This window comes from Rana temporaria, chromosome 2 (assembly GCF_905171775.1).
Source record: "Rana temporaria chromosome 2, aRanTem1.1, whole genome shotgun sequence".
Classification (NCBI taxonomy): domain Eukaryota; kingdom Metazoa; phylum Chordata; class Amphibia; order Anura; family Ranidae; genus Rana; species Rana temporaria.
In genome coordinates, this window is record NC_053490.1 from 315,504,936 (window position 1) to 315,577,024 (window position 72,089).

At 41.8% G+C, this 72,089-nt stretch overlaps 1 protein-coding gene across 2 annotated transcripts; it reads left to right on the forward strand.

The window, feature by feature from the left end:
• The first annotated feature begins 5,350 nt into the window (after positions 1-5,350).
• DENND2C (DENN domain containing 2C) lies at positions 5,351-56,819 on the forward strand. Of its 2 annotated transcripts, none has more exons than XM_040337439.1 (19): positions 5,351-5,582; positions 24,396-25,500; positions 28,853-29,001; positions 31,347-31,453; positions 32,556-32,723; positions 38,674-38,770; positions 39,089-39,133; positions 39,982-40,169; positions 41,023-41,132; positions 41,311-41,380; positions 44,069-44,146; positions 44,813-44,953; positions 46,956-47,104; positions 47,319-47,496; positions 49,029-49,070; positions 51,406-51,511; positions 52,751-52,987; positions 54,365-54,451; positions 56,101-56,819. In XM_040337439.1, exons 2-19 carry the CDS (start codon positions 24,671-24,673, stop codon positions 56,130-56,132), a joined length of 2,814 nt encoding a protein of 937 aa, XP_040193373.1. In that variant the 5' UTR covers positions 5,351-5,582; positions 24,396-24,670; the 3' UTR covers positions 56,133-56,819. The 2 variants fall into 2 exon arrangements, with proteins under 2 accessions (XP_040193373.1, XP_040193372.1); XM_040337438.1 differs by having other exon boundaries at positions 5,352-5,582; positions 52,748-52,987.
• Positions 56,820-72,089: the final 15,270 nt, after the last annotated feature.

The following is a 72,089-nucleotide window of genomic DNA, read 5'->3' on the forward strand; positions in this document are numbered from 1 at the left end:
AAATCGACTACAGCACAGGGGGCACAGCTGCAACACACTAACTTTTTTTGACTTACCCTCCATGCTGATCGTATCTATCTGCATGCACGCTGGGTCCACGTTCACTGCTGACCACACCCCCTTGCCGTGTCCTGGCCAATCACATTGCTGGCAGCAGCAGCCAGGGAAGGAAGAGGAGCAATGCGGCCGCGAGCACCTGCTGGGGATGGGGGATAGGGGGCTAGTCAGAAAGACGGCGCAGGCTCGCTCGGGCTTGCTGTGCCTGTATTATATGATAATACCTTTTTCCTCTTCGCTATAGAGAGCGGGGGGGGGGGGGGTTCAGTGAAAGTGATAGGAGGCAAGGGATTCTTTCTCCTTCTCTATAGCGGGCACAGGCTAGCGGCAGATATGGTGACAGACAGTTATATTTCATGTGCTGCTGTAGGGGGAGCGGGCCCTGCCCAGGCGGGCCTCTTAGAACGTTTGGGCCCCTTACATGAATGCTGCCTGTACCCCCCTGATGGCGGCCCTGGTATCACGTACCACTAATTTACTATCGGATATATCAGTCTGGATGTCACACCACTTCCTCAAACTCAATCTATCCAAAACCAAACTTATAATTCTTTCTCTCCATGTGCCCCTTTCCCTGATCTCTCTGTCAAAATCAATGACACAACTATAAACCCATCCCCGCATGCCAAGGTTCTAGGTGTAGTCCTGGACTCTGAACTCTCCTTTAAACCCACGTCCAATCACTGTCCAAATCTTGCCGCCTCAACCTCTGCAGCATCTCCAAAATACGCCCCTTTCTAACCAAAGACACAACAAAGCTCTTAATTCACTCCCTGGTCATCTCTCGCCTCGACTACTGCAACTCCCTTCTCACTTGATTACTTTAACATAGTATTTTGCCCCTTCAATCCATCATGAATGCTGCTGCCAGACTCATTCACCTTACCAATCGCTCTGTGTCTGGTACACCTCTCTGTCAATCTCCCCACTGGCTTTCACTCACCCAACTAATTAAATTCAAAATACTAACAACTACCTACAAAGCCATCCACAACTTAGCCCCCAGCTACATCACTAGCCTAGTCTCTAAATACCAACCTACTCGTTTTTTTGTTCCTCTCAAGACCTTCTGCTCTCTAGCTTCCTCGTCACCTCCTCCCATACTCGCCTCCAGGACTTTTCCAGAGCCTCTCCAATCCTATGGAGTGCCTTACCTCAATCTGTCTGATTATATCCTACTCCATTAACTTTTAGACATTCCCTGAAAACCCTTCTCTTCAGAGTAGCCTACCCTACCCACACCTAACAACTGTATTTTCATTTTCTCCATCAGCTCTTCCCCCGTAGTTATTACTTTTTGTTCCACTTCTAGATTGTAAGCTCTAACGAGCAGGACCCTCTGATCCCTCTGTATTGATTTGTATTGTAAATGTACTGTCTGCCCCCCATGTTGTAAAGCACTGCGCAAACTGTTAGCGCTATATAAATCCTGTATAATAACAATAATAATATACCATACCAAGCTTTGGAAATTACTAAAGTAGACACCGCTACTCCAGCTATCTCCACTTGCTTCTGGCTTCTGCGCTGAGCAGCCAGCCTGTTGCATTCTGAACACAGGTCAGTCACGAGGCACAGGCACCATGTAGCACTACCAAGTTACCACCTTGTCCAATCAGAGAACGCTTTGTGTTTATTCAGAATGCAGCAGGACAGCCGCACAGCGCGGGACCTGGGTACAAATAGAGATTACTGTAGGAGCAGTACCTACTTCAGTGATTTGTGGCTTCCAGGGGAATTGGCTAGGTATGGTAAACACCTAGTTACATTGGTCCAAGCTGGATAAAATATCCATACCTTAAATCAGGGGTGCCCAACCTTTTGAAGAGCGAGGGCCACTTAAGTGACTTGGTAACCGGCCGTGGGCCACAATGAGCGGAACGGGTGGATGGCAGCCCACTCTACTCTATAGAACCCACTCTACTCTTTTTTGCGGATCGGATTGGAGGTAGGCATTTGTAAACTGACACAAGTCCATTTACATCTGCCACTCCTTAGAGGTGAATGGAGGGTCCGATTGGGTCAGCTGCTTTCACTCTGATGCACTATTGTTTACCCACTCCATGAGTGCAGCACAGTTCACCTGTGGTTTTCTTGCAGGTTAGGTGCACTTTGCCATAGACTTCTATTAAATCCTGTAGGTGTGGTGCACTTTCAGAAAGCACACCAAAATCGCAGGTAATAGAAGTCTATGGTTCAGTGCAGGTAACCCGCAGGTGCACTGTTCTGCACCTGTGGATCGGTATAAAAGCAGCCCACTAACCACTGCAGAACAGATATGCCCATATATACACTGTGATTTTAGTAATAAACTTACCTTTAAAAATAGTATTCTATTCTATTCCATCCCAGAGCAGGAGGTCGCGGGCCACATCAGAGGGCTCTGCGGGCCACTGGTTGGTCACCCCTGCCTTAAATTCATCTTTAATTAAGGGAGTGCACTAGGTTAACATTATGCTTCTTGTAGAACCAGGACCAATTTAAAATTTATGACCCACCTCTAATTAAACCACATCATTCTCTGCCTAAAATGGCTTGCTGGAGGCACAGCAAAAATGTTGTCGCTGGAAAAAAATAATTGTTGCTAACCATGTACTTCCAGATTTGTGGGATGCTTGTGTCTCCTACTGTTTAATCTGAAAGAATGGTATCACTAGCACACCAAGATCTCCAAAATGGGTCCCAAACTTTAATCATCGATCACATCGTTACAGCAGATAGCATTGTTTCGGAGCCACGCAGGACCCCTTCATCAGGCATGTGATGATTACTGTGTAATCTGGTTCGACTCACCAGCTGCTACATCACTACAGCTCTGAATGGACACAGCGGTTTTGGAGGGCGAAGATCCTTTAGCTCGTAAAGCTCTTCAAGAGAGCGAGGATCAAAGTCACCAACATTGAGACCAGTAAGTATTATTCCTCGTCTTTTACCAGGTACCTTTTTTCCCCATCTTTTTTCATTTTTTTAAAAGCTTCTTGGTTACCTTATGTCCTTGACCACCCACAGAGGTCTATTCAGCTTTCTTTCTCTTGTGCAATATTGTGCATCAGGTGGGGGATTCCCTGTAAACAAAGCTTGAGTGCTGTGGATGTTGTAGCTCCTGATTAGGAATAAGCACAGTCCACGTGCAGAGCCCGCCAGGAAGTCTGCACGGCGCTGCGCTAATCACAGGCAGGGAGACATTTCCCGATGCTTGGCTGCCGAGATGGGGAAATATCTCCCTGCCTGTGGTTAGCGCCGTGCAGACTTCCTGGCGGGCGCTGCACGTGGACTGTGCGAACACGCCGGAGCTTATCCTTGCTCCTGATCTCAGGTCTGTATTTCTAATAAAGCTGGCTCGAATTTAGGCCGATTACTGCAAAATTGGCAAATTGGCAAATATTCAAGCATGGGTGGCCTTATTGGCACAACCCGGATTGACAAAAGTTGATTTTTCAATTGACTTTTGCTTAGGCCACATTCACACCTGAGCGTAGCGTTTTCGGTAGTTTTTTTGCATGTTTTGTCACGCGTATTCGCACGTTTGCATACAGACGACAGTCGTTTTTGAACTTTGTCGTTTTTTATTTTAGCCAATAGGAAATATGATCATCTCTCTCATCACTTGTTGCTATGTTTGTAGATTTTTTTTATCTTCTTCCTGGGTGAATGTTCTATTTCACAGAACAGATTAAAGCGACAAAACGCCCGTAGAAACGCTTGTTGTCGCGCTAGACGCTTGAATCGAGCGTTTCCATTAGTTTCTATGGGAATACAAACGTTCAAAAACACCCAAATCGGCCCGATTCGTGCGATTTTGAGCTTCAGGCGTTCGGCTTCAATCGTTTTGGACTGGAGATGTGAACCATCTCCATAGAGAATAATGCATTTTTTCCCCTGCAGCGTTTTGTGGCTTCAGGCTCAGGTGTGAATGCAGCCTTAAGGTGCGGGGGTGTAAAATAGTGGATCAAACAGTGGCTACATCCAATCACATTCAGGTATTCTGACACAGTTGCCAGCTGTCATAATACAATAGCCTCCAGAGAAGGTTCCTTAGGCTGGGTTCACACTATATGCGCATGCGGCTGAGGTCTGATTTCAGTCTGAATTTTCGCTGAATAAGGACCTGGAATGGACCAAAGGACGTACAGGGCTCCTGTGCAAATTCACACTGGAGCCGCAGCAGAGATATGTGAACCGTCTCCACAGAGAGCCGGTCAAAATCTCTTGCTATTGCAAATTGAATGTGGGGAATCCTGCTTAAAGCGGTAGTTCCCCCTCAAAAAAATTGTTACCCTTAGATTGATGCTCATTTTGTCTAGGGGAATCGGGTAGTTGTTTTAAAATCAAAGCTGTACTTACCGTTTTAGAGAGCGATCTTCTCCGCCGCTTCCGGGTATGGTCTTTGGGACTGGGCGTTCCTATTTTGATTGACAGTCTTCCGACAGGTTTCCGACGGTCGCATCCATCGCGTCACGAGTAGCCGAAAGAAGCCGAACGTCGGCGCGGCTCTATACGGCGCCTGCGCACCGACGTTCGGCTACTTTCGGAAAATCGTGACGCGATGGATGCGACCGTCGGAAGCCTGTCGGAAGACTGTCAATCAAAATAGGAACGCCCAGTCCCGCAGCCCATACCCGGAAGCGGCGGAGAAGATCGCTCTCTAAAACGGTAAGTACAGCTTCAACTAGCCGATTCCCCTAGACAAAATTAGCAGGAATCTAAGGTTAAAATTTTTTTATTTCCGGGTGAACCTCCACTTTAACATTAATGGGAGAATCCATTAGCTTTCTCTTAGCTCTGTCTATAACATTTCTCTTGGATTTCTCAACTTCATCCTGTGCCTCTATATGTGTATGGCTAGCTTTACAGTAAGCGTTGGAGAGGGTCTTTGCACACTTTTCATAGGTACGGTAAATTGACTTTCACTTGAATTGTATGCAATGATATTTAACATAACAGAGGCAAGACTGTTCACATGTAAACTCCAAAGACTAAAAAAGGCTTCACTCTGCAATTTAGCATAGTAATAGTCCTACCATGTCACCCAGTTCTCCATTGTGATGCACAGTCACTCACTTTAAGTGGAAAGTGCAATAAGCGTCTACTACACTTCGTAATCTAATATTAGAGGTCGGCATTGGGTCATCAGTTTATTCTAATCACACGTATCAAGGCTTTACAGCTTTTCACATGGAGGAGGAGTAGATGACAAACAGAAAGTCACACTTGAAGCCTTCCTCTCCCTTACAGCAGCCCCATGTACCATATGTCTCCACCCCACACATTTCACAACATGCCCCTGCACATCCACACTCCACTCCTGAATAATGAGCCAGCTAAAGGGATTGTTCTCACTGAGCTGTTTACACTGCTGTGAAACCATGTGTCATCACAGGACATTCCTCTCCTCTGCTGGAGCTCAATGAGCAATCATACTGGATCCAGCACAGGCTGAAGACTGCCAGAGGAGAGCAGCGTGGATTTACAGCCTTCACCAACCTGGATTGTCTTCCTGGGATACTACTGAAGCTATTTTTACAGTAAGTGCTCCGTTCTCTACTATTTGATGCCCTTGTGACCGCAATACAAATTTATAAGTATTTGTCATGAGAACATTAACCTCGCAGCAGAGAATTAGGAGTGTGCAACTGTGTGTGTTCCTAGTTCTCAGACCCCTTGTCAATCAGAAAAAAAAAATTGTTATCGCCAAGTTAACGGACGCAAAACAACGCTGATAAATTTGACGTTTAAGCTTAAAAAACTGGTCGCAAAAGGGTTAATATTCTCTTTGTTTATAGATAAAAGTAAAAAAAAAAAAGAAGAAAAGTTATATTCTCAGCAAGGGCTGACTGCATCAATGCAGATATTGAGAAAATGTTGTCACTTTGTCCCCTGCTGAGTGCACATGGGCGCTCTTAGGTTTTGTTAGCATAATGGTGGGGTTGTCGTTGTTGTTTTTCAATAGCCGATTGAAACACACAAACCAGAACTTTTCAAATGCAGAGCAGACGGATGGCACTTGTGATTGCATTGTTCCAGTGATTGCTATGTGGGGGCTCAGAGAGTTAAATTAAAGGACCACTATAGTAAAAAAATATTGGGGCAATTTAAAAAAGCATGTGTGGCACATTTCCAGTGGTGTGTATGTGGTCAGAAGCCTTGTGCCAAATTAATGAAAACCCTGTGACACTTTCATTGCTAGTAGCGAATCATAAAACTCAAGTAGTTCTTTGCAATACTTATACTGTATGGCACTAATATTGTGGCAAATTCATAAAGAAATACTGTCATATCGGTAATAACGAATGTGGGACTTCTTTTTTATGTTGGAGTAAATTTTGTTACAGCACTGTCAGACTTTTGATTTGAGTCATTTTCACCTTCACCTTGCCACACATGCTACAATCTGATTATCCTTTAGGTATCTTTTATTCTTAGTTAACCACTAAAACGAGCAGCGCTTTAGCGCTAACGCGGCCCCAGTGTGAAAGGGGTCGTAAAGTGGTTGTAAACCCATTACAACCACTTTTTGCTACAGGTAAGCTCATAATAAGGCTTACCTGTAGCTACCCTGGATATCTCCTAAGGGCTCTTTCACACGGAGCGGATCCGCTCCGTTAGCCCGTTTGGCTCAGCGGGGATTCCTCCGTAAATCCCCGCTGAGCTGTCGGCGGACAGGGCGGTCCCCGCACACTGCAGAGACCGCCCTGTCTCTCCTCCGCTCTCCCCTATGGGGAATCGGATGAATACGGACCATGTGTCCGTATTCATCCGATCCGTTCCACCGGACGGAAGAAAAATAGGGTTTTCTTCCGTCCGCAAAAGCGGATCTTTGCGGACACGGATGGTTGCGGACGTTAGCGGATGCATCATCCGCTAACGTCTGCAATCCCATAGGGATACATTACAAGTCCGTAAACGGACTTGTAATAAACGTACCGTTTTTCCATATATGTGAAAGGGCCCTTAGTCTGCACTGTTTAGGAGATATTCCCTGTATCTGCATGTGCCGATGTGATCGGCACTGAATCAATGGCACAAACGTGCTGTTGCCTCAGTGAGTGTGCCGTTACCGGTCGCTCCCGCACGCATGCGCAGGAGTGACGTCATCATGGCTCTGACCAATCACAGCGCCGAAGCCCGCGATACCCGGAAGTAACTCCGGGAGCAATGTCGCCTGACGGAGGGGGGGGGGTATGAGGACCGCTGCAGGGGCTTCGATGTAAGGTAAGTAATTTTTTTTTTCTAGGGTTTACAACCACTTTAAACTGAAGAGTGCAAAATCTTGTGCAGTTGTGCATGGTAGCCAATAGGGATGAGCTCTGGCGTGTTTGCACAATCTACGTGCAGAGCCCGCCAGGAAGTCTGCACGGCGTTGCGCTAATCACAAGCAGGGAGACATTTCCTAATCTCTGCAGCCGAGCATCGGGAATATGAAACTTCTATCTTCAGCTTGTTCAATTAAGCTTTGAACAAAAATATCTGAAAGCTGGTTTCTATACAGAGCTGCACCAGGTTTTGCACTCTCCAGTTTTAGTAAATCAACCCCATGGTCTGCTACCACTGTTTTGGTAAGTCTAAGGGCTCATTTACATTTGCTTTGGCTTCAACACACATTAAAGCGCCTACTGCTTCAACATGCTTTTATGATGTGTTTTTGATGCTTCGGTGGTGCTTCGATGAAGCTTTGGTGATGCTCTTTTGAAGCTTGACAGATGCCCTACGTGTGTGCTGATATCTGGTACCTGCAATTTCTCCAAAACAAAGCGAAGCTAAAGCTGAATTAAAGCCTCTCAAAAGCCACAGTTGCTTCAAGCAAGCTTTGTCATAGCGTTCTATGGAGGCTTTGAAGCACCACTAAAGCGACATGGGGTTTAATTTTTGAAGCAAAGCCCAAACAAAGCAAAACAAAGACAAAGTGTAAACAGGACTGTAAGCTAGCCATTTTATTTAGTGACATGAGCTTTAACAAAGCATGTCTGAAGCCATGTTTTGAAGCAAGTGTAAACTAACCCTAACTGTTGATACATCTGTGTTGCACTGCAAGTCCTGTATGCTACAGCTTTGGTACCATGGTCAGAAGGCTCAATACAAAGATTATTCAATTGTATAAATAACTATCTAGCCAAAATGTGAGAAAGTCAATATTTTTCTTCTTATGAGGGCTTGGGTAGGCCATACACGGTTCGACTCTGGGCCGCTTCCTGCTGAACTGGCCGAGATTCAAACTGTGTATGGGAAGGCTGAATGTAAAAAGTTGATTGATCAACTTGGATACAACAAGCATGCTGGGTTTTACATGCGATTATTGCTAGCGGCTGCTAATCACTGTCTGTGTTGATGGGGGAATTAAAAGCTTGCCTTACCTGTATGATCCATTCCATTCACCCTCGGTTAGGCTGGGCCTAGCACTAGTTTGTAAATCTAGATGAAATAATTGGCTTGGTACATCTTTGAAACCCATTTGTGTATTTGTTAAGCATACAATACAAGGTGTGAAAAGGATATTAGGCTTTATGAAGCATTTTCTTTTGAATCTAGGATTCATTTAAGAGTGTCCTGGATGAGTGAACCATTTTGTAAATTGGGCAGAGTAGGTGATCCTACACATCCTGATTGTGTTTAATATCTACATGCAGATTCACCATGTTCACAAAGGATTATCCTATTCCTGATTGCTTGTATTCGTAAATTTGTGACTGTCTTGTAATGGGGACAGCAAAATATCGGGGTGGTTTTTAATAAAGCATTTGTGGTACATTCAAATTGTGCAATAAAAGTATGATTGGATGTCACGGCATGGATCTTGCTGTGTGTGGATCGATTGTTTACCTTCATCACAGCCCTTCTGCTCTATTGTTTGAAATAGGCCTACTGGGGAACCTTTTTTTTTTTTTGCCTTTTCAGTCAACACATCCTTGTCTAAAGCAATGGCAATGGTCACTTCAGGTTAGATTTACTTCTTGGCTTCTCTACACATATCTTTTTTCCGTGCTTGCTATATGCCTCAGAGCACTGATTATTGCACTGTTATTTGAGAACTTTGAAACTGTTGCCTGTGGCCATGTAAATAACTTCTTATCTGTGAAAAGCCTTATAGCCGGGGCCTAGTCCTAATTGTTTGAGGACTATTGTCATGGTAGTGGGAACTGTTAATTGCTTTCTGTAAATGACTGAACATATATAAAACAAAAGGTAGATCCATTTGCTTACTGTTTCTATTTTCCCCAAATAATATCAGAAATGTAGGAGCCTTTCTGATTTTTCTTTTTCTTTGTTTGATGTTCTTCGTTTGACATAAATAAGTCTGTATGTTGTACCACTGGCTCCCACCAGCCCTCTAAAGGGGTTCTTAACGCATGAGGTGTTTCCTGGGCTTCCCATCCTACCGACTGCTAATTGTAAACAGGGAGCTATTGGTGACAGAGTGGTCACTGTGCAAAGGGGGTCAGGGCTGTCTTAATGAGAGGGCACACCTGGGCACTTCCCAGGGGCCCTAGCTGCAAGGGGGGCCCCTACACTTTCCCCAAAGCAGCTGGTCCCTGAACCCACGATGCCCCATGATGGCACTGAGAATGATAGATACACAGGGGAGGCAGGCTGCCTCCTACCTACTTGATGTCTGTTTACCTGCACTGTCATCATTATAGGGGCCCCAGAGCATTACTTTGCCCGAGGGCCCATGATGCTATTAAGATGGTCCTGCAGGGGGTGCCACGTGAAGCGCATTCCAAGCATAAACAAGAGACACCAGCGTTATGCATACTGTGTGTGTGGCAGCTCAGTGTTGAGAACCACCACCATGCTGCCACGCATATGCATACAACCAGCATTCTAGGGTTAACGTTTACAATATGTAAACTTTTTTTATTTTATTTGTGTCCCATTCAGGAAATTATACTTCCTGTCCTGTAGATACATAACCTGCAAAGCGCCTCTCCTGTCACTCCAATGTGAAAGCCAGAGTGCTTTCACACTGGAGCAGTGCGCTGGCAGGACATCAAAAAACGTCTTCCAAGCAGCTTCTTTGAGGCGCTTTAGGAGCGGTGTATACACCGCTCCTAAAGCGCCCCTGCCCATTGTAATCAATGGGCAACACTGGCAAAGTGCCGCTGCAGTGTCGCTTCGCAGGTGCTTTTAACCCTTTTTTGTCTGCTAACGGGGGTTAAATGCGCCCCACTAGTGGCCGAAAAGCGCGGCTAAAACTATGGTAAAAAGCGCCGCTAAAAAAAGCAGCGCTTTACCGCCAATGCCCGCCACCCCCCAGTGTGAAAGGGCTCTAATAGTGGGCATATTTCAGCGCCTGGAAGAAACGGCTACAGTGTACAGCCTCCCAATATATTGAATGGGTGTATGCAGGTAAACACACACATGGGCTTCAAACTTGCATAGAGTATTCCTGTGTACAACCAGCGTACAACCAATAATTACCGTGGATAGTTTTAGAAATACACCTGCAATGTATGTTGTACAGCCTCATGTGCCGTGTGCATGAGACCCATTTCTCTTCAAAGCGAGGGAAATCTTCTCTTGTCCGTAGAACAAGTGTCCCCAATTAAAAATGTTGGATTTTACCTCATTTTTAGTCCCAGTGACAGTGTCCCTTTAGACAAATAGAGCACATTACCCTAGCTAGGATACAGATGGCAAAAAAAAAAAACCTGACAAGGGATCTGACCTCTCGCCACCCTGTCGAAACAAATATATGACTTTGACTTTGAATAAACTGGGAAGATATGAATATATTTTTCTCATTTCCCTTGGATCTTAAGAAAAATGTATAGGCTACAACAGCTGATTGTACAAATGTTGTTTGCCTGGCTGCCATGCTGACCATCTTAATCCAACACTTTGAGTCGCTAACCAAATGATCAGCATGCTAACAAAACTAAACACAAATGAAGACTTGGGACATTTCTCTGACATTTCTAATCTGCATACTTGTTCCAGGTCAGTGAGCCAGGAAGCTTCAAAGCCAGAGGGCCAGCATAATAGCCAGGCACCTAGCTAAGTGGTCCACAAATGAATCCCCAGTTGACACTTCCACGTATTTGTTTATGTTCCAGGAATATTTTGCTGTGATCTTCTTTTGCTTTGCTTATGACATCATGGTGTAGCAAAAAAGAGCATTTACCCTTTTCTTTGTTGCTAGTCTGGGATTTGGGATCTGATCATTCAGATTAGAACAAACATCAAGACAATCCTTCCTTCTAACCTCCACTTATCTGTACATGGCTGATAGAGATGCTGGAATGTTTATTTGCTCTTTTTTATCAGCAAAGATGAACAGAAAATCAGATGACAAATTCAAACACATCTCATTGCTAGTTACTGTCTCCTGATATGATCATCTGCATGTCACGCTCTCAGTGGTTATTGTAGGATCCTATGTATCTAACCCACAACAGGTATGCACATAAGGAATTCAGCTTTTATTCTGAACTTGCTGGTCTTTCCGTGATCACTAACTGAGGGGTTAGAAAAGCGGCCAGGTAACTGGCATTTTCAGAATCATTTATAGGTCAACATTGGCCGTCCCCACCTTTCTCTCAAGAAAGGCGCTCTGACATGTACAAATAAAGTGTTGGTGGAGCTTCAGGCCACAGTATAAATGCCCCTTTAATTAAGAAAAAGAGGTAGCGCTTCAAGGACCCATGGGCTCTGATGGGTCCTTGACACAACATCAGTGTGTACAGTAAGGCCTCATGCACACAGGGCGCCAAAAATGCCACTTTTAAGGGCATATGACATTCATTTCACACAGGGCGCCAAAAATGCCACTTTTAAGGGAATATGACATTCATTTCTTCTGCCTCTAAATGCCCCTCCACGTTACATTATGTGTCAATGCACACATACTGTAGATGTTTACAAGCATTTTGAGGCAGAGAAAAAAATCACTTGTGCATTGAGTAGAGAAACATTTCAACAGAGAAAAATGCTGGGTTTGTTTAGTGCTTGAGCATTCATTAATTTTGCTCAATGAAAAATCGGAGGAGCCAGATGAGGACTCAGGCCCCGTACACACGTCCGAGGAACTCGGCGGGCAAAACTCATCGTTTTGCTCGTCGAGTTCTGTGTGAAGCCGCCGAGGATCTCGGCGAGCCAACTTTCCTCATTGAACAACGAGGAAATAGAGAACATGTTCTCTATTTGGCTCGACGAGGAACTCGTCGGCTTCCTCGGCCGAAAGTGTACACATGCCGGGTTTCTCGGCAGAATTCAGCTCCGACCGAGTTTCTGGCTGAATTCTGCCGAGAAACTCGGTCGTGTGTACGGGGCCTGAATGGGAAAAAAATCTATATTTGCTAACTTTTTACTCTAGTTGTTCTCAGTTTTATTACAATATATCCCCAAGTGTAGCACATATATATAAATAAAATGGTACCCTATCCAACTGACTTACTAGGCAAATGAAACGAGTGCGAGTCACAGTCTATATCATGTGGAGCAACGTTGAAGTTGTTGGCTGCAGCTCCATTTTATATTCATCTGCACAGAGCTCAGCCTTAACGAGTGGTCAGTGGTAGTTCTACTTGTCATATAGGTTAGCTCCTACCTTTGGGAATATTTTATATATAATGGTAGATGGTATCTGATTTCCTAACCAGACACAGGTTAGAAATTAGTTAAATTGAAAATGAAAAATGTATGTATTTGTGTGAATTAATTAGGTTTGTGAGGTAGCGCCCATGAGAAAATAGGATTGGCCAGGCTGTGTGACGTCCTTTTACTTTTTTTTTTCTGTTTACTTAAAAATGATGTGGTCATAGAAAACGGTACAACACCATGGCACGGAATGCTTATCGTCTAGCCATGCAGTGGCCTTAAAACAGTACAACACCATGACAAAGTGTCTTTATCACCTAGCCTAGCTATCCAGTGGAAGCCCCAAAATCATGAAACATGGCAAACCCAATACATTGTCTGCTTGAGGAGGATTAAGGGGGTGTTTATAAAACAAAACAATAAATAGCAGAATGAGTCGCGGAGTGAAGAAAGAGGGTACGTTGGGAAATTGAAAATGTTTAAGGAAAAAGGAGGGATAAGGGTCACCAGTGTGCTTTTACCATATTCTTGTTATTCTATCAGGTCATACGTAATACACTATTTGCATTGTAGTCCAAATATATTCCCTCTTCAGAGTACCATAATAACTGGGAATATTTATTTATTTTCTCTATGACTTTTTTCAGGGTGTATTTGTTTTTCTATTTCATGGGAAAGCTTCTGTGTAGATCTTCATTGTAGCAAATGGGAAAACTGGAGACGGCGATAACAGCTGATAACATACTGACTTCAAGTAACGTCTAAGCAACTACTACAGAGACCCACACAGATGGATTGCTATTGATCTGATCCTTGGATTGAATTTAATCTTTTTTTTTTTTTGTAATTCACAACGTGTACCCCATGGTGGGACCATACCTACATCGGTAGTGGTACATAGCAGGGAAGGGAACAGCGGGTGTTGGTTAGGCCTAATGCACAAGGGATGTATTAGGAGTTGTAACAGTGCAGCGCCCTGTCATGGTGTTAAAATGGTTTTAGGTCACAGGATGCTGTGGTAGATGGTCAGAAGGATCAAAGCACATGGCCTGAGCACCAGCGCTGCTAAAGAGAGCGGGGAGGATAAATCTTACGTTATTTTGTGTTGCTGGTGGAAACCCCAGCGCGGGGAAACTTTTTGTTCTGTTTTGATCTTTTCATTCTGTTTCATTAAAAGCATGCCAACAAGCCCAAAAACAGCATATCTGGCATGGACTGTACTTACTGGGGAGTGTTATTCTTGAGCTAAACAACCCCAAACATCTCAATGTAAAATTTGGGGATTCAGGCTTTTTTCTAGCTCAGTTGCTGTAGATAGCTGACCATAGACATGAATGCTGTATGTGACGTTATCCCACATAAAGCCTTCATATGTATTATTTCATCTAAACATGTATTGTGTGACTGTCTGTAATTTATGTAATATGCCTGTACTCTATATGTGGGTTTAAGAGAGTATATACGTGTTTCAAGTGTTTGGGTGGCTGTACACAGCACATGGGTCTTTCTGTTGCAAAAAGAAGCCTGCATTTTTCATTGTACGCTCCTGATGTGCCCATGCACATGAGGCCTTAAATTCTGATGGTAATAAGTTATTCAGTGTAATCGGTTGTAGTTCTAACACTATAAGATTTTTGATTAATTCTATTAAAACTATGCGTATAATGCAAAAGTGACTCTCTGTTCTTAAAGGCCTACTTGAGGGTCAAATTCAGCAGATGTGGGAGTATCTTGTGCACCCACGTTTTTATGGTGCACATGTTTGTTATCTTATCTTCTATTTTATACCCTGCGATACATTTGTAGCTTTTTTGTATCGGTACTATCATATTTTGAATTCAAAAAGACTTGAATGAACTAAGATTAAACACAAATACAGCAGATAGTCAATTTGGACATTTTCAATAACATTCCTACAGTCAGAGGTAGGCAATTTTTGGCCCTCTACAATCCATGTGAGGGATTGTATGACTCTAAAAGCCACGAGAATGACTGAAGTTTGCCTACCCCTGAATGTTTTAGCTTGTAGATCTTTTTATATCTGCTGCGTAGCACATACATATGGCATTGAAGTGTGAGGTTCGGAAGGGGGTATGTAGCCTTCTGTTTGGTGTAGTGCACAGCCATCAAAAATGCACCCAACTGTTCCGCCATTGCATCCTATAAAATGTAGCATCAGATCCTACTGCCATTAATCCGGGTTGCTGGATGGTGTTGGATTGCCCGCTAAGTTATTTGTAATCGCCTGTTTATTCAGAACATCTCATCTACTCTAGATGATCATCTTGATGCGTGAATTCTTCGTAAAACTTTAACTCCTAAATTGTTGGGCTAAAGTACATCTAAAGGCAAATTGTTTTTTTTTTCTTTAGTTTTGGTTAGAGTGAAGAGGAATTAGAACACCTGTCAGGCTCTTTATGCTGTCTCTCATTTTAGAGTAATTTCCTCTGACTTCCTGCTTTGGCTATGTGCTGGTGCAGTGTTTGCTAATTTTTGTAAAAAAATCGTTTAGTTTTTTGATGTGCTAGTGATTTGGAACCTGTTTTTGATACGTGCACTGGGGCGTTTTAGGAGAGTGCTGGCCCATAATTATGGGTGGATGCAAGTCATACCCTTCCCTTCCTATAGATCAACCAGCTTTGACAGACATTATTAAGACATTCTGTGAATCATTCATTAGGACAGTTCCATAGTTTCTTTAATTTTTTTTTTTATAATGGTTATTGCAAACCATAAATAGATCAATTTAATGTTTTCTTATCAAAGACTTTGGAAAGAATCATCAGCCATACAAGGCTCCAGATTTATCAAATTCTTGCTAAATCAACCAAAATTCAGCACCACCAGGCACAACAATAGTCATTCGACTTTAGTTTAAAGAGCCAAGTGAAAAATTGACAGCCAAACAGTGACTGCTAATTGCCCGTTCACACTACCACAAATTGGGATCCGACTTGTGTCGCCCCAAGTCGCGCGACATGAGAAATTACATGGAAGTGAATGAGAGCCGTCTTAATGCACACTACTGAAGTCGCTCTGACTTGAGAAAAAGTTCCTGTACTACTTAAAGTCGACTTTTACCCATTGATTTCAATGGAAGTCGCCTCCAAAGTCGGATCACTGTCTAAACTGAAGAAACTTTACAGAAAGAGAAAATAGTTTTCTCAGGCAAACCCCTCCCTCCCACAGAGCTGATTATTGTTTGATTGGCCACTGCCAAAGTCGCCTGTTCTGGAGGCAACTTGAAGTCGTGTTGCAAGTCGCTCCAAGTCGCGCTGAAGTCGTCTCGCAAAGTCGCGCTGGAAGTCATGTTGCCTCTGTGTGAACCGGACTTAGAATCCGATGCAGCTATTCTTTGGTTATTCTGACAGCTAGCAATCATAGCTGGCAGGGGAGATTCATCCATCCTAGCTTTTTGGCGTGGATTAAAAATTCTGTTTGATTTCTTTTGTTAAGCCTGCAGGACAAAAAAAAGAATTCTATGTGTGTACGTCCAGCTTTAGAGTTGGTTTGAAATGTTTAAACATGAATGCAGCTTGCTCAGGCGTTTACCGTGTACACACCACTGATTATGCCACTATTTTATAATCTATGTTATGACTAAATTTGGATTAGAAAACGTGCTGAAACAAGGAAACAGAGTTCTTTAAACCGTAAACTTTGCAGGGAAATGAAAGTCTATGAGGAACTGTTGTACATGGACATATGTTCAAGTATATGTGAACCCGAAAAATGAATGTCTATCATTTGCTCTCTTTTTGGTCTGTTAAATATACTATTATAGTATCTTTTATATATCTGTGTGATAGGCCCCATACACACGGGAGGATTTATCCGCGGATACGGTCCAGCGGACCGTTTCCGCGGATAAATCCTCTCGAGGATTTCAGCAGATTTTAATGCGATGAAGTGTACTCACCATCGCATTGAAATCCGCGCCGAAATCCTCTGGCGATGACGTGTCGCGCCGTCGCCGCGATTATGACACGGCGACGTGCGCGACGCTGTCATATAAGGAATTCCACGCATGCGTTGAATCATTACGACGCATGCGGGGGATCCCTTCGGACGGATGGATCCGGTGAGTCTATACAGACCAGCGGATCCATCCGTTGGGATGGATTCCAGCAGATGGATTTGCTTGGCATGTCAGCAAATATTCGATCTGCTGGAATCCATCCCAGGGGATAAATATCCGTGGAAACAGATCCGCTGGAGTGTACACACCATAGGATCTATCCGCTGAAACCCATTTGCTGGGATTTTTCAGCGGATGGATTCTATGGTGTGTACGGGGCCATAGGTGCAAAAAAAATAAAATTATTTTGTCAGAGCTTTAAAGTCTTTTCAGCGTCTAAAGTGCCTGTGTACTTCAGTGTCGACCTTTTTTTTGTATATGCTATAAACACAATGCTTTATGAGAACTTCCTCTGCCGGCTAAAACAAAAGTTTGGATCCCATCAGGGAGCTCTAAGGCCATGTGACCATTGGAAAATGTCAAAGTCTGTTAACACCCTGTTTGTATTATTATGACTTTTGCTGTTTTTTTTTAAACAGGGAATTTCATGCGTCTTTCACCAGACAGTATCAGTTTTGTTTTTTAAATGTAGTAGCTGAAGGGTTTCTGAAGAATTTAAAACATTTATGGTGGGCTATTAATACCTTTTAGTAACACTGTGAGCATAATTGCAATGAAGTCGTAAAGTGTCCGTTATTTATTTTGCTGTAGAATAAACCTGGCACTTTTCACTTACTTGTAAATGTTTCAGTGTGTCGGGAGACTACAACTATTCAGGAAAATATAATGGTCAAAGGCGTATTATGACTTCCAGATTCCAAGCCATCAAGAAATTCTATTGATGAACTCATTATTTTAGAATCTTGTAAAATGAAATGCCATTGGGCCTTATGTTTAAAAACTCACTGGGTGGAAAGTGAAGATATTGGCATATGTGTTTACAATCTCTTTGATAATGTCGAAACAAATCTCTGTGTAGTTTTGGTGATCTGCCTAACTATTACTGGATGCCTAATGCCGCGTACACACGATCGGTTAAACTGTTGAGAATGGTCTGATGGAACGTTTTCATCGGTCAAAACCGATCGTGTGTGGGCGCCATCGGTTATTTAACCATCGGTTAAAAAAAAGCCAACTTGTTTTAAATTTAACCGATGAATTCCTAACCGATGGGGAAAAAAACGATCGTTAGTAGGCACAACCATCGGTTAAAAATCCACGCATGCTCAGAATCAAGTCAACGCATGCTTGGAAGCATTGAACTTCCTTTTTTTCCAGCACGTCGTTGTGTTTTACGCCACCGCGTTCTGACACGATTGTTTTTTTAACCGATGGTGTGTAGGCGCGACAGACCATCAGTCAGCTTGATCGGTTAATCGATGAAAACTGTCCATTGGTCCGTTCTCTTCAGATGGACTGGTCGTGTGTACGCGGTATTAGGCTGTCTTTGGAAGGGTAGCTGTTTTATAGGGCATAATGGTGACTGGTGATAGCTTTAATATTACATTAATAAAGTCTGTTGTGAACCATCACCCAAATGTTTTTTGTTTTTTACTAGTTTTTCTAGTGAGAGCATAAATATTTGTATGGAATGCATTGGAAGCTGGAGAAGCCTTTTGCTCCCCTACCATCTTCTCTGCTCAAGTTGGGGATGGATAATAGCATGGCAGTGACACTTACGTATGTTTTAGTACTACTTTAACACAATGCTTTAACCACGGTGGACCATCTTAGTGTGAATAAAAAGCCATACAAAATACAAAGCCATCCACAACTCTGCCCCCAGCTACATCACCAATCTTGTCTCCAAACATCACCCAAACCGTCCTCTCCGCTCTTCTCAAGACCTCCTACTCTCAAGCTCTATCGTCTCCTCCTCCCATGCTCTTCTCCAGGTTTTCTCCAGAGCCTCTCCCATCCTCTGGAACTTGCTACCTCAACCTGTCCGGCTATCCCCTACTCTTGCTACCTTCAGGCGATCCCTGAAGCCTATCACGTCTCCAACCACTTTCATCAGCTCATTCCCCACAGTTACAACCTTTTGTACCACCTGCCTCACCCTATTAGATTGTAAGCACTTCTGAGCAGGGCCCTCTTAATACTCTTGTATTTTATTGTATTATAACTGTATTGTCTCCCCTTTAATATTGTAAAGCGCTGCGTAAACTGTTGGTGCTATATAAATCCTGTATAATAATAATAATAAATAAGCCCTTGCTATTAAAGTGCAAATTCAATCATTAATTCCTCCTTCTGCTGTGCTAAAGTAGTGCTGTGACAGAATAAATTACACCCCTGACCACATCTTAGGCTTGGTTCATACTAGCCCAACTCCAAAGTCATGCGACTTTCAGTGCAACTTTGGAAACCCATTTTGATACGACTTTGGTGTGACATTTTACACTCTGTGGCATTGAAGTCATATCAAAGTCGGACCAAAGTAGTGCAGTAACCTTTTCCAAAGTCAAAGTGACTTGTGTCAAATTAGTTAAGACAGCTCTCATAGTGACAACATTTCATTTGACATGTCATGCGACAGTTGGATCCCATGTCGCACCAGTGTGAACTGAGCCTTAGCTGTGTGCCTGGAGTGAAAATCTGTCTCGTCCTCAATGCCTAATCTCTGTTTACTGCCCAGACGCAAGGGGTCGCAAATACACAGATGGTCATTAAATGAGAAGCAGCCTGGTTTGTGTTTGTCACAAATTTTTACCCAGTTTATTTATGCAGTGTAGAGGAGTTTATTAGATATTTTGGTATTTATTCTGCTGTTGGATTAAGCTAAAACATTAATTTAATGCGCTTTGTTCCCCAGACAGAAATCATTTTAAGCATCATTTCAGTATCCTGTCTTTCACTGATTCATGTAATCTGCGTAACGCTCCTGCCACACCTGTGTATTATTTCTGTGGAATTAGCTGCGAGTTTTGATCATGTTTATGCATGTTTTGGTTTTATTACTTTCTGCTGAAACACAGTTTGAAAGCAGATCCAGCAGTGTGTGACGAAACCAACCTGCTTGCTGGTTGTCACATGGCATCTTTGTCGATATGTTGAGATGAAAAATGTTTTGCAAGAATGTGTAAATAATTATTGGCTTAACAACTTCAGTGCTCACACCTGTTTATTCCATGGGGGCCAAAATAACGTTACCATTTCCGCTATGGGCCTACTGAATAAATACTGTCATTACCTATGATAGCAAAGTGATCTAGGGGCAGACTGACAACTCATGGGGCCCCTGGGCAATAGGAGATTATGGGGCCACACAGTATACACACACATACAGTATACATACACAGACACACAATATATATACACACACACAGAATACACATACACACACTGAAAAAGAACTGGAGAGTCAGGGGAGCTATAGTCTTGAGATTTTTTTTAAAACCGATTTTTACATACTGTCCCTGGTTTTACTGAGGCTGGAAACCCTGATGGGGCCCTCTAGTTGCAGTGCCCGAATGGTCAGTCCGCCCCTGGTGATGCATATCTTGTTTTTTTAGGACAAGAAGAGCTTTTTTTTTTTTTGGTATTATTGTACTCCAAAATATTACATTTACTCTTTTTAAAGAGGAATTTCAGATATGGAGAATTTATATGTAGTTGCATTAATTCAGCTTGGCCTATATACCTGGCTGATGCCCCTGGAAGCTGAAATTACTGATGTAGACACTGCTACTTGCTCCATTTGCTTCCGGGTCCCATGATGAGTGGCTGGCCTGCTGCATTCTGACCACAGGAGGTTGGCCACTAGGCACGAGTGTCTTTCAAACAATGCTTTGCTGTATAGTATATACATACAATGGTGATATTGGTACAAGCTGGACCAATATAACTATGTAAAAATTAAAAAAATATCTGGAACTCATCCTTTTAAAGGTAGAAATAAATACAAAATATATATTTTCTTTCCCAGTTTGACCAGTTTTAAAACATCTATTATATTGTAGAGGGTACCATTCTGCAATTTTGACTGTACATGGCAGTTTTTTTTTTTAATGCTTAGGCTGCTTTCACATGGGCAATGATGCTAATTCATGATCCACAGTGGATTGCTTTGTTGCTTTTTAGGCTGGGCTGTGGTTGGCAGACGATCAGGAGCCAATATGTCCCATCATTGGCTTCCAAATGCAGCATGCTATACTTTTTTTGTTTTGTGATGCAAAGCCTCATGACTATGGCAATGTTTATGGAGCTGACTGCCAGCCTTTGCTGCATTTTGACAGGTGGCTAAGGTGCGTTAAAAATGTACCTCGACCACCTGGATTTGCCACACTGACAACATCCATATATAAGGGGTCTGATATTAGACAGGAGATTTTGCTGCTAGGGACAAATTGTCAGCTGCTGAACCACTAAAAATGCTACCTGCAAATATGCAGTTAAGATACGACGGCGTAGGCGACTTACGCTGGTTGTATCTTAGCAAAATTCTGGCGTATCTGATTCTTTGAATCAGGCGCCAAGATACAACGCCTCAGACTCAGAGATACGACGGCGTATCTGGAGATACGCCGTCGTATCTCCTATGTGAATCTCCCCATCTTCCCCTCCCCCATACTTCCACAGAGATAATCTTCCGGTACTGTGGGGGGTAATACAAGCCGCTGGACATGTCATAGGCACCTGAGTGTCAAGAAAGCACAAGCGTGCTTACTATGCCCACCCTTTCCAACTTCCTCCTCCATTTATAGAAGCAGTACTATAATTTTCAACAAATAAAAGCGCTATATGAATGGAGGAGGCAGACCTTTCATTCATCCACCCGATCGTTTTTCACCGCTGGTAGCTAAAGTACAGTATTTATAAATGGAGTGGGGCAGAAGTAGTATGTATAGCAGGGGTAGGCAACCTGGGGCCCTCCAGCTGTTGCAGAACTACACGTCCCATCATGCCTCTGGGAGTAATTGTAACTGCCAGCCTTGCAATGCCTCATGGGAAATGTAGTTCCACAACAGCTGGATGGCCCCAGGTTGCCTACCCCTGGTGTATAGCATAATTAACACTCTTAATGAGTGTCTATGACAGGTCCAGCAGCTGGTATTAACCCCCGCTGCACTGGAAGATTACTGCTGCAGAATTATGTGTGAGGGGGCAGAAGACTAAAGAGTTCCATGAAAGTAGCTACCAGCACAAGGGACACTTCTCTTTAAAGTAGAAGTATGGCCAAATCTTTTTTGCCCGTACGTTACCTGTGGGTCACAGGAGTGTACTTAGTTCTGTGCCCCAGATTCAGCTGACAGTGCTAAAGCTCGCTGTTGGCTAATGTCAAAGAGCCAGTACAGGCTCTGCAGGGATCCTGACAATAATGTTGGGATCCCTTCAGATGCCTAACCATGCAGTTGTTTCAGCCTTTCAGTGGGCTGCTGAGATCCTAAGTCAGCAGGTCCTGCCCCTAAACAGACTGATGTTCCAGTGAGCACTGGAGGGGAAGAGCACAGAGCGGTGACCAACAGTACTCTTATTTCTGAAGAGAAATCTCCCCAATAGTACACACAAAAAAAAAACTCTGTAAATGGTTTAACCATTCCCTACTCTAAACAAAATGAAAAATATGGCTTTAAATATACTTGAATTATCCTGCTGTTGAAATACTGCTCACAGCGAGCAACTTCTACAAGTTATTATTTGTGTTGTAATAAAGTAGTGAAACTTAATCACGCCGTTTTAATGACGACGGCTCTTTGATTCACTGTCATTAGGATTCACTGCTGCCAAACACATTTTCCTGTGGTAGAGAAATTCTCCCGCATTTAGGAATGAAAAGCTGAGCTGACACGTTCAGACCTTTTTGTCTCGTAATGCCAGGAAAGCAGTTTATTGAAACTATTTTAGGGTGTGGGTGCTGCTAACACTGCAGGAAGCCGAGAGAAAATATCTTCTGTTCATACTCCAACCTTTCTTCCTGCCTCTCATATCCCCAGTAGGAGCAGACCCTGTTATTACTCGCAGACATTGGTTAGCAGTCTATGTGGTTGCGCATTTTCAAATTATAACTGCAGCCATCTGTCGTGTTTTTACAGTATAAATTCAGAGATATGTCCCTTTTTACGTTTACAAATTTAATGACCGTGTTTGTGAAATGACCAGTCTCTGTATGTCCGACAAAGCGTTACCTGCATATAGATTGCTTTTCAAGTTTCCTTTTATCATAAGCGATTGTTTTTTTTATTACTACATTGAAATTACTTATTGGACAGGAGCACATTTTTGGGGTGCCATGTACATACTTGTGAATTGCTAAATGCTGCTGTACATGAGTTTAAAATATAAATAAAGGCAAAACTTTTTTTTTGTTTTGGAGAGAGTACAGAGAGATTAGAATGCTTGTCAGTTTTAATTGCCGCCTCTGCCCCCCCCCCCATCCCGTTAAAGGAGTTGTAAACCCTCAAAGTTTTTCACCTTAATGCACAAGTTGAAAAACCTTCAGTAGTGCAGCAGCCCCCCAGAGCCCCCCTTTTTCTTACCCGACTTTAATCATTCCCAGCGACGGGGATGATACCAGCAGCTCCGGTCGGTGTCTCGGGTCCTCATTGGATAGATTGATAGCAGCAGCAGCCATTTACTCCCGCTACTGTCAATCAAATCCAACGACGTACTGTAGGAGCCAGGGGACAGGGCCGAGGTCCTGCTGTCTGTGTCAATGAATGCAGCAGCAGGATTCGGGAGCACGCCTGCACGAGTTCCCCCATATAATGTGGGTCTCCGAGGGGGCACTCGATGCGGGGAGGAGCCAGGAGCACCACTGAGGGACCCCAGAAGAGGAGAATCAGGGCCACTCTGTGCAAAACCCTTGCACAGAGGAGGTAAGTATAACATGTTTGTTATTTAAAAAAAAAAAGTTGCAATGACCGCCACTTTATTTCTTAGGGTGTCTGCTAAAAAATATATATAATGTGTGGGGGTTCTGACTAATTTTCTAGCAAAAATGTTTACATGAAGGAGAGAAGTGCCACAATAGGCCTGGTATTGAGGTGGTTAAACTTGCAGTGCCTTACCAATAAGTCATTATATTTTAAAGTATAATTCCCTGTACACTCGATCGGTCAATCCGATGAGAACGGTCTGATGGATTTTTCCATCAGTTAACCGATGAAGCTGACTGATGGTCAGTCGTGCCTACACACCATCAGTTAAAAAAACGATCGTGTCAGAACACGGTGACGTAAAACACAACGACGTGCTGAAAAAAAACGAAGTTCAATGCTTCCAAGCATGCGTCGACTTGATTCTGAGCATGCATAGATTTTTAACCGATGGACGTGCCTACAAACGATCGTTTTTCTTTTCTATCGGTTTGGTATCCATCGGTTAATTTTAAAACAAGTTTCACATTTTTTAACCGATTGATAAATAACCGATGGGGCCCACACACGATCGGTTTGGTCCGATGAAAACGGTCCATCAGACCGTTCTCATCGGATTGACCGATCGTGTGTACGTGGCATAATACGTACTGAAGTTAAGCTTGCAATTGTTTCTATAGCTAGAGCTTAAAAATAAAACAGTTCTTAAACATAAATGCATTCATTTCTCTACCCATATATAACAGACGGAGGAAATTCTAGTTCACATCCTTCTAACAGTCAGTGCTTATGTTCTTGTTTCTGCAATGTGTTTTTTTTTTCTTTCTTTTTTTTTTTTTTCAAATTGTGTCCTTCACAATCTGTTGAACTTGACGTCTTTCCCTTGCTCTGGAACACTGCCGTTATTGTTACTTTTAGTGGAGCCTTATCTGTAAGACTTATTGTAACCAGATGCTTTTGTTTTTCAGCTCTGACACTGAATGCAAGACTTCGATGTACAGGCTTCTTTGCGCCTCAGATGTATTTTAGAAGCCCATGCGTCAATTCACATTGGAGTATCCTAGATTTATTGGCGGATGGCCTTTTGGGTAAAAAATCAGAAAGGCAATTTTAAAACAAACTGATCACCTTTTTTTTTAAATTTGATAACTCATTGGAAAGACAGTGGAAACTTTGACCACATGGTCATTCATTTTTAGATCTAAGCGATTTGCTCTATGTTCCAACAAACTATGAGGCTTGTATGACTACAAAGATGCCTGTCATGCATACTGTGGGAAGCCCAGAATGTGGGCTAACACGATCTTCTCAACAGACAATGTCAAGGAGTCACTGCAGAAATATCAGGCAGAAGATCTCCCAGTGGGAATGCAGGGTCAGCAGTGGCTCCTGCGAAAACCTCCTGGACCCAAAACCCAGACGATCTTTCACTGAGCAAAATGGAATTACAAAATCATCAGAAAATTTACTGGATAACAGAAAGCCAGTAGTAAATCATGACAGGAATATGGGCCTGGATTTCAGGGAAGGTAACAGAGACAACTTGTTAGATGATGAAAACAACAAAGCAAACCATAAAGACAATATTTATGAGGACCAGCTAGAAAGCCCACCATACTATAGTAAAAAACAGAGTTCATTTTCAGATCCTGAAATAGACCTTCCTCCAGGAAATTTTTACACTTCTCCAGAAATGTTTAAAAAAAACAATTTGATTGCTGAGGACTTAAGAGAAATGGCTTTAAAATTTAAGGAAAGAAGAACTAGGAGCTTTTCTGCAGAAGATGAACTTGAATTGCAATGTTTGCCAGATCAAAACATTGCTATAAAGAGCATAGATGATAACTATTACGATACAGAGCCATTTAATGATGGCCCATCTATAAACCCTTTACCTAAGCCACGAAGAACATTTCGCTATGCCAACTGTAATCGACCAGAAAAATATATGGACAGTAATCACAGGAGGAGAAAGTCTATAGATGAAAGTGATACAGAGTCATCTGATCCATCCATTCCACCTTCTGAGCCAAAGAAACCTGCAAACAGGAAACTTAAACCAAGATCAAAAAGGTTGGTGGTATTTTTCTTAACTTTTGAAATTAATAATTTAGAGAGAATTTATTATTAATTACATGAAAAATCAGATTTTTGACGTTTTTGTTGAACACTTTTTTATTGTATTATACCCCCAGAATACCCACAATGTACAATTTTGGAAACAATCCCTTGTTGTTTTATACCAGTGGGGTCTCCCATTGCTTGATTTTATCTGGTCCTTTGGGGCACTATTGACTCCTACTGATATGGACATTGGAGGCATAATTTATGCCAATGACCCCAACAATAGGGCACTTTTCCTCTCACTGACACCAACGATGGAGCACTATTCCTCCCACCGACACCAAAGATGGAGCACTATTCCTCTCACTGACACCAAAGATGGAGCACTATTCCTCCCACTGAAACCACCAATAGGGGGCATATTTCCTGTCACTGACACCAACAACGGGGCACTATTCCTCCCGATGAAACCAATGATGGGGCACTATTCCTCTAACTTATACAAACAATGGGGCACAATGATGGCAACGTTATTCCTCCCACTTAGGATGTGGCGTTGTTTACTCCCACTAACATCAGGATATTTTCTACTCCCACTGGCTACAGTTTCGGCCCTCCTTTAGTCTAAAGACAGTAAACTGGCCCTTTGTTTATAAAGTTTGAGGGACCCTGCTTTATACCATTGTCCAAAGATGGGCCACTCCTTAGGGGTAAAATTACTGTCTGTTCAATAACTGTAACCAGTGTTTGGATCAAATGTAAATGCTTCCACATTAAAAATGAAATCTTCCAATGATGCAATAGTCTAACACTAGGTATCACTAGAAAAGTTACAAGTCAAATGAAAAGGAATGCATAGTATTTGCAGTTTTTTTAGATAAGCCTAAAAGAAAACAGCTTGGTAAAAATGATCCCTTTCGGTATGTGCTTTAAATGGGAGCTCCCCGTTAAATTTGTAAAGTTCTATATTTACTAAAATAAGAGTGAATGGAATGGCTGCATGGGCAAAATGGAAGAGTTATTGGATTTCATCACAAAAAAATGTAAGGAAAATTGTGATTGTGCGTATGTAAAATATAATGTTAATGCATGGTTTGTTTGTTTTTTTACCAATGTTTCCCTGAAATATGACATAAAATGTTATGTAATAATAGTTTGTCTTGGACTGTATTATTACTTTTTTTTGATCTTGTACATGAACTGGGGCTGTTTAAAAAAACGTATCTGTTCTTACAGCTCAAACCATATAAATTAGTGTACAATGTCAGCATTTCTATTCAGAATGACAATGCTGACTGTTCAATCAAGGTACATAAAAGCTCATAACGTGTATGTGTAGAAAAAAAGAAAAACCTCACAATTGTACAATGGTATAGGCTGTGCCCGCATACATTTATATGTCAGTTTTTGATCACATCAGTGAACTGACTGGGTTCGATTTACTAAAGGTAAATAGTCTGTTCACTTTTCAAGGGAACTTCAAAATTACTCAAGAAAGGAAAACTTTTGAACTAAAAATAACTAACGGACCTCAGTTTTCCAAATCATTATACAACAGTTTTATGACCAATCTCACCTCTGACTCTTTCCTCCCTCTCAAGTCAATAGCCCTTTCTTTTTCTTATCTCGCAACTATCCAAGTTCACGTATTATTGCTGTGTACAGTATGTTTGTGTTTATTTTTCCTTTTAGAAATGTATTTATTTAACATTCTGCTAAAACTTTGTGTACTAGTAGTGCTTGGACTTCGAAAAAGGGGGTATGCCCCAAACGCTTGTCCTGAAAATGTGGATTTTGTGGAAATAAAGTATAACAGGCAGTACTCAATTGTACTAATATGGCTATAATCACCACAAACGCTTTGCAAGGGAATTTTCATTTAGCTTAGTGAGTGAGGTGATGTTCTGCTGACTTCCATCATCCAGTCATGTGCAAGCAAAAATTGTGTTTTTTATTTTTAATTTCCGTTGCTTGCAGATTTCCTTAATTTGCCACACGTTATTGCTATTATAATGCAGGTGAGGGTTTTACCTCTTTCTTTGCATTTTTATTTTAAAACAGTTGAGTACTGTCTATGATACCTTTTTTTTTTTTTTTTTTTAAATTTGCAATATCTATAAAATTTAATAACAAGCCTTTGGGGTATTGCCCTTCTTCTAAGGTCCAATAAGTAATGATACACAAGACATTAACAAAATATTAAGGACAATAATGTACCTTAAGGCTGGGTTCACACTACTACACTACTTTCATCCTACTTTGCTCTGCTACATTGGTCCTACATCCATCCTACTTTCATGAACAGGATACTACTTTGGTCCGACTTCAATGATATTCAATGGGCCTGAAGTAGGATCAATGTAGGACCAAAAGTAGTACAGGGAGCATTTTCAAAGTCGGACCGACTTGTGTAGGACCAGTTAAGACGGCTCTCATAGGGAAACATTGATTTTCACACGTCATGCTACATGAGCTCCCAATGTAGGACCGTTTGTCGGACAAGTGTGAACCCAGCCTGAGGCTGGGTTCACACTACTACAATACTTTCATCCTACTTTGCTCTGCTACATTGGTCCTACATTTATCCTACATTGGTCCTACATCCATCCTACTTTCATGAACAGGATACTACTTTGGTCCGACTTCAATGATATTCAATGGGCCTGAAGTAGGATCAATGTAGGACCAAAAGTAGTACAGGGAGCATTTTCAAAGTCGGACCGACTTGTGTAGGACGCTACAAGACGCTCTCATAGGGAAACATTGAACACAGAGCAAAGTAGGATGAAAGTAGTGTAGTAGTCTGAACCCAGCCTTAAGCATTTTTAAGGTAACAGTAAGCTGCACTTGGTAGTGCGCCATGGTAGGCGCGGGGTGGGGATTTAAAATATGTGTAGAAATATTACCTCTGACATTCCCAGGATATATAGACTCAGTGGTTGAATTAATTGGATTACATCCACCAATGTTCAAAATATCAGTTTTGGTTTACCAGCCTTCATTTAAAGAAGGCCCCATTTAGTACAATCATTTGGAAGATTTTGGTCTGTGTCTAAAAGTAAAATAAGCTATCATGACGTAGACTGCCTAAGGAGTCGGGCTTTCAATGCTATTGCTAAAAGGGTACATTATAGAATGATAACGTGAAAAAAACAGCATGTATACATAACTAAAGTAAACAGGGGTTAATTAAAAAGGATATACCATTACACAGTAAAAAAAAAAAACATTGTGGTAGAGAAACTTATGATGTATACATATCATGCAGACGTTCTTTCATCTTTTCCATCTGCATCCTTTTTAATCCATCCTACATAGGATGATGTGGCTCATCTAATGGCATTTGTTTGTCATATTCTAGGAAATCCTTTGAATATGAAGATGTTCAAACATACAGACGTCTTTTACAACAAACCAACCATTCTCGGATCTCTGAAGAGCCTACTGAAGTCTCACAATCTACTCTCTATCACACACTGTCTGAAGACAACATCTATGAGGACATCATGTGTAGGTTTTCCACAGCATTCTGTGTCTTATTCTAGCATCATAAATATGTTTTAAAAGGGATTTTCTGCATCTTTGGGTCTCGATCTAAGGCTAGCCATACATGAAATCTTCCAAGACATGTTTTCTCTTGATTCCACCATCCTTGCAAAATAGTGTAGATGGAGAAACCTCCACTTCTGTTTACTGTATTCAGAAATGGATGGCAGCATCCACAACTGTTTTTATACAGTGGTGCTGATGAACATTGAGTGCATGTGATCATTTTCCACCTGGCTCAGTTGATTTTTAAATTGACCCTTGTCGAGCCGAGTGGTGCTTGCAGGGCCATCCATGGCTTGAAGTTTGGCCGATTCAGTGGGAATCTACTGAAATTCAAACTGTCTATTGCTATCTTAATGCCCTGTACACACGATCAGTTCGTCTGACGAACCGATCGTGTGTGGGCCCCCTTGTTTTTTTTTCCCATCGGTGAAAAAAAATAGTACCTGTTTTTTAAAATTTTCTGATGGTTAAAAAAACAATAGAAAAAAAAGATCGTCTGTGGGGAAATCCATTGGTCAAAAATCCACGCATGCTCAGAATCAAGTAGACGCATGCTCGGAAGCATTGAACTTAATTTTTCTCTGCACGTCGTTGTGTTTTACGTCACTGCGTTGGACCTGATCGGATTTTTAACTGATGGTGTGTAGGCAAGACTGATGAAAGTCAGCTTCATCGGATATCTGATGAAAAAATCCATTGGTCCGTTTTCATCAGATGAACCGATCGTATGTACGTGGCATAAGAGTCAAAAAGGATCCCCCCCAATCTCCCCAATCCATCCACAGTTTTCACAAAATAGTGCATTGCATATCCAGTGTCATGTTATGGTGAGATTATATGTATTCTCATTCATACAGGCTTCACTACGAGCACAAGACAATTGCATTTCACTTTTCACTGCCATATGCAGGCTGATATCTATTAGTAAATAACAGGAATGGAGTGATCTGTTCATCCGCTGTAGTACAGTGACCTGCTGTTTCTTATGCCTCGTACGCACGGTCGGACTTTCCGAGGAAAAAAAAGTCAGAAAGTCCGGCCGTGTGTAGCCTCCATTGGCCTTTTTGTCGGAAGTCCAACGGACCTAAGATAGAGAACCTGTTCTCTTTCTGTCGGACTTCCGACAGACTCACAGCATACTTTTGCACGGTCAAAAGTCCGACCGTGTGTACGAGGCATAACCGAGAATAACCCCTGAGACCAATATCAACTACTTCTAATACTTTCATTGTTGCATAGTTCTTCTGAAGGTGCAGGAATGGACAGACCAGGCCTCCCAAAGTACTTGAGAAAAAGTTTAGGGATATGAAAGGTGCTGCTAGCCAGCCATTTCTGACAACTTTCTGGAAACGCTGTCATTACTGATAGGTGAAATCTGATTACAATAAACTGAAGCTTGTTACATTGGTAATTGTTCAAGATGCAAGATGACAAGGGCAACTAAAATTACCACTAAGTATTGTTAAAATTTGCATATTACAGGGCCCAAAACTTGAGGTTTCCAGTGAGCTTGTGAACATGTTTAAGTGTATTACAATGTTGAGTAAGCAACGAGGGTGGTGCTATGTTTTAAATGTATAATTTTAGATCTATGTTGTTGCCACCATGACAGGTGTACTGCCCTATTAAAATCAAAACCTTTTGACAGCTTATTGTTAAAGTTTGTTTAAATTGGATTTTATTCTGCAAGTAAATATAAACTGCAGCACAGCATAGTTCTTACTGCTTGTTATAACTGGCATATGTTTGGGAAATGCCAAGTAGGAACTTTGTAAAAATGTTCTTTAAAGCCCAACTCAACCCAACTGAAAAATGTTCCCCAGCCTGTATTAAAAAAAAAAATGCTGCAATACTTACCTTTAATCCAAAGTTGCCTCCCACAGAACTTCTTCTTTGCCATAATATTTTGTCAGCCACCTAGCTTGAATATTGATCAGTGTTACTCAACCCAGAAGATTGAGGTTTGTTATAAATCTCGGCACTTATGGGGTGTCACCATGGTGCCCTTCATTCATAGTGTACTGGTGCAGAGAGTCCTGTGCATCAGTAAGCACCTTCCAGCCTGGAGAAGAGGAGGATGACTTGCAGCATCATGACCTGATTAAAAGCTTGGAAAAAGTAGGTAAGTATATTTAAAAAGAAAAACCTAAAAAATTCAAAAAATAGCAGTGGAATCTTCAGGGCGAGTTATTGAGTCTGGATTTGTTCGCTAAACATTTTGTCAAAAATCTACGCTCATTCAGTAAACGTTTGAAAAAAACATGAATGATGAAACATTCAAAGTAATAATTTGTCTACTCCAGATCCTCAGAAGGAGAACCCTTATGAAGATATCAAAACATCTCCTTTATGGCGGCTCCCAACCACATGGAAGATCCCACCTCCACGGTGTACAATAAAAGCACCCAAGGTTGGTAAATTTTTTACACTTAACGTGTAATTTTTACAACAAGGTCTCCACCTAGTGGCCATGAAGCTCTAGTATTGAGTGAGTTTATTCACATGTACCTGTTCTAGTTAGAACGTTTTTTATGTAGCAAAGAAATGAAGATCGCACCTTCTACACGTTAGGGAAGGGATCTTGTGCATTGCCATGTCACACATGATATGATGTTCGCATTCACACTTTGAATGAATGTTACAGATTATATATTCTTAACTGTTAATGCTGCGTACACACGATCGTTTTTTATGATGTGAAAAATGCAATTTTTTTAAATGGTCATTAAAAACAATTGTGTGTACTCTACGTGAAAAATGGACATTAAAAATGTAGAACATGCTCTAAATTTTGGCGCCGTTTTTCACATTGTTGTTTTTCACGCCGTGAAAAACGGTCGTGTGTAGGCTTTAATGAGAAAAAAAACGTGCGTGCTCAGAAGCAAGTTATGAGACGGGAGCACTCGTTCTGGTAAAACTAGCATTTGTAATGGAGATAGCACATTCGTCACACTGTAACAGACTGAAAAGCACGAAGACTGAAAAGCGTGAATCGTCTCTCGCCAAATTTTTACTAACAAGAAATCAGCAAAAGCAGCCCAAAGGGTGGCGCCATCTGAATGGAACTTCCCCTTTATGGTGGCATCGTACGTGTTGTACGTCAGCGCGCCTTGCATGAGCATTTTTTTTTCACGGTCGTGTGTATGCAAGGCAGGCTTGACAAGAATCACGTCTAGGACATTAAAAATGGTCGTGAGTACGCGACTTAACACTATTTAAACATTTAAGCAGATGAAGCCTTGGGTAGTTACTATTAGAGTACATGCTATAAACTGGGTACATTTACATTTACATTTGTAAAGTGCTATAGTTAAAAGGTTAACATTAATTGCACATATAACTGTGGGCTAGTAACAAAATTAAATTGGTTTACATTTCTATACAAAAAAGTAGATCTACAAAATCACATATTAAAATTGTGAATAAAAATGTGTTAAATAGTACAGATTTTTAGGCACCTGCATATTATGATAAATGATAATCTATAACTAGAAAATCCAATAATTTTTCAGATTCCATCAAGAAACTTTTTAAAAAGGCAGACATTGGAGCTGAAAAGTACCAAGCTGTACATTCACAAGAAGTCCGCAAAGGATTCTACCTTACCAGTAACATTGATGGAGTGGAAAGTGTTCAAAAGCGGAGGAGAGACTGCAAAGAAGAAAAAGAAGTTCCCGAGGGTATGTAGGATTTGTGGTTTTGCTGTTGATATGTCCCAGTATGCAGCATGATATATTAAGGGCCCATTCACACTACATTGTTGCAGTAATGCACGCGTTCCTGCACACTTTACTGCAATGCACATTAATTGTGTTGGCGCAATGCAGTATCATTCATTCCACTCCGGTGCACATTGGTAATGGACTAACGTTGCAGCAAAGCATGCAGCAATGCACGTCAAAAAAATGTATTGCGTTTTTTGTTTTATATATGCTTTAATTTCCACTGATACATTTACAGTATTTACAGACATAGTAGATGGCACTAGCATGCTTAACCTTGGCAGCATCATACCTTTTGTAATAGTCTCCTCCTGTACTGTCGTTTCTTAGCCTACATACACAATGCATAGGCAAAGGCATATAATCATTTTTATGGCATTAGAAATAAAGGCATATAATTGCAGTTTTTTCAATGCGTGTGAATGAGGCCTTAAAGCTGTAATATTCCCAGCACAAAGAAAAAATCCAATGAGGCTGAATATGATTTTCAGAGCTAAGGAAACAAGGAACGCCTGTTAATAATTTTTGCCTATTATTCAATCTTTATACTTTATACTCCAGACAAACTTTGTAATTATACACTTTCCCTTATTACCATAATAATTATCTTCTAAGGTAGTAAATGAAAGGGATTATTATTCCAAGTTAAATGCACAGGCCTGACTAACAACAAAGTTAACAAAGATAATTCAACACTTGTTTTAAATGTTACCAAGCCAGAATTACTTTACCTCTTCCTTTTTCTTCCTCCATGCTTCAGAATACCATTGTCCAATATCAGACAATAGACAAAATAGTAAATGACCAATAACTTAATTCACAAAGCTTTAAGGCCAGCCATACACACTGGTTCAGCAGAACCCGGCTGAGATTTAAACCGTTAATGGGCATGCTAAATGTTCCAAGTTGATCAATAGATCAGCTTGAGTACGACCAGCCTGCCGGATTCGCTTGCAATTATCGCTAGCCGATAATCACTGTCTTCACTGGGTTTCTACGCCCCTGTCAACACTGTTTGTGTTGATGGGGGAATCATGCAAATATCTTTCCCCATGGCTGCAGGAAAGATATTTGCATCTATGGGCTGCCTAAAACACTTTTTTTTATTATATATATATATATATATATATGTTTAATTATTTTCTGGAAAAGATTATAAAGCATGTAAAAAACATTAAAAAGGGGATTAACTCTAGAGATAAAATGAAAATTCTCCCACTCTACATGACTCTGGTCTGGCTGCACATGGAGTATGCCATCCAGTTCTGGGCACAAGTCCTCTGGAAGGATGTGCTGGAAATGGGGCGAGTACAGAGAAGGGCAACAAAACTAATAAAGGGACTGGAGGACGTTAGTTATGATGAAAGGTTAAGAGCACTGAACTTATTCTACTTGGAGAAGACGCTTGAGAGGGGATATGATTTCAATGTACAAATACCGTACTGGGGACCCCACAATAGAGATAAAACATTTCTGCAAAAGAGAAATTAATAAGACATGCGGCCATTCACTAAAATTTGAAGAAAAGTGGTTTAACCTTAAACTGCGTTGAGGGTTCTTTACTGTAAGAGCAGTTATAATGTAGAATTCTCTTCAACAGGTAGTGGTTTCAGTGGGGGAGCATTGAGAATTTCAAAAAATGATTAGATAAGAACGACCACAACATACAGGGATATACAATGCATTACTGACAAAAAAATCACACATAGGTTGGACTTGATGGACTTTCGTTTTTCAACCTTGCCTACTATGTACAAGGAACAATAGGATAGATAAGAGCTTGGTCCATAGTCACCCTCTAAAAATGTAAAGCCTTGTACACACAATGAGAATATCAGACGAATGATCATCTGCTTTTTTTTTTTTTACACGCTAGTCTCATATCGAAAATAAAGAGGTTACTAAACTTATGAAAATTCTTATAGGACGGAATACAACTTGGGAAATAATGTAATGTGTTCTTTAGGTTCTGAGCATGCGTGGTCTTGCTCTTCTAATTTTTTTGGGACAAATACTGTAATGAATAAACAAAAATCGATTCAAATGCAGTTTGTTTCTCGAATTTTGTTTACTAGACTTAGTACAAAATAATGCAAGGCATGGCATAAAGCCAGATCAGATGAATGGTCAACAAGATCATCCATATTATATAAAATATCTGAGTCGACATCTTCAAAGAAAATGTGTATTAACAATGATAAACTGGTAGTCCTATTGAAAAGGACGTAACACACTTTTTATTTTAACCTTGTGACCATCATTTACAATCTTGTAGGAAAATAACTCCCACCACTTCAGCCCCGGACCATATTGCTGGTCAAAGACCAGGCCACGCGATTCGGCACTGCGTTGCTTTAACTGACAATTGCACGGTCGTGCGACGTGGCTCCCAAACAAAATTGGCGTCCTTTTTTTCCCACAAATAGAGCTTTCTTTTGGTGGTATTTGATCACCTCTACGGTTTTTATTTTTTGCGCTATAAACAAAAATAGAGCGACAATTTTGAAAAAAATAATTTTTTTTGCTGTAATAAATATCCCCCAGAAATATATTAAAAACATTTATTTTTCCTCAGTTTAGGCCGATACGTATTCTTCTACATATTTTTTGTAAAAAAAATCGCAATAAGCGTTTATTGATTGGTTTGCGCAAAAGTTATAGCGTTTACAAAATAGGGGATAGTTTTATGGCATTTTTATTAATATATTTTTTTTTATTAGTAATGGCGGCGATCAGCGATTTTTATCGGTACTGCGACATTATGGCGGACACTTTTGACACATTTTTGGGACCATTGGCATTTTTATAGCGATCAGTGCTATAAAAATCCATTGATTACTGTAAAAATGCCACTGGCAGAGAAGGGGTTAACACTAGAGGGCGAGGAAGGGGTTAAGTATGTTCCCTGGGTGTGTTCTAACTGAAGGGGGGGTGGACTGACTTGGGGAAATGACTGATCGCTGTTCATACAGTGTATGAACAGACAATCAGGCATTTCTCCCCCTGACAGGACCGGGAGCTCCTGGTTCTCGCTCTGTAACGAGCGAACGCCGGTGCCCGGCGGTGATCGCGCCCGCCAGGCACGTGCGTCGGCGTTAGGGGTGAGCGTGGGGCGCGCGCACGCCCCTACTGGCTGAACGGCGAGATGACGTAGATCTACGTGATCTCGCCCAGCAGAGCCGACCTGCCGCAGTAAAACTGCGGCGGCTGGTCGGCAAGCGGTTGATATTTGTGAATTTAGTCTCTTACTGTATTTCTGTTGGCTACTGTTTTCTGAGATCACTAGAGGAACCTGCACAACTATCCAAGCACACAGCAGTACCATGGAAGTGGGGATGTGAACTTTCACATCCCATTTCCTTTCAGAGAGATGAATGAACAGGAATCCCTGCGAAAAATAAGTATCTTGTTGTTGTCCGCTGAGTAAAGCAAATTTCTCATGTTCACTCTTAGGGGATGTATTTTATAAAACACTTTAGTTATTTTACAGATGTTATGCCTTTTATAATGCTTCCTGCATACTAACTAACATGTAGGATCATTGGGAATTCCCTGTAACAGTATAGATTTTAATTTTGTGTTTACAAGCCTACTAGTCAACTAAATTAAGTCAACTGCACAGGATGTATACTTTAAAGAAGGAAACGCACAAAAGATACTTCCTGCCATAACTGGTTATCTCTTCGATACAATGTGTGGCCTCTACTAAATGTATTTCTCTTTTGCCAGCTTCTAAAATCTGTTGTAGCTTTTTTTATTGGGTGTGGAATACTTCTCACGGACTACCGCTGACCCTTGTAATTGTTTTGCATTAATATTTCTGACATTAAGTGCACGCGAAGCCTGCGCATTAAAAACACATTAACAGTAGACATGTGCGTTCCCGTTCGTAACGAATGGATTTTCGTACAAATTTGTTCGTTTTTGTACATTCGTATCAATTCGAACATCCGAAAAGCTGAAAGACCCGAAAATACGAACGTATGATTGGACAATCTCACTATAATACGAAACACCGAAAAAGCAAAAGAACGAAAATGACATCTATAACAAATGATTTGCCTTCCGTATTTTAAATCCTTTGTCTGTTCGTATTTTCATTCGTATGTTCGTATTTTCATTTGTGTGTTTTGTAAATCCGTTTCTTTGTCTGTTCGTAAATTTGTGTACTTGTATCTTTCTTTCGAATGGGCACTGGGCAGTGTAGTTAGTGAGTGATTACTTAATATCTTAGCCAATCAGCTTATCTCTTTTGTGCTGAGTCACATTGTACAGTTTAAAGCCTCGTACACACGATCGGACTGCAAACAAACTTTTCCGTGGATTTTTGTCTGAAGGGAGTTGGCCGGACTTTTGAAACCGAAAAAGTTTGTCCGATAGAGTGTACACACGGTCGGATTTTTTGGAAAACGCTAATTTTGACGTTTGTTGGAAAAAAGTCCAACCGTGTGTACGGGGCTTAAGAGAAAGTATATCTTAATATGGATTAGCCGTGTGTTGCAATGTATTTACGAAAGTACAAAATTACGAATCCATTAAACAAAAATTATTATCTAACAAAATTACGAATTTCGAATCAACGAAAATAAATTGGACAGAATTACGAATTATTCAGTATAAACGAAAATTAAACTGTTCCGAAAATACGAACGGGTCCAAATAGGAAAACTTGAGTCTTACGAAATTACGAATATTTACAAATCTATGGAATGAGACGAAACGGAACAGCTTTAGCAGCATCACTTGGACTTTCATTCCCAGGCAGGAAAAGATTTCACTGGTAGGGATGAGCCGAACAACCCCCCCCCCCTCTTGGTGCGGTTCGGTTCGCACCAGAACATGCGAACAGGCAAAAAGTTTGAGCGAACATGTGAACCCTATTAAAGTCAATGGGACACGAACATGAAAAATCAGAAGTGCTCATTTTAAAGGCTTATTTGCACGTTATTGCCATAAAAAGTGTATGGGGACACGGGTACTGCCCTATGGGACATATATCAATGCAAAAAAAACTACAGTTTTTTCAGGAGCAGTGATTTTAACCACTTCTGCCCCGGACCATTTGGCTGGCCAAAGACCAGAGCACTATTTGCGATTCAGCACTGCGTCGGTTTAACTGACAGTTGGGCGGTCGTGCGACGTGGTTCCCAAACAAAATTTACTTCCTTTTTTTTCCTACAAATAGACCTTTCTTTTGGTGGTATTTGATCACCTCTGCGTTTTTATTTTTTTGCGCTATAAACAAAAATAGAACGCCAATTTTGAAAAAAAATAGATATTTTTTACTTCTTGCTATAATAAATATCCCCCAAATTATATATATATATATATATATATATATATATATATATATATATATATATATATATATATATATATAAAAAAAATCCTCAGTTTAGGCCGATAGGTATTCTTCTACATATTTTTGGTAAAACAAACATTTATTGATTGGTTTGCGCAAAGGTTATAGCGTTTACAAAATAGGGAATAGTTTTATGGCATTTTTATTAATATTTTTTTTACTAGTAATGGCAGCGATCAGCAATTTTTATCGTGACTGCGACATTATGGCGGACACATTGGACACTTTTGGCGCTATTTTGGGACCATTCCCATTTATACAGCAATCAGTGCTATAAAAATGCACCGATTTACTGTGTAAATGTGACTGGCAGTGAAGGGGTTAACCAATAAGGGGAACTGATTTTGAAGGGAACTCCATGCTAAAATGTAAAAAAATAAAATAAAAATTGGTGTGGGTTTCCCCCAAAATCCATACGGTTTCGATCCACTTCAACAACATACCAATTAAAATGTGATATTTGGGTACTTTTGTGTAGCTTGACAATAACCAACATGGTACAATCTGTAATTTATATACTTAAATGTATTAATTTATTTTGCACAGCTGGTAATGAAAATTCAAGATATCTTTGATACAAAGCGTGGAAAGAAGAAGGTCAAAGTCCAGACATTTAATGGACAAGACACAACTTCATCCAAAGGTAAGTCTCTTTATGATTTAATTCTTCACGTATCACTAAGCAGTGTAATATACAGCTTCATAGTACAAATGTAGAGCCGTAGAATGCTATTTACAAGCCATATTAACCTTGCTCTATAGAAGGGATTTTTAACATCATTCTCAGCCCATCTGTATGGATGCTGTTAAGATATCTGCCCTATTAAAGGATCAGCCTCTGATGACCTTGCCATATACAAAATGCATTAGTTGAAAACAAAGTAATCTAATATATGTTAAGATATGAATTGAAACAATGTTGTATATTTACTGATCATTGTTGCCATTTCTTATTTTGCAGGTGATGCAAGCGAGTCAGAAAGTGAGGCAGAGGATCGTCAAAAAAGTAAGCAAAGAAATTAATAAAAAAGTGTAATGTCAAAAACGGTATGCGTTTAAAGTGTATCGAAAGCAAAAGCATTTGCTTAGGTTCTGGTTCGAGAGGGAAGGGTTAGTTATATCCTTGATGGTTAGCCCATGTCTGTAGCAGTGCATTCTGGAGAACAGGGGTAAGCCAGATAAGAATGCTATGCTTGGGAGGTTGCTATTTTGGTGCTGGCAGTGTGTAATACTGATACAATTATTGTGACCCGAAAGCCACTTTAAATCAATTTGCCTTGTCCTTTGTATAATTTAGGATAAAATAAACATCACGTGTGTGAACCAGAATAGCTTCTGTTTTTTTTTTTTTTATCAGCCCTTGTATATTAAGTCTCCACCACTCCCTTTCCTTGTAACGCAAGAAAATTTGTCTTTGTCACAGATTTCCCATAATTTACTTGAAAACGGGCTATTAATGAAATTAGCCAATCTCTTTTGAAAAAATCAAAAGCTAAACAAGACAATGGTTTTATAAATCCAGAAAACCTTGTCTTTCTTGATGGACCAGCCTAGTTATCATAGATGAGAAGGTGGAACATGTGTTTACTTGATGACTGGGCAGGACTCCTAGGCCATCTTCACTAATCTTCTGACGCCCATGACAATGTTTCTCAACAGCTGATTTACAAGGAACCGAGAGCAGAAAAATAAAGTTTACACTCCCTTGGGTTCTGAGATGTTTAAGCAAGCATTATGGTTTAAAAAAGGACACAATGGCTTAAAATATTGGAAGCTTCATTTAACAAAGTAAAAATAAATAAATAATTAAGCATGAAACAAAGTTGAATCAATGTTCATTAATGTCTTATGCAGAACACAATAAGCGTTTGGCTCATGTTCAGAATTCCCTGAAGCGTAACCCACACTACCAGACTCTGGAGCGGGACCTTATTGAACTTCAAGAACAGCAACTCTTTGAACTGTTCGTGGTTGTCTCTCTGCAGAAGAAGCCATCGGGAGATACCTATGTTCCCTATATAACACAGCAGTACCCCAGTAAGGTAAAGTTTTTTTTAAATGATTAAATAGTTTCATAATATTTATGTGTTAAAAGTACCATTCATTTATTTTCACTTCTCCTAATTAACAAGTTATGCCATCAAGAGATGCTAAAGGTGGATGTTATGGGTTTAAAGCGGGGGTTCACCCGAAAAAAAAATATAACATTAGATTGAGGCTAATTACGGGAAGCACAATCGGGTGTTTTTTTTTAAATCAATGCAGTACTTACCGTTTTAGAGATAGATGTTCTCCGCCGCTTCCGGGTATGGTCTTCGGGACTGGGCGTTCCTATTTGATTCACAGCCTTCCGACCGTCGCATACAGAGCGTCGCGAGTTGCCGAAAGAAGCCGAACGTCGGTGCGGCTCTATACGGCACCAAAGCACAGACATTCGGCTACTTTCGGCAACTCGTGACGCGCTGTATGCGACGGTCGGAAGGACAAAACATATATGCTAGGGTCAACAAGTATTTTGTAAACTTTTCTGAAAATGTTCTTGGCTTAAAAAAAAAAAAAGAAAACCTATGCAGCCACCACATTTAAGGACGGTAAGCTGTAATATGCTGCATTTTTGTTCTTGGGCATAGCTATTCTTAGTGCTAATAGAACCAGTACATATTTCATCTTGTTCTCCTCACCAGTGCAGCCTTACCTTGCTTTACTACACGGTGATATAATGCAAAATTCAATATCTCAGAGCAAGAAGAAAATCTCAGGAGCATATTCTCTTACCACACCTAGAGGGGGTTTTCTTACCTGTTATAGCATAAAAGGTCCTGATTAGGTAATATTGATTTTTTAACTACCTGCCGTTATATTTATATTATTTATGCTTCTTGACATTTTCAACAGAATGATCATCCACTGAAGCAATCTAAAGACACAGAGGAGAGGTTAAAAGTCATTCCACAGTTTTGTTTCCCTGATTCAAAAGACTGGGCTCCTGCATCAAATTTTAAGAGGTAATTGTTTTGAAATCTATAATCTGTTGTGCTTTAAAATAACATTTTTGTTATCGGTAATAAAAAAAAAAAGATGGCATACTTTTTACTACCCTGTACATATCAGTACGTTTACTGTATTTTTACATCTGTGAAAAAGATTCAGCTCTATAACCTTGCAAAAATGTCTATTTTTTAGTGAAACCTTTTCATTTGTACTGACTGGTGAAGATGGCAGCAGGTGGTTTGGCTACTGTAGGAAGCTTCTGGTAAGAATCACTTTTTCTTTATGGGTGTTGGTTATAATAAAATGGAAAGTTTGGTTCATATATGGATGACCGTTTTAACTGCTTAACAAATGCTTATATAGTGTTTTCTTTGAGTTATGTAAGAAATTATATGGAAACCTAGTGAAATATCAAAATAAAAATAAAAAAAGGGAACTGCTCCTATTATTTAGAAATAGAAAGTAGTTAGTGAGCACAGACTGTTACCCACTTAAAAAATGCCTGTTACTTTGTAATTCTGGGTTGTTCAGTGAGTGGCTGGCTTGATGTTGTAGCTGCCTGCATACTAGCATTCTCTGTGCACAGCCTTGTCTATCAAGAATGTGAAACAATCATTGTTGGTTGTCGAAATCCATTTGATTACCTTTTTATTGAAAACTTTGTAATTTTTACAAATTTTCCTAGTGTATGTAGGGCCAGTGTAATGAATGAAAAGGTAGGCTACGGAAGAATACATGCGTTTCACCAACTGCTTCTTCAGGAGAGGGGCATTCAACAAGAAAATATCAAAGTGATCCCTCTATAAGGACCATAAGGAACTTGGAAACAATGCACCCAGGGCACACAGAGGGAAACGGGGCAGTAGGACAGGCGCTAAACCCAATCCCAAAAAAGTAGAAGTTTTTTTGTTTTTTTTTGGAAACAAACAGGCTCATAGATGTAAACCCAGGGTAGATCCCCTGTGGCAAATGTTTAATTGAATATTTATAAAAACCCAATAAGTCCATGCGTCCCCAGCAGGAGAAATGGTAAAACACTTTTATCATTACTGCTCTGAAGAAGCACTCAGCAAAATGTGTTGAGGGAAAATTTTTCCACAGACTATCTTTTCATTTATTACATAGTATATAGTGTATACGGTTTCTTCACATGGGTATAATTATGACTGTTTTTGGGCTGGACCAATGAGATTGATATTATGCTGTGGTGGGGTTTTATTCACTAAGATGAGATACTATGTATGGTATGTTTTTTTATCTTTTCTTTTTAATGTAACCAACGTTTTTGGATTTTAACAAAATTTGTGTATACTTTGAGAGGTAATACACCTTAGGCCCCGTACACACGGTCGTTCCAAACTGATGAGAATGGTCCGACAGACCGTTTTCATTGGTTCACCGCTGAAGTGGCCTGATGGTCTGATGTGCGTACACACCATCGTTCCAAAAACCGATCGGGTCAGAACGCGGTGACGTCACACACACGACGTGCTGAATAAAACGAAGTTCAATGCTTCCAAGCATGCGTCGACTTGATTCTGAGCATGCACAGGTTTTGAACCGATGCTTTTCTGTACTTGGACCGATTGGGCAGCGGTCCATCGGTTCGGTTTTGAAGCATGTTTTAAAATTTTGGACCGAAGGAAAACAGACAGATGGGCTATACACACGGTCGGTTTGGACCGATGAAACTGAACCTCGGTCCATTCTCATAGGTTTTGTCCGACCGTGTGTACGGGGCCTTAAATATTCCAAATGTCTCTCCTCTATCCTGAGGGACAATTATTGATATTCTTGTCCAAGAACAGCTAGGTGTGAGAATTCTGGAACTATGGGCCAGATTCACGTACACTAGCGGCGGCGTAACGTATCCCATTTATGTTACACCGCCGCAAGTTTTCAGCGTAAGTGCCTGATTCACAAAACACTTACCTGTAAACTTGCGGCAGTGTATCGTAAACACGTCCGGCGCAAGCCCGCCCAATTCAAATGGGGCGTGTACCATTTAAATTAGGCGCGCTCCCACGCCGGACGTACTGCGCATGCTCCGTTAGGAAATTCCCGCCATGCTTTGCGCGAAGTGATGTAATTTTTTGGAACGGCGACGTGCGTAACGTACTTTCGTATTCCCGGTGGTCTTACGCAAAAAAAAAATTTGAAATTCGAAGCGGAAACGACGGCCATACTTTAACATGGCTCGTGTAAAGTTAAGGCATGTAAAACGAGCCTTAACTTTGCGACGGGAAAAAATTACTAGCGGCGACGTAACGAACGTGAAAACCGTCGTGGATCGCCGTAAATGCTCATTAGCATACCCGACGCAGGAAAACGACGCGAACTCCACCCAGCGGCGGCCGAAGTATTGCAGCCTAAGATCCGAAGGCGTACAAAGCCGTAAGCCTGTCGGATCTTAGCCAAAAGCCGTCGTATCTTGTTTGTGAATCACAAATAACGATACGACGTGGCAAATTTGAAAATACGCCGGAGTATCAGTAGATACTCCGGCGTATCTCGTCTGAGAATCTGGCCCTATGTTCTTGTTGCATAATCCCATCAAGTTGTCAGGTAGGCTTCATAGGTGTTAATTCTACGATTTACACTGCTGAAAGTATGAATTGTTGCCAAAACATAGGGGTAGATATTTTGAAAAGGCATTATAAGTGGAAGAGCTATAGTGACATTTACAATTCTGGAAGTGTCATTAGTAGCTTTTTCACACAATATAACATGTTTACGTTCACTGGTAGAATCAATTATTAAAGACTTAATTGTTTTCAGTCTTACAAAGTCACTTTAAAAAAAAAAAAAAAGAGAAAAACTGGCCCAATATTTATGCAATGATACAATTGTCAATATTAGCATGTACCATTTAAATGTTTCTTATACTGTAGATTATGTTTCAAAGAAAAAAAAACATGAAAGCAATAATTTTGTTCTCCTCTTATTTTAGCCACAAGGTAAAGGGAAACGTCTGCCTGAAGTTTACTGCATAGTAAGCCGTCTGGGCTGTTTCAATCTGTTTTCTAAGGTAAGTCTTAGGTAGGCCATACATGGTTCCATGTACTTGATGTGGATAGGGGAATCCCTCCAGTGGAGCTATTGTATTATGACAGCGGGGAGGCTTTCCCACCATTAGAATACACTCATCAGCACTGACAGCTATAGCTGGTGGCACTGATTGAGTTTCCATCAGATTGATTTGGTTGTACAGGACCAAGTTGAGAGTTCAACTTCTGTACAACCAGCCTGCCCATAAATGGATCTAATTTTGATCCATTTATGGCCTGCGTTAAGGATACATTTGCAGTAAAACATTCATGTGCTATACTTGCATCAGTATAAAACTAAAAGCCCAGTTACAACCAAAAGCTTATTAAAAAATATTTTAAGTGTCTTCCTGTACTTATTTGTTAATTATGCTGGACTCCTTAAATGCGTTTTTTCTTTTTCCTAGAAGACCCCCTTTTTTTTTCTTGTCAAAATCACTGTGTGTACTTTAATTTATTAATAGCAAGTTGGCTGTCTAGAGATAGGCAGGAGACATAATGAACTAGCTGCCCAAAAAATGCAAAATTCCATAACTTATTAAATTACGTGTTATAAAGTCATAATTCACAATATTTAGTCCTGTTGTCAATGTTCTAATTTTTCCTATAAGCTTATAAAAATGTCTTTCTCCTTCAACTTCAATTAGATCTTAGATGAAGTAGAGAAGAGGAGAGAAATGTCTCCAGCTCTGGTGTCTCCATTTATGCGAAGCGTCATGGAAGCTCCATTCCCTGCACCTGGACGAACCATAACAGTAAAGAGCTTTCTACCAGGATCAGGAAATGAGGTATTATTACCTTTATAACTGTTTACGCTAAGGTTAGCTATAGACAAGCAGATATCTCTCACACAGGAAGATGGGTAGTAACACAGCTGCATCCCTGCTCTGCTGATACCAATGCAATGTTTTCTCCTACTCTGCTGATTGACTAATGTGGTACACAGCTGTTTTCCCTTTCTTCTTCATAGAAGGGATGTGATCAATGCATGCATTTACAGCAATTTTTTATCAAGTTGGGAAGTCTCTGTGTGTGTCAAAAAGCACCTCCAACAGTAATGGTTAAGTTGGCCTCACGCACTAGCTGCTGGCTATAGTCGGCGGTTTTGATCAGTGTCAGAATACAATAGTGCAGCAGGAGGGATTCCTCATCAAATTTGTAGATGGGGAAATCAAGTAATTTTCTTTTGTTCAACATGCTGGTTGAATAAAAACAAAAAATATGACGGTGGAAATCTGTAAGGTGAACTGACGTGGGAACCACTCCCCATCTCACCCGGTCCCGCTGACCTGAAGTCCCGAGATCACCCATTCTGACACATCGGGTTGCCGCTTTACCGGTCTGGGGATTTGAAATCCCTGCGGCTTTCCCTCCTCTTCTCCAGCGCTGACAGGAGAGGCTACGCGGGTTCTGATTGGTCAGCGCCGACCAATTAAAATGCCTCCTATACGTACTTTTACAAGGTACATTTAGAAGGTTGAGCTGAAGGGATTTCTAATCTCCGGTAAAGGGGTGACCCGATGTGTCAGAGTGGGTGATCGTCAGACTTCAGGTCGGCGGGACCGGGTGCGATGGGGAGGGGGATCCAGTGTAAATTCACCTTACAGATTTTTCTGTAAAGGTGAACTTGCCTTTTAAGCACCCTGTTGGAAACATATTCATACTGGTATATGATAGAACCTGAGAAAGAAAAAAATGTTCAAAGTGCTCTTTATGAACATTTGGAATAAACTCTCAGCAACCATTCATAGGGCTCCATGCACACTGAAGCTGATAAACTGTAGTTTATTGTCGTGTTTGGCTTTTTTTTTTTAAAGCCCATAAACTGCACTCTATGTTAGCCTATGTGTCATGGATGCATATGGAAGTTTTTTAGTGTTAATGAGCAGTGGAGTTTATTGGCTTTCTTCTAAACGCCAGAAATTTGCTTTCAAAGTGCAATTTTTCAGCGCGAAAAAAAGCTAATATTTTTTTATCCATTGAAAAAAAAAAGAAAGCAACGCTAATAAACGATTTTGCAAAAACTCTAAAAAACGTTGAAAGGCTCCCTGCAAAGCTACTGCTGTTTTTTATAGTTTTTTTTTTTTAGCTTCCAGTGTGCATGGAGCCTAATTCTATACATAAAACAGAGCACTGTTCTACGGCACAGAAAGTTGGCCAACTTGGAGAAATAGTGGTGATGTGTGTAGGCAGATCCCTTATTATCTGGGAGATGTCTGTGTATGGCCAACCTTAACATGAATCAGTCTTTTAAAGTCCTTAATATATACCATGAGCTTATATGTCAAATATAAAGTAAATTGTAGCATTGTGTAATTACTGACACAGATATTCAAGTTTTTACCATATATCATTAGTATTACATCGAGGACAGTGTAAAATAACCAAATATGTTCATATTAAATTACCGTACTTCCTGTTGCAATTACAACCTTGCTACTATATAAAAAAAAATACAAATTATCAATAATATGGTACTAAATAAAGAACAGAAAATAAATAGCAGTGTAATGAAACCTTGTGTCTCAATGCAATATCCATTTCATGCATAGTAGGTATGTTACATTACAAACTTCAACTCCTTTTATACAGAGTAGATGGGAAAAAACAATGAACATTGAGATTGTAACACAGCAATATTAACTAAAGTAAAAGTGGCCGGTTTTCTTTAAATATACCATTAAACATTCTATGAAAATAACTTTTAAACTCCATGAAATAAACATTTTAAATACATTATTTATATATCTGCTCATAATGTGTCTGTATGCCTCTCCTCCTCTTCTGCAGGTCATTGATCTGTGTCGGCCAATGGACTCCCGTCTGGAACATGTAGACTTTGACTGCTTGTTCAAGTGTCTCAGTGTTTGCCATCTTATTAAAGTCTTTGCTTCACTTTTGCTTGAGAGACGGGTTATCTTTGTAGCTGACAATCTTAGGTGAGAGAGCAATTGAATGTAATGCTTTCTATTTTTTAGTGCATTTTGTTTTTAAACCTTTACTTTTTTGTAACATTATATTCGTTGTTATAACCTTCCCTATTGCCATTCTACCTGTTTCCTTGAGACTATCGTTATCTTTTATATCGGTAAAAAAATATGCAGTTCTTTGTGAGACAATTTTAATGATATTACTTTTTTTTTCTCTCTCCAGCACACTATCCAAATGTGCTCATGCAGTGGTTGCAATGCTTTATCCATTCACCTGGCAGCACACCTACATCCCTGTCCTTCCAGCTTCCATGATTGACATTGTGTGTTCTCCCACTCCATTCCTTATTGGTATTCTGTCGTGCTCATTGCCTCTGCTAAATGACCTCCCTATTGAAGAGGTGGGTAAACTAGTGTTTTTTTTTTTCCTTCAATTAGTAAAATTAATATTAAAGTTGCTCACATCTCAAATCTTGTAATAGAAAATAAGAGACCGTTAGAATAAATATCAGATGGTGTAAATCAGAACTATTTCTGGTGCATCTGAGAATGTCAGATTGTTGCATCTCACCATATTGCTGTCTTCTAAATGTATATATATCATTATATAATAGAACAATACTTCAGGTACCTTGTATAATGACTAAAGCCCCGTACACACGATCGGAATTTCCGATGGAAAAAGTCCGACTGACTTTTTCCATCGGAAATTCCAACCGTGTATATGCCCCATCTGACTTTTTTCCGAGGAATTCCATCGGAGTTTAGATAGAGAACATGTTCTCTTTTACTCTGTTGGAATTCCGATGTTAGTTTGGCCGGGCAAAAGCCTGATTGTGTGTACGGGGCATTAGTCAATTCATATTAAATCACAACCACTCTACTATGTATTAAACACAAATGTATTATTATGTATTACTCTTAGCTTAGAACATCAGTCAACCCAAATCCCATATTGTTAATCAATTACTCACTGGCTTTTTTTATTTTTTTAGTGCTGCCCCCTTTTTTAATTCTCTCACCATCTGGTGCATACTCCATAATATTAATGTAAACTTGTGTTCATTATGCAGGCAGACATGTATAGCAGGCCCTTGCCTGCACTTTAGAATCACATTCCATATAACACGCCACAAGTACTCCTGCATCCCTGTCTGGCTCTCCCATTCATCCTTGTGATGGACATCTTCACTGACCACTGGTGTAGACACCAGGTGGTGGGAGGGGTAGGGTGAAGCAAAACTTTAGGAACGGAAGTCACTATTTGCATATTAGAGCCCTCCGGGTGTCAGAACTCTAAGGCCTCATACACACGATAGGTTAACCAGAGGACAACGGTCTGAAGGACCGTTGTCTTAGGTTAACCAATGAAGCTGACTGATGGTCCGTCACGCCTACACATCATAGGTTAAATAACCAATCGTGTCAGAACGCGGTGACGTAAAACACAACGTTGTGCTGAAAAAAACGAAGTTCAATGCTTCCAAGCATACGTCGACTTGATTCTGAGCATGCGTGGATTTTTAACCGATGCTTTTGCATAGTAACGATCGGTTTTGACCTATCGGTTAGGCTTCCATAAATTTTAAAGCAAGTTCCTATTTTTTTAACCGAAGGTTAAATAACCTATGGGGCCCACACACGATCGGTTTTGACTGATGAAAACAGTCCTTCAGACCATTGTCCTCTTGCTATCCTATCGTGTGTACGAGGCCTAAGGGAGCTCTACTAGGTTTCCATGTTTGCAGTTTAGGGTGGTCAAACACCGGTTTCATTTAATACTACATAGTAGGTTTTGTTTCAGCTCACAGTCCTACAAAATAAACTGTACATTTTACAAATTATCATATCCAGTCCCATGTATAAGCTTTTTCAATACCTCCTATCCTCCGTTTGAAATGTATCTATAAAAGTTTTTTTCTTTTCTTTTTAGGTTTTAATTGTTGATCTATGTGGCAACAAGTTCATTCAACAGGTGAGAATTTTCCTGATCTTTATGTAGACTCGCCACATTATCAATAACTTACTTATTATGTTATTCATATGATGTGTGAGAATGAGCTAGCTGTATTAATTGAGAGTTTCTAAATAGATCATAAGTCTGTTACTTATAGGCGGTGATACTCACTCTAGGTGTATGCTGTATGCTTTTGTGAACTAGACAATTGTATTCATTTAGGTCATCTTTATTCACCTGAGTTCCGGTGAATTTTAGTCCCTGCCCTGTGATTACATGCTCAATCTTTTGTAAATTGATTTCCAAACTGACAACTCAGTTTGATGCGTGGGACATTCTGCCACAATGTGGGCGTTTTAGAGATATACCATCTGGCTTCCCTCCAAACCTCTCCACCTTTCTGTACAGCACCGAGTGCACAACGCACGTTTTTCCTTTGTCCTTGAATTTGACATGCCCATATAAAGATTATCATTTGGACATTTGCTTATAGGTTGCCACCTAAATGACACATTAACAGGTTTAACGTGTTCAACAGGGAATAAATTGTAATAAAAAAAAAGAGATAAGAGTAGCAGCTAAAAATAAGCTTTATGTATATACATTAATTTTATATTGATGAAATATTAATTAAGGTCTACTGTATGTATAGCCATTTTTTTTTAGTTTGGATTGAGAAGTTATAGCTTAATTTTATTTTTGTGCTGGCTGTGTCCTATTGGGGGAGATTTCACTGTACTTCCTGCCTGGAGATACAAGTTTGAGGAAATGCTCCTCTACAAAGGAGGAGAATTCTCCTCTTAAACAGTTGTCACCAGAACAAGTGTTCTTATTGGAAGATTTTCCCTTTTTACCTTTATGTTCTAATGACAACTCAAAAATGTTGTATTACCTATCCTTTTCTTTTCTGGCAACAATGGTCACGAGAACAAAAGAGGGTGACTCTACCTAGTGGCGACACAGACAACAATAAAAACACGATGGGGGTTCTTATCCTTCCCTGGTCTATGCAAATAAATATATTTTTGGTATCCGTATGCCTGTACTTTAAAGGGGTTTGTAAAGGTTCACTTTTTATTTTCTAAATAGGTTCCTTTAAGCTAGTGCATTGTTGGTTCACTTACCTTTTCCTTCGATTTCCCTTCTAAATAGTTTTTTTTTCTTTGTCTGAATTTTTCACTTCCTGTTCCTCCTCAGTAAGCTGTTCAGTAAGCTGTTCTGGCTGACTATCCACCTCTCGGATGATGGTGGAAAGCTTACTGAGGAGAAACAGGAAGTGAGAAATTCAGACAAAGAAAAAAAACATTTAGAAGGGAAATCTAAGGAAAAAGTAAGTGAACCAACAATGCACTAGCTTAACCACTTGCTTACTGGGCACATATACCCCCTTCCTGCTAAGGCGAAATTTCAGCTTCCGGCACTGCATTGCTTTAACTGACAATTGTGCAATCGTGTGACTTGGCTCCCAAACAAAATTGACGTCCTTTTTTCCCACAAATATAGCTTTCTTTTGGTGGTATTTGATCACCTCTGCGGTTTTTAAAAACACAATATTTTTTACTTTTTGCTATAATAAATACCCCAATTTTTTTTTAAAAAAAATGTTTTCTCAGTTTAGGCCAATACGTATTCTTCTACATTTTTTTGGTAAAAAAAAAAATGCAATAAGCGTATAGTGACTGGTATAGCGCCTCCAAAATAGGGGACATAATTATGTTTTTTTTTTTATGATTTTTTTTTTTACTAGTAATGTTGGCGATGTGCGACTTTTTTTTTCTTGACTGCGACATTATGGTGGACACATCGGACACCTTTGACACATTTTTGGGACCATTCACATTTATACAGCGAACAGTGCTATAAATATGCACTGGTTACTGTATAAATGTGACTGGCAGGGAAGGGGTTGAACACTAGGGGGCGAGGAAGGGGTTTAAATGTGTACCCTGCAAGGTGATTCTTACTGTGGGGGGAGGGGACTGACTGGGGGAGGTGACCGATCTGTGTCCCTATGTACAAGGGACACAGCATCGGTCTCCTCTCCCTGACAGGACGTGGATCTCTGTGTTTACACACAGAGATCCACGGTCCTGCTCAGTTACTGGACAATCACGGGTGCCAGGCGGACATCGCGGCCCCCTAGTGGCTCTAAAAGACGAGGACGTCATATTGCGTCCTGTCAGAATAATAGAGCTATCGTGTCGCCATCAATTGACGGCGCCCGGTAGTGTAGTGGTTAAAGGAACCTATTTAGAAAAGAAAAAATTAACCTTTACAACCCCTTTAAATTCTACTTTTAAGTATGCATATTTTAAATATCTTTATCTTTTTTTCATTTTTTTTTAAATCACAGTTGTCAGATGAAGATGACATTTTACCTCGCAAGCTCCAAGCTGCACTGGTCCAGATCCTAGAGCAGAGAAATGATATCCTGGATCATGATCACACTTTCACTGAAGGTGAGAAGTAATGCCTACTCTGATCTTTCTAACATAAAACAATCTGAAAGTCTACAAATAAAAGCTGTATATAATGTAAATAAATAGAACAAAATGGCTACATATTTCACCTAATGATGTCTTGGCCAAATTGACATAAAGCTGCTCTACATGCTGGAGCTTATGTTAAATACAGCTGAAAAGCATCTGAACAGATACTTATATACAGTACCTTGAGCAATTGCATTAATAAATGTTCCCCATTGTACACCTATAAATATTAATTAGATGGCATTCCCAATTTATACAAATATAATGATCACCATTAACTCTCGACCACTGTGTGTAGTATGGAAAGGAGTTCCAACCTCCTCCATCTCTCATAGATTACCTAATTTTAATAGGTTTCTTTTGTATGTTAAGCAATATTTATAGGTATACTGTATATTATTATCAATTCATATAACTGAAAATATATACAATTCTAACTGAAATCTTTAATATACACATACTTTAAAATATTTTAAACGTGTTAACATTTTAGATAAGTTTGAAATATGTAAATATTAATGATTTTGGCAACTTCCTAATTATAATAGTGATACTTCTTATTCCATTTAGTAGTTGCAAAACCAATACACAATGTTTTTAAATACATATTTAAGTTTTAGCCTTTTTATACATATACTATATTACCAAAAGTATTGGGACACCTACCTTTACACCCACATGAACTTTAATGGCATCCCAGTCTTAGTCCGTAGGGTTCAATATTGAGTTGGCCCACCCATTGCGGCTATAACACCTTCAACTCTTCTGGGAAGGCTGTCCACAAGGTTTAGGAGTGTCTATGGGAATGTTTGACCATTCTTCCAGAAGTGCATTTGTGAGGTCAGGCACTGATGTGAACAAGAAGGCCTGGTCCCCAGTCTTCGCTCTAATTCATTCCAAAGGTGTTGTATAGAGTTGAGGTCAGGACTCTGTGCAGGCCAAATTCCTGACAAATTAAAATTTTGAAACAGGATAAATGGATGGAAAGTTAATTTGAATGTTTTCTAGGATATCTCATTAAATGTAATTATTATGCTGCTGCTGTTTTATGCTTATTAGACTTGACACTCATTAATTTTATCATCACCAAATTATATTCTAATAAATTGTCATATAACTGAAATCAATTTTATAGTGATATGACGATTACACTCAATTTATCCAAAAAAAGAGTCACATGTACTTACTATGTTTTGTTCCCCCCAGAAGAAGTCTCTCTGAACACCCTGGTATCAGAGGCCTTTGTGTGGTTCTTTGTGGAGATTGTTGGACATTACTCTCTGCACATGTATGTGAATGAGAAGGGAGAGCGTATTTTCCAAAGAGAGCCTTTTCGCAAGTCGCACACTTCCAGAAGCGTACGGCAATTCCTTGATCTCTTTATGGAGACCCAGATGTTTGCTGGATTCACACAGGATCGGGAGTTACGAAAAAGTGTCGTTAAAGGTAAAGGAGAACACCAGTGATGTCTTGTAGCTTTAGTTCAGTTGGCTATGCACCTAAAAGCATTACAAACATATAAAAAAAATAGTATAACCAAAGATTGTTTCACAGAAATTTAAAGGGGTAATTATTTTTCACTTGCCGTTCATTTTCATAGTAAAATAGGTATCTTGCACAAAGGGACCTGACTTGCCAATTACAGTATTTGGTTCAATAAAAGAATATTAGCTCAGGTAACATCCAAAGCCAGAATTAGAATACTAATCACTATTTTCCACAATAGGTGTTGATGCATTCAGATACTGCCATACGATTGCTGCTTTGTAAAACAGCTTTCATATGACAAAAGGGCATATTTTACTAAACAAAATTGCTCTTGTTGGTGAATGGTGATATATAGTCAAGAAACAATCTGTCAAAATGTCAGCAAAAGGCCTCCTAATGCCTTGTACACACGATCGGAATTTCCAATGAAAGTCAGACGGAATTTTTTCATCGGATATTCCCCCTGTGTGGGCCCCATCTGACTTTTTTCCGTCGGAGTTTAGAAATAGAACATGTTTTATTTTTTCCGATGGGAAATTCCGAATGTCTGTGTGGAACTCCGACGGAGCAAAAACCATGCATGCTCAGAATCAAGTCGACGCATGCTCCGAAACATTGAACTTAATTGTTCTCGGCTCATCGTAGTTTTTTTACTTTACCGCGTATGCAAGACATCTTGAACGGAATTCCGATGGAAAATTCCATTGGATTTTATCCCATTGAAAATTCCGATCGTGTGTACAGGGCATAAGAGCTTCCTACAAAGGTCGGAAGGCAAAGAAGTGATCTCATTACTGGACCAAGTTATTTATTTTGACAGTTCAACTAATCAAGTGAATCGAGCATTTTTTTTTATAAAGTGTAATGTAAGCGAGAAGGTGAGAGCTACTATGGCCTTTTGCTATTAAAAATAGAATATTAAAAACTACTGTGTAAGCATGTGCTAACAGGGTTCACTTTATAATCACCATATGTTCCTCACTTACCTGTGAATTAATTTCTACATCCTAACTCTTGCAATTTTATGCAAATCCTGTCTTTTTTATTTGAGTGGTATGAGTAATACTGGGCAGATGAAGATTATTTTCCTGTTTTTTACCATTACAAAAAAATGTAACCTGTAATCTTGGCTAGGTCCAAAACATGAACAGGTTTATTCCTTTGAACACCCCAGCTTTTGGCAAAGGAATGGATTTAGGGGCATAGGTTCTTTCAGGAGGTTACTCAATAGAGTTCTCTGCATATTTGTAAAAGTTTTAAGATTTGGTAACTTTCTATATAATAATGTAAAAATATATGAATTTATGTTTGTTGTTTTATGTGCTTCCAATTCAGGACTTTTTGAGGTACGAGCTCGCGAATACCTAAAGACGCTACCTGAGGCAGAGCCCAGTGGAGTCAACAAATTCCTGAAAGGCTTAAGTAAGTTTGATTTGAAGGAAAATGTTATTTGCTCAATTAGTTTTATTTTACTTATTGTTACAATATACATTTAAAACAGGGTGCTCCCTTGATTTTGGGTGTGAAGAGCATGATGGGATTTCTAATAACAGAGCACAGCAGTAGGTCCGCACATGTTGTAGACAGGAGAGGTGTGTCCTTCCTATGAGTCATTTAGATGAGTCATTCAGCATGTGTGTGTGCAACCTAAGATCCTGATATTCTGGTCTGCATTCTCAGTGGAGCAGTATACCACCAATATACAACCCTGGAATATCTAACTCGCACGCACCACCTACTGACTGAATTTATAATATTTACCCGACTAAACAAAATAAAAAATAATGGCCCGGATTCAGAAAGAGTTTACGTTGGCGTATCTATTGATACACCGCGTAAATTCTAGGATGCGCCGGCGTATCTTCTTTCTGTATTCAGAAAGTAAGATACGTCGAAATTTAGCTAAGATACGACTGGCGTAAGAGACGTCGTATCTTAGTTGCATATTTACGCTGGCCGCTAGGTGGCGCTTCCATAGATTTACGCGTAGAATATGTAAATTGGGTAGATACGCCAATTCAGAAACGTACGTCCGCCCGGCGCATTTTTTTACGTCGTTTACGTAAGGCTTTTTCAGGCGTAAAGTTACCCCTGCTATATGAAGCGTAGCCAATGTTAAGTATGGACATCGGGCCAGCGTCGAATTTTGCGTCGTTTGCGTAAGTCGTTCGCAAATAGGGCTTTGCGTAAGTTACGTTCACGTCGAAAGCATTGACTATTTGCGGCGTAATTAGGAGCATGCGCACTGGGATACGTTTACGGACAGCACGTGCGCTGTTCGTTAGAAACGTCATTTACGTGGGGTCACACTTAATTTACATAAAACAAGCCTACATCTTCCATATTTAAATTAGGCGGGCTTACGCCGGCCCTTATACGCTACGCTGCCGTAACTTCGGGCGCATAATCTTTCTGAATACCATACTCGCCTCTCAAAGTTACGGCGGCGTAGCATATAGGAGATACGCTATGCCCGCCTAAAGATACACAATTGTATCTGAATCTGGCCCATTGATTTTGAATCCTGAATATAATACATAAAACTTATGCATCTCTGTTCTCTCCCCTAAAGGCGTTATAAAGGCAGAAGTTTTTTTTATCCTAATGCATTGTGTTGCAGCCACCCCAGCACCACCTAATTATTTACCTGAGACACATCTCTCTCCAGCCATTTCCACAAATGTCTAAGCCGTCCAGGACACTCCTCCTGATCGGCTAAAACACAGCAGTGGCTCCTGCGGCTGCCAATCAAAGTCAGTCAGCCAATCAGGGGAGGGAGGGGACGGAACCGGGTCGGGCCTCTGTGTCTAAATACACACACGGAGCTGTGACTTGGCCCCAGTGCCCCCATAGGAAGCTTCTGGCTATTGTGGCACTCAATAGGAGGGAGGGGCCAAGAGCAGCATAGAGGGAGCTGAGAAGAGGAGAATCCAGGCTTCTCTGTGCTAAACACACTGCACAGAGAAGGAAAGTATAAAATTATTATTATTATTATTTTTTAATCGAGCCTTTACAATCATTTTAAGCAGTTTGACAGGCAAAGACAATAACTTTTGTGCTTTTACTTGCAGGTAATAAAATTAAGTTTCTTCAAAAGAAATAAAAAAATGGAAAAATCAAATATAAACATGATCTGCGGATGGACCACAGCGTTGTGATTGCTGAATCACTTCACCCAGGTTTAAGCTTCATACCTATATGGAAAATGAGGATACAGATTTTTCTTTGCTACGTTGTCGTAACCAAAGTCCTAGAGGAGAAATGTGGACAATGTGTTCAGTACTGCAGCCAGACCTTGTTCAATGGAGTATTAAAGAAAACAGATGAACGCCAGTAAAATATTCCATATGCCAAAACTGAAAATAGATTTATTGAAACGTTTTAGCTATTTCAAACAGGGCAGTTATGGCGTGATTGTCAAAACTTCTTCAAATGGAATGACTTTTTCAGATAATGAAGACTTTGGCGTTTTCCTCTTCCACAATAAACATTGGCGGTGGTGTGTAGAGTTATTGGCTTTGCGGTTATGGATGGGTTCTGTATTTGTCCATAAATACAAACATATGACAAATATGTTTATGGCATTAAAGGATTCTGGGTTTGCCGCAAACATTGAACATTTAGTGAACATTTACAGAGGTATAAACAATTATCTACCAATGTGTCACCATTACTGTTGACTGGACAATTTTAATAAGTCTACAGATGTTAATAATGAAAAGGATCCACTGAAGGTATCAAAGCTCTCCTTCACTAATGTACGTGTAAATACAGGATGTGACTGACTTTGATGGGAAGAAAAAAAAAACGAATGTTTGTATACTGTAAATTATAATGTTATCTGATCCCATGGAAGATATACACATCATCTATTTTGCACTGGGAATTCAAGATGTCAAACAGGTGTGTTGCACACCTTTACATTTATATCTTCCCATTTGCACATTATTTACTGTGAATTGTACTATAATCTACACTACTCTGTAAAAAGGTAATGATATGATTTTGTGGGGCGGTGCTCTTTAGACTCATTATATGTATTTACAAAGCATAGGTATCATGAGCCTTCAAAGGTTACTGTAAAAGATAGCTCTTTTAGAAATGCACTTTATTTAGTCCTTTTAAAAATTAGAAATGGATGTGCCTTTCCTGAATGCCAATTTTGTTTGTGAACTCACTTATTAGAGCACAAAAAATTTTTTTTTGGTAGAGCGGAGTTGAATTTTTTTGCCAGATCTTTAACCCCTTGACTGGCTCCCTTGTGTCAGAGAGGTTGTGGTCAAAAGGAGTTGGCCCTTTCCTATTTTTTTTCCTCGGGTAGCTGCAAAGTTTTCATGCACAGGGTAACAGTTCAAGTCTCATTCTCTCTGCCCCCCATTCATAAGGGGCATCACTGCTTTTTTTTTTTTTTTAAGGTCATCATTGTCAAATGTTAGTCTTCACCAGCTGGCAGGGCCATCTTTTCCATTGGGCACACTGGGCAGTTGCCCGGGGGCCCCGCTTGCCTGGGGGGCCCCACCGGCTGCCCAGCAACTCCAGTAAAAAATTGTGGAGCCCCCCTCCACATCAGAGTTCCCTCCTTAGATCATGATCTGCAGCCATGGGTGTCCGCTCCATAGGGCAAGGGGGGGCAATTGACCCCCCCTGGAAAATCGAGAATGTTGAAGAGTCTCGCGGCTGTGGGCTGTCTGAGCAGTTCCGGGCCGGATGTCACACAGACACAGCGAGCAGAGTAAAGCCACCTCCCCCTCCAGTGTTTATGTTTACACAGGGAACCTGCTGTGCCCATGCCGTGCTGATGGCTGATCTGAGGTACTAATTGGGATGGGGGGGGTCCGTCTGTGCTGAAGGGGGTGTTTGTGCTGAATGGGGGTCAATCTGTGCTGAAGGGGGGGTCTGTGCTTAATGGGGGGCTGTGCTGAAGGGGGGTCCATCTGTGCTGAATGGAGGGGTCTGTGCAGAATGGGGGGTCTGTGCTGAAGGGGGGTCCATCTGTGCTGAAGGGGGGTCCATCTGTGCTGAAGGGGGGTCTGTACATTCTCTAGGCTATATTTATATGGGCATGGAGTGAAGCTGAATTATCTCAAGAGCTATTTCACACTGCCAGCTGGCTGCGTTATCTGGCCGCTTTACCATCATTTTAGCTGCGCTATTTGGCCGCTAGCAGGGTGCTTTTAACCCCTGCTAGCGTTTGAAGAAAGGGTTAAATGCATATTGCATATATATAGCGCCCCCCCTGAAAAAATTTCCGCGGACGCCCATGTCTGCAGCGTTCCCCTTTACATAAGAGTTCCCTTTCACTGTAAGGGGGCATCCTGCAGACTCTGATGTAAGAGGAAACGCTCTGCTGGCTGGGTTATAGTAACCTGACCTTCATGTCAATGAAGACATTTTATAGTTTAAATACTGACATTTGCATTGTTCGGCATTGTTCGGCACTGAAAACTGTAATTTTAGGTACTTTTTTTTGCACTGGCAGTAAAAGATGTGGTTCTGCCAGTAAATTTCATGATTTTTGTCAGTAAATTCTCATGCGTGATTGTGTAGACAGGGCCCCAGTGCACTGTATTGCCCGGGGGCCTATAATGCTCTTAAGATGACACTGCCAGCTGGGAGTCAATGCTTTAGGGTTCAAGTCCCTTCACTGTGTCTGCAGTTTTTAATAACAGCCTGGACATATGCTTTAGTGTAGATTCATGTTCCTTTGCCTCAAGGTTCAACTCACCAGGCTTCAGATCTACTGATATTGAACTTTAAGTCCCCATTGACATATGTGCAATTTAATATGCGTTGCCCAACAATGTACGACAGTAGGATTTCTATTTTTGTTCTATGAGGCCTGTTCACACCTGTGTGTTGCGTGCTGTCCGCATTGGGGAAAATATCACAGGTGCTTTTTTTTAGGTACATGAATGCTTGACTTTTGGCCCCATAGACTTCAATGGCAACAGACAAAAACCACATGAAAAATGTGCAAACAATGCATGGAAATGTTCATACCTAGCCTTATGGAATAAATTATCCATATGTTTCTATGGAGGATCCACTTAAAGGCAGAACACATAGCAATTTTTGTCAAGATTTTTCTGTTTTGTGTGTAGCCCAGCCTTACCTATTTTATCAATATTTTTACTTGGTTACTCTATTGGAGTAAACAAATAGCAAAATACATTATATGAATATATTGATGACCAGCTAGTATTGTTAACTAATAACAGCACATAATTTCTGCTATTAACAGTTGTCATTTTATATAGACTTAAAGCGGGTTCCACCCATTTAAAAGTCAGCAGCTACAAAAAGTGTAGCTGCTGACTTTTAAAAAACAGACACTCACCTGTCCCATGGTCTAGCAATGCGGACGCACAAAGCATCACTCCTTTCCCCCTCCTCTCCATGGTGCCGGCATTGTAAATGTGGGCGCCCAGCTGTGGCTTCACAGCAGGGCGTACACTGCGAATGCGTGAGCCACGCTGCACGTTTTGAATGGCCGGGCAATCTTCTGGCAAATGTGACATGTCCCAGAAGAGTGCAGGGAGGGAGGGGGAGAGGTAAACTTCCTTCCGGCGCTGCCGTGCCAAGGGAGGAAGTGGGAGCTGGGTGCCTTTCAAAACTGTTTCAAAAACAGACATGCCAAATGTGGCATGTCAGGGGGTCACCAGTACTTAAAACGGAAGTTCATTTTTTGGTGGAACTTGGCTTTAATAGTGGTTATCTGAAATAATAGGCCACTACTGGAATTTTTTTGGTGAGGTAATTTTTTGTAATATCTAAAGGCTGTCTAACTGTACCATTTGGTGTTTGTTTATTAGGCCTACATCTGATTATCAAATTTATTTTGCACCATTGGATTTTAAAATGTTATGCTTTACTCAGTTCTTTTGTGCACCATGTCAACTGGACAATCATGATTACCATAGCCTATCCTAGAATTGGCTTAGTCTAGGGCATCCTACCTCATACTCCAACTGCGATGGTCAATCAGAATACACTGGGGTCAGTTCACTAAGCTCTATGATTTCTTCTAAGGGTGTTTTGATATATATAATATGTCGATGCTACAGATAGAGGTGTTATTTTTCCATTTCCTGCAGTAGGGTGCCAATGTTATTTTTTTGTGCAGTGAAATCGCACAACAGCATTGTAACCTTGTGGACAAGGTAGTCTTAAGCCTCGTACACACGTCCGAGGAACTTGACGGGTGAAACACATCGTTTTGTTCGTCGAGTTCCTTGTGAAGCCGCTGAGGATCTCGGCGAGCCAAATTTTCCCATTCCCGTCGAGGAAAAAGAAGACATGCTTTCTTTTTGGCCCGACGAGATCCTCAACGGTTTCCTCGTCGAAAAGTGTACACACGACCGGTTTCCTCGGCAAAAAAAAAAACCCAGCAAGCTTCTTGCTGGTTTTTGCCAAGAAACTCGGTCGTGTGTACGAGGCTTTAGAAAGACATACATTTAAATAGACTTTAAGTAAAAGAGACAAACCTATTAAAGTCTAAATCCAGCTAAAACCATTATCAGCACCTCTGTTAGTGGCTGGTCCCAAGCCCTGTAACTGCCACTTTTGTTGGAAAGGTTGGCTGTTAAAGGAAGTGGAAATATAATGAATCTACAGGCAGAATCAATGTGTAAAAAACGGTTGTATAGGTGACTGAATAGCTATGTTAATGCTCTTGACAGACTGCACCATATATAATTTTTGATTTTGCCTATAGTTCTACTATAAGTAACCAAAAAACTAAAAGTATATTGTGTGTAACTGATCAGCGTGATAAATGCTTAAAGTGGAACGTTACAGATAACGACTTTCTAAAAAATAATGTTCTTTAGCAAGTAACGTACATTCCACATTATTAATTATGCTAACAAAATGTGTGTGTGTGCTGTAAATTGCCTTTTAGTGTACTTTAAACTGGTGATTTTCAGAAACTGCATACAAAAACAAAGTGGAACTTTACCCATAAGAACTTGATAAAAAATAATGTTCTTTAGCAAGGAACATGCATTCCACATAAATAATTATGATAAAAAAATGAGTGTGTGCTGTAAATTGTCTCCAGCCTTTCTATTTCTACTTTGCGGAGGCTGCCATTTTGCTGAAGTCCAGAGCCCATGGCCAGCAGTACATTTTTAGTCCAAAAAATTTGCCTCTAAGGCCGTGTACAGACGAGCAAACATGTACGATGAAACCGGTCCGCCGGACCGTTTTCACCGTACATGTCTGCCCGGGGATTTCTGTATGGTGGCTGTACTCACCATCATACAGAAATCCGCGCGTAAACAATACGCGGGGCGTGGCCGCGCCGTAGCCGCGGCGACGTGGGCGGCCCTGCCAGTTCAATGCTTCCACGCATGCGTCAAAGTCATTCGACGCATGCGAGGGATGGCGTGCGCTCGGACATGTACGGTAGGTCTGTACAGACGACCGAACATGTCCGAGCGGACAGGATTCCAGCGGGCTGTTTTAAAACAAGTCCAGAAATATTTGCCCGCTGGAAAAAGGCCCGGCGGGCAAATGTATGCTGGAATCCTGTCCGCTCGGGCCTACACACGACCGAACATGTCTGCTGAAACTGGTCCGCGGACCAGTTTTAGCAGACATGTTCGGTTGTGTGTACGGGGCCTAATGGTTCTGATTTTCCGCACAATGACAAATGTGTAGGGCAACTGAGCATGTGCAGAACAGGATGAGACCGTGTATTACTGAATTTTAAACAGTATAGACACTTATTTTTTAAAGTTTTACTTAGCTATACCTGCTAATGGGCCCAGCCTGAATTGTTCTAGTAGCCTTCATTTTCTGACTAAAATTTCACTTTAAGTTTACTGAAAACATGATTGTAAATATAAAGTAACAATGCATTTTTATAAAAAATACTGCATACATCATACTTTAGTGGATTGACCACATTAAGTACATATTATGGAATTTAGGATGCAGTTTGTTGTGCACTACAGTGTGGCTGCATTTGATGGACAAAAGATGAGCTTATTATAATTTATAATTGTGGTGACTGAAAGCGTCATTACTCGCTATTTACCTGTTTCTCAATGATGGCACCCAGAGACTGCTTGTATACGTCAGTTGTGCTTAGAATAGCATGCATAGCCACCACAGAAGTAAACTGTCACTACAGCAGATTACTTTTAGCATGTGTTCACTGTAAATCCAAAGTAATCACACACTGATGTATCAGGAAGTACATGTGGAATGCCCATTTTACATATTCTAATCCAGCAGGATCTTCCAAGCTGGTTAATGAAGTACTACTATTTAGGCTCTGGGAAGAACATTTTGTGATGTCTTCAAAGGGTATTTTGTGTTATAATAGATACTTTCTAATGTGATTGGTGTACATTTGTAAATTATGTAAATATATTTTTATACTGTTATTCTTTTGTAAACTTGTAGATTTTCAAAAGTCATTAAAGGTTAACATGTTACATATATTCCCTCTTGCCATTTTGCTTTTTAATAAAATGCTACTGATCAATCAATGACAAAATCTGAAAGTAAAGCAAAACCCTAAGCAAACAGCTATATACAGTGTGTGTGTGTGTGTGTGTGTGTGTATGTGTATATATATATATATATATATATATATATATATATATATATATATATATATATATATATATATATATAAAAAATCACAAAAGTGAGTACACCCCTCACATTTTTGTGAATATTTTATTATATCTTTTCATGTGACTGAAGAAATTACACTTTGTTACACTGTAAAGTAGTGACAGTACAGCTTGTATAACAGTGTAAATTTTCTGTACCCTCAAACGCACACAGCCATTAATGTATAAACCGCTGGCAACAAAAGTGAATACACCCCTAAATGAAAATGTCCAAATTGGGCCCAAACTGCCAATATTTTATGTGGCCACACTGATTGGATTGCCAAAGTCTGCTACGGTCCGTCTCCTGCGGAGGGGGTAGGGCAGGTTTGTTTGCCGCCGCGCCCCCCCCCCCCCCAAAAAAAAATATTAAGCACCAGCTGCCACTGCCAGACAGGATCAACCAGGGTTTTTACAGCTTACAGAGGGTTAGGTTAGACAGCACAAGCACTGTGCTGTTTAACCTGCTATAAGGGAATAGGATCTCTCTTTTTTTTTTTTAAGGTTACAACCACTTTAAGTGACAGGATTACTTGAATTTAAGTGTAAAGATTAAGACTGGGTTCACACTATTGCGAATCGGATGTGGATTTCTCTGCATCCAAATTGCATTGCAGGAATTCGAGACCGGCTCTCTATGGAGTTGGTTCACACATGTCTGCAGTGGCTCCAGTGCGAATTGCACAGAAGCCCTGTGTGTCTTTTGGTCCGTTTCAGGTCCAAATTTAGCCCAAAATTCTGGCTGAAATCTGACCTGAAACAGTTAATGGAAACGCACCAGACTCCTGCTGTGAGCCGCTGCTATCTGTAGTGTGAACCCAGCCTTAAAGTTTATTTAGGGCCTATGATAAACTGAAGGGAGTGATAAAGCCAACTCAGGGCCTGTTAGTTTTGTTAGAATAAGGTGGTCTGTAGCTTTGCGTTTTGTGACTAGCCAAGTTGAGAGCTGGGTGGCGCTGACAAGCAGTGATGTCAGCAGCAAGCCGGAGGTACAGTATTACCTGTCCTATTCGACAGGAGCAAGATTTCACTTAGAAGTACGGTAGCAGCATTCTACTACAAAACAAAGTTAAATAGTTTTTTTATCAACCTTATTCCAATTAAACTATCATGCCTGGGGGGCGTGGCCTGGACCGGTATGTGAGAGGACGTAGCTCTCACAGCTCCTGAGCTTGATCCGTGACCGATCCTCCCTCCGCCAAGCTACTGACGCTGCTATATGCTGCAGCCCACTGATCCCGAGATCTCAGGGGAACCTCCGCCAGCCCTCTGCACCAGGGGAAAGGTCCGAAAAAGGCTCTTTTATTCGGGTCCAGATTTCCAAGATGGCACCGCCGCGCTCACAGTGAAGGGCACCCCACGAGGTTCTGACAAGATGAAGGAGCACGGTCCTAAAGCACAGAGGCAGCAGAAAACACAGGGTAAGGAGGTGCCCAAGGACATGATATATTATACCCAGAAAATGAATGGGCTCACGGGGACTGATGCTGCAGGGCACTCCAGGCACATCGAGCCTGAATTGACTAGGACACAGGCACAGGCGGCCATCTTAGCTGAGCACAGTGAGAGTGAGGAATCAGATCAGGCTGATTCTGGGGCCCAAAGCACTAATGGCACAGGTGTAAATGGAGATGCTCAACCCACACTGGCAGATATCCTCAGGGCAGTTAATCTTGGCAATGCCTCAGTGAATACCATGCAAGAAGAATTGTCGCGGCTGCGACAGGATTTACAAAAAATTAGAGAACGCACCACAGCCGTGGAAAGCAGGGTGAGCGAACTAGAAGATCATTTGACCCCCATAGAAAGAGAAGCCAATGCTGCCTATCAACTGGCAAAGGGAGGCCACTGACAGGGCTGAGGATTTTGAGAACCCGCCTCAGGAGAAATAATATAAGCATTGTGGGACTCCCTGAGAGGGTGGAGGGCAGGGACCCCACGACCTATGTGGAGGGGTGGTTGCTGGACATATTTGCTGTGGAGTGCACCCCCACAGGGTGCCAGCTCGCAAAACTGCTGCACTACAGAGATAGAGAAACAGTGCCTCGCCAGGCAAGGGAACGTGCCAACATACAGCACAAGGGAGCCAGAGTGTCCTTTTATCCTGACTTCTCGACCGAGGTGCACAGACGAAGGGCAAAGTTCTTTGATGTGAAACGCCGGCTTAGGCAGTTGCAGCTACCATACGCCATGTTGTGCCCGGCCAAGTTGCGGGTGATTGTAAATGGGCAGGCACAATTTTTTGAGTCGGCCAAGGATGCAGCTAACTGGCTTGACCGGAACGAGCAGGCCCTGAGACGGCGAGGACAAGATGGCAGGGAGGAAGGATAGTAATGCCCTGGCCCGTGGAGGGCTCCTGGGCCGGCCATGGAAAATATGGAGTCGTGTTATGTTGAGGAGACTTTGTATTACTTTTAACCAGATGACCCCTGGCTTAGGGATGTTATACTGCAACAGTTCAAGACGAGAGCTTCAGAAATCTTAAAAGTTGATCTACAATATCTGACTTGTTTTGGCCCCCTGAGTTTGTATACAGGGCCTCGTGCCTGCTCTGCCCTGTTGGCAGGGTTCAGAGCTGAACAGTTGGTGAGGACAGCGGTTTGCGTCCTTTTTTTTTTCAGTTTTTTGATGGGTGGTCTTTCAGCATTACTTTTGCAACGGTCAGTATGAACAGCCAGTGTGCATTTCTTCCGGAATTTTCCAGGGGCCAATTGTTCACCAGAGTCTTAGGACTGATGGGGGTACGCTTGCCTACTATTATTTTTTATTTTTGTGAATGGCCAAGGTCCCTATAGTATCGTGGAATGGGAGAGGACTTCACTCCCCACTTAAGAGAACAATGATACGCATGTGCCTTAAAAAATTTCACTTCCAGGAAACACATCTGACGGTGGACACGGTAAGCTGTCTACGGTACAATTGGGTGACTAAAGCGTACCACTCCACTCATACCTCCTACTCTAGGGGGGTGAGTGTCTTGGTACATGGCTCCTTGGACTATCAGGATCAGGAGCTGGACAATAACATCGACCCCAAGGGGCGATATGTGTTTCTTCATTGCAGGTTGGGGGTTTTAACGTGTATACTTGCATGTGTGTATGTGCCCCCCCCTTTCACGGCGGCGCTGCTGAGGGCCCTGATCTCCTATGTGGACAGTAGGCCGGAGGTGCCGCTGCTGGTGATTGGAGACTTCAATTGTTGCTTGGACCACACGCTGGATAGACATCCGGCCATAGGAGCCTCTGCCCTCTCCAGGGGAACCCCCCTGGCACGGTTGTTGCAAGAGGTGGGCTGGGTGGATGTCTGGCGACACCGGAACCCGGGGGTTAGACAAAATACGTGTTTTTCTAAGTCTCATGGTAGTTTGTCTAGGATTGACCTGGGAGTGGGAAACGCACGCATGCTCCAGTACATTTTCAAGATAGAATATAGGCCCCATAGTGTATCTGATCATTCCCCATTAATAGTGCATTTGGTGGTCTCCCAGCCCACTGAGCTCCCTAGAGCTCCTTGGAAATTCAAAGCTTTCTGGCTGAAGTTATTTTAGTCCCCTGAAGCCATAGAAGAGAGTGTGCGTGGGTTTTTCATTAACCAGGACCCAGAGGGTTCTTGTATGCAACAGTGGGAGGCTTTTAAAATGTTTTTGAGAGAGATTTTGATAACCGAAATTACCAAGGTTAAAAAGGCCTCATCTGCTTTTGTGATGGAGCTGGAGGAGAGGGTGGAGGATCTGGAGCGGCAATATGTTTTGGATCCCTCTGACTCGGCCAGGGAGGAGTGGCAGGCCGCTCAGTCTGCTTATGAGCGGGTGCTTTCCTCCAAGGCCGAAAAAAATAGGTTTTTCACCAAGCAGGCATTTTTTGAGGAACGGGAGAAAACGGGACGTATGCTTGCTTGAATAGCAAATTCACAACAGAGGTCCCCTACCATAAAATCCAGAGCTGGGCCCATTGTTAACTCACCCAAACGTATTATGCAGGAGTTGGCAGGGTTCTATGAGGAGCTGTACTGCCCTGGCGCTGCCTATGCAGGGGCGGATCTGGAGCAGTATCTGAATGGTTTGACATTTCCTAGACTAACGGCAGAGCAGAGGGTGGGGTTGGACGCACCACTCACAGTAGAGGAACTGCAGGAGGCGGTGGGACTGTTCCCTAATTGTAACGCAGCTCTGGGGGCTGGAGGGCTTCCACCCTCCATGGCAAAAGCAACAATTGTACTGCTCCTTAAAGGATCCAGTTGAACCAGGTTCTTACAGGCCAATCTCATTGCTGCAATGTGACATAAAGATCCTGGCGAAGGTGCTAGCAATGCGGTTGAATACTGTTATAACTTCCCTTATACATGGCGATCAGGCAGGGTTTATGGCAAATAAATCCACTGCCATTAATCTGCGGCGGTTATTTTTGAATATGCAATCCGACGCGGACAATATAGGAAGCAGGGCTCTGCTGTCTTTAGATGCTGCTAAGGCATTTGACAGCATTGATTGGAATTACTTGTGGGCAGTGCTGGCGCGATTTGGGTTCGGTGACACGTATATAGCATGGGTACGCCTACTTTACAGTCGGCCGGAGGCTGCTATCAGGGCCTTCGGGTGTCTGTCCCATGGCTTTGCGCTGGGGAGGGGGACGAGGCAAGGCTGCCCGCTGTCCCCTCTCCTCTTTGCATCAGCCATTGAACCCCTGGCTAGTCCGAGCATTATGGGGTTTTGCTATGGCCCCCTGCAGGAGAAGGTGATGCTTTATGCGGACGAAACCTTGCTTATGCTGGGGGATACTGACATGTCCCTGCGAGAGGCCATGGCAACAATTAAGAGGTTTGGAGTGTACTCTGCTCTACAGATCAACTGCTCAAAATCTGCCCTATTGCTGTTGGACGGGGAGGCCACACAAGTGGTGACTTGATCCTGCCCCATACCTGTCACGGCTTCCTTTAAGTACCTGGGGATCCACGTGATGGCCAACCCGAGAGATTTTAGCCACTTGAACATTTCCCCCCTGCTCCAGAGGTTTAGAGAACGGGTCAATCGTGGAACAATCTCCGCATGTCGGTAAGGTGAACCTGGTAAAGATGATTCTAATGCCGCAATTGCTTTACTGTCTTCACAATGCCCCGGTGGTGATCCCTCTAAAAAAATTCTGAATAGTGAACTCCATCTTCTGATCTTTGATATGGAAGAATAAGCCGCCCAGGATTAAATTGGAGCATCTTCAGAGGCCCAAAGACAACGGCGGGCTGGCACTGCCCAACCCGTGGTTGTACTACCTGGCAGCGCAGTTGCAACACCTGGTGGGGTGCTTCGAGAGTGAGGCGGCTGGCTCCTCTCGGGGCACTAATGCTCCACACAGTGGGGGATGGACCCATCCCCATGGCACTGGAAGCCTTGGCCAAATAAGAAATATCCTACGTACAATCTCATACAAAAGTGTGGAATAAATCCAAATATATTCAACAGGCTGATGGATACACTGAATATAGCCCCCTATGGCTTAATGATACTTACACAGAGCTGGCTAAACTACAGATAGGGACTGGGTGAAAACCATATGGGATCACACATGTCAAACACGTTTTTAGACATGGAAGGCTTAGACCGTTTGCAGATCTGAGAACGGACTATGGGCTTCCGTCCTCCATGCTTTTTCAGTACCTGCAGCTCCAGCGCGCAGTAAGGGCTCAGAGTAGGTCTTCTGAGTGGCATTTGTCGCCAACCCCGGTATTCAGTCTCATTGGGGATGCTGTGTCTTCGAAGGGATTTATCTCTCAATGCTATGCCATCCTATTACAGAACTTCTTGGGGCAGCATCCAATACCCGTGAATGAAAAATGGGAGAGGGACGTGGGCCAACTAGATGGAGAACAGTGGAAAGAGATATTTCAAGGGGTGTGCATTTGTTCACTGAATCTGGCCCAGCGGCTCACTCAATTATATATCATCTTTAGGGTATACTATACGCCACATAGATTGCAGTTGATGGGGATGCAAAATGAAGATACATGCACTAGATGTAAGCGTGACCATGGGGATCTTATCCATCTCCTGTGGAGATGCCCCAAACTGCATAAATACTGGGCCGAGGTAGTGAGTACTGTCAACTCGGTATTTGTGGACCCCAAGGTATGTCTATTGGGTGTATTCATAGAGTGCTATTCCAGGGCTCCAGGCTAGGAAGTTGATTATGTTTTACTGGAAATCAGAGAACCCTCCAACCTCGAGGGAATGGAATGTTAGGATAGGAGATATGCTACGTATGGATAAACTTATCTACCAACACAGGGGGAGTTCACGGAAATATTAGAATCTTTGGGCTCTGTGGCTAGTTACGCCGGGGCTTTCCCCCGGTGGACCTGGTCATGGACAGGTTGTTGGGACTGAATGTGGGATGAGTAACACAGCATGGAAATTTGAGGGTAGTAGAAGTGGTTACATTGTAGTAATAACACTGCTGTACTTTGTTTTTGATGGCTGTCTGTATGGTCATGTTGCTCAATGTATCGTTGTCAAATGCTGTATACCACCTTTTCATCAATAAAAAACTTTTTGTTGGATAAAAAAAAAAAACTATCATGCCTGAAGTTGGGCTTTAAAGCTGAATTCCAACCAATGGTATATTTTACATAGCTACATTGGTCCAGCTTGGACCAATGTAAGTATGCATATACAATAACTGTGGTATGGTATATGCATTTCCTCCAGAAGCTGGAAATCACAGTGGTAGACACAGATACTCCAGTGGCCTCCACTAGCTTCCAGGTCCTGTGCTGAACAGCTGCCAGGTTGCATTCTGAACACAGGAGGTTGGGCTGCTCAATACAAGTGCCATTTAGAGAATACTTTACATTTTCTCAGTAAATGCAAAGCATTCTTTGATTGAATAAGTTGGAGAGGCGGGGAGTAACATCACACACATGGGGCCTGGTTAGATAGTGAAGATCACTGGAGTAGCGGTGTCTTCTACAGTTATTTTGAGCTTTTCAGCTTACAGGAGGATCCCACAGTTGTGCCATGGGCATAGTTTCTAAAGAAGTCTACTACGAGAAAACGCAGTGGATGGGTCTAACAGACGTGATGTCATCACACTCGCTTCTGTCAGGAGCCAGATGGGATGAGACTGTTTGTGGACTGGATGCATGCAGGCCCGGACTGGGACAAAAAATAGGCCCGGGCATTTTTAGACTGAGCAGCCCGGTCACTGGGGGGGGGGGGGGGGGGGTTGTCGACATTCATGGGGGTGGCTGGTGTCGGTTCTCCACACTGTAATGGGCAGGGACACAGTGATATAAAGGGGACTGCACTGCAAAGGGGCCCTGCTATGATTACATTGCCCCTTTACAGTGCAGTCCCATTTTTATCACAGTGTCCCAGTCCTATTTTGGCTAGTACTCTTTGTCTCCTATTGTCCCCACACTGCCCCGTGACACTGACCTGCTCTCTCTCTGGTGGTGCTGGACAGCATGGCGCTCTCTCTGGTGGTGCGGGTACAGCGTGGCTCTCTCTCTGGTGGTGCGGATACAGCATGGCTCTCTCTCTGGTGGTGCGGATACAGCATGGCTCTCTCTCTGGTGGTGCGTGTACAGCATGGCTCTCTCTGGTGGTGAGGGTACATTGTTGCTCTCTCTGGTGGCGCGGGCACAGCGTGGCTCTCTCTGGTGGCGCAGGCACAGCGTGGCTCTCTCTGGTGGCGCGGGCACAGCGTGGCACTCTCTGGTGTTGTGCGGGTACAGCATGGCTCTCTCTGGTGGTGAGGGTACATTGTTGCTCTCTCTTTGGTGGTGCGGGTACAGCGTGGCTCTCTCTGGTGGTGAGGGTACATTGTTGCTCTCTCTTTGGTGGTGCGGGTACAGCGTGGCTCTCTCTGGTGGTGCGGGTACAGCATGGCTCTCTGGTGGCACGGGTACAGCGTGGCTCTTTCTGGTGGCGCAGGTACAGCGTGGCTCTTTCTGGTGGCGCATGTACAGCGTGGCTCTCTCTGTTGGCGCGGGTGCAGCGTGGCTCTCTGTTGGCGCGGGCAGTGTGGATTTCTCTGGTGGCGCGGGCACAACGTGGCTCTCTGATGGCGCGGGCACAGCGTGGCGCTCTCTGGTGTTGTGCGGGTACAGCGTGGCGCTCTCTGGTGTTGTGTGGGTACAGCGTGTCGCTATCTGGTGGTGCGGGTACAGCGTGGTGCTCTCTGGTGGTGCAGGTACAGCTTGACGCTCTCTGGTGGTGAGGGTAAAGGGTACAGCGTGGCTCTCTGGTGGCGCGGGTACAGCGTGGCTCTTTCTGGTGGCGCAGGTACAGCATGGCTCTCTCTGGTTGCGTCGATACAGTGTGGCTCTCTCTGGTGGCGCGGGCACAGCGTGGCTCTCTCTGGTGGCGCGGGCGCAGTGTGGCTCTCTCTGGTGGCGCGGGCACAGCGTGGCTCTCTGGTGGCGCGGGCACAGCGTGGCGCTCTCTGGTGTTGTGCGGGGACAGCGTGGCGCTCTCTGGTGTTGTGCGGGCACAGCGTGGCGCTCTCTGGTGTTGTGCGGGTACAGTGTGTTGCTATCTGGTGGTGCGGGTACAGCATGTCGCTATCTGGTGGTGCAGGTACAGCTTGGCGCTCTCTGGTGGTGAGGGTAAAGTGTGGCACTCTCTGGTGATGCTGGGGCTATTAGTTCCCCCAGCACAGTCCTCTTTCTTTTTCATTGTCTCCTGTAGTAGCTGCAGCCTGCTCAGCCTATTTCCTGGTTTTCTCTTTCCCCCCAACAGAGTGCATGCTGGGGAATGTAGTCTGCTCCCCACTGATAACAACTGGGCCACCTATCTCTGGGACTACATTTCCCATGATGCCCTCTATTTTTCTGTGATTGGTCTCCACTGTGGCCAATGGGGAGGGGAGAAGAACGGGCTGGAAAGACTTCTCTTTCCATGCTGCCGACATGAGAAGGAGAGGGGGGGGCCAGCGGGGGAAACATTCCGGACTGCAGCTCTCCCCACCTGTGCGGACGCTCATGGCTGGACGAGGAGGAGTGGAGAGCGGAACTGTCAGCGCGGCTCTGAGGCTGGGCTGTGTGTGAGAAAGACACACAGCCCAGCCCATGCAGCCGCTAGTTCCGCCAGAGATGACAGGTATGGCCGCATAGCGGTAGGCGAGCGGCAGCCGCGGCCTGTGTTAACCCTGTCCAGGCCGCGGTCGTCGCTTAACTCCCGCTGTGCGGCTTGATCAGCAGCATGTCACGGAGCGGGTGGCCGCAGCCCACCGGGCATTTGCCCGGTCTGCCCTATGGCCAGTCCGGGCCTGGATGCATGTAATGTAACATTGCTCTATTCTGTTACTATTTCATGAGAGCGCATTCTTTTATCTACAACAAATTGGTGTTTTTAACAATATCACCCTATATGAGCTGTTCGTTTTTTTTTTTTTTCATTTTGCACTTATATGGGAGTTCATGTCCACATCCAGGATGTATTC

What these genes read in the sequence shown, in the direction of transcription:
- DENND2C (XM_040337438.1), top strand. Translation starts at nt 24,671, where the DNA reads ATGACTACAAAGATGCCTGTCATGCATACTGTGGGAAGCCCAGAATGT. An exon ending in GTACAATAAAAGCACCCAAG is followed by an intron (nt 31,454 to 32,555) that starts GTTGGTAAATTT and finishes ATAATTTTTCAG; the next exon opens with ATTCCATCAAGAAACTTTTT. An exon ending in AGACACAACTTCATCCAAAG is followed by an intron (nt 38,771 to 39,088) that starts GTAAGTCTCTTT and finishes CTTATTTTGCAG; the next exon opens with GTGATGCAAGCGAGTCAGAA.